Source organism: Dasypus novemcinctus, chromosome X, assembly GCF_030445035.2.
Source record: "Dasypus novemcinctus isolate mDasNov1 chromosome X, mDasNov1.1.hap2, whole genome shotgun sequence".
Classification (NCBI taxonomy): Eukaryota; Metazoa; Chordata; class Mammalia; order Cingulata; family Dasypodidae; genus Dasypus; species Dasypus novemcinctus.
Window position 1 is genome coordinate 52,395,642 of NC_080704.1, and position 72,089 is coordinate 52,467,730.

Consider the following 72,089-nt stretch of genomic DNA (forward strand, 5'->3'; position numbering starts at 1 on the left):
TCTGCCTCTCTCTTTTTCTTTTTTCAGTTGAGTATGAAGTTAACTGTGCTGAGGTAAAAATATTTATCCTACAAAACAATGGCTGTTAGTTTTTTTTTTTTGGTCATAGGCTCCTTTGAGAATCTGATAATAGTTTTATAATTTTATTTCTATAAAATGCTTCCATACACAGATGGACAATTTTACATGCAATTTTATGAGATCACAATTCTACTGAACTATTATCCATGGGTCTTAAGCTAAGAACTTCTGATACATAGGAAATACCCCACTTTTTCCAGATGCAAACTTTTTATTGAGATAAAATTCACATAACATGCAAATCATCATTTTAACCATTTTAAAGTATAATACTAAATAGCTTTTACAATGTTGTGCAACCATCACCACTATCTAATTCCAGAACATTTTCCTTACCCCCAAAAGAAAACTCTGTGTGGAAGTAGTCATACCCATTTCCTTCCTTTCACCTGCCCCTGGCAACCTCTAATCTGTTTTCTATAGCTATGGATTTATTTGCCTATTCTCTATAGTTTATAATAATTAATCACATTGTGTGATATTTTGTGATAGGCTTATTTCACTTAGCATGTTTTCAGGTTTCACCAACATCGTAGTATGTATCAGTACTTCATTCCTTTTTATGGCCAAATAATATTTTATTGTGTGGCTATAGTACATTTTGTTTGCCAATTAATCCATGGGTGAACAGTTGTTAATAGGTTGTTTGCAATTTTAGCTATTATGAATATGCTACTGTGAACATTCATGTACAGATCTTTGTGGGGATGTAGGTTTCATTACTCTTGGGTATATCCCTAGGAGTAGAATTGCTGGGTTGAGCTATGGTAACTTAAGATGAAATTTTCAGTAGAATCCAATGCATCAACCCTGGGTCTCTGGACTGATGGAGGTTATAGACAACCTAGGAAATAGAAAACCAAAGGCAATAAAAAAAATCTCCTTTTAGCTCATATTTCCATTTCTCTTCCCTCTACAAACTGCAACTGGTGCTGTTATTATGTCATGAAATTTACAAGTTTAGTTTTAGCTTCCCTCCTGAGCCATGAAATGACCCCAGGAGCAAGTTTCTCGGGGGGGGGGGGGGGGGGGGGAGATTGGCTAACTGGTGGATCCGAAGTTGAATTTCTCTATAGCTTTTCTAATAATCACTTTAGACTAGAAAGCCTATATCTGCACACCTGTTAGGCCAAATTCTAAAATTAGTCTGTGAAGAGTACTGCCTTGTAGACTCCCTATATGGTGTAAATTTACCCATATTTAATGCGCAATTAATTATTTTGTTATTCACTGATCCTCACCGTAAGTTTGTTCAAATGAAGCTCTTTGAAGACAGCCACTTACAAATCAGAGTATTTCAATACCAGTTGAATTCTTCCCAAGTATAATTTGTAACAGCTTTTTCCATTTCACCACTTCATCTTTTTTTTTTAATATTTATTTATTATTATTATTATGTTTTAATTACATTAAAAAAAATATATGAGGTCCCATTCAACCCCACCGCCCCCGCCCCCCACTCCCCCCACAGCAACACTCTCTCCCATCATCGTGATACATCCATTGCACCTGGTAAGTTCATCTCTGAACATCACTGCACCCCATAGTCAATGGTCCACATCATAGCCCAGACTCTCTCACGTTCCATCCAGTGGGCCCTGGGGGGATCTACAGTGTCCCGTAATTGTCCGTGAAGCACTATCCAGGACAACTCCACGTCCCGAAAACGCCTCCACATCTCATCTCTTCCTCCCGTTCCCCACACCCAGCAGCCCCCATGGCTACCGTTCCCACACCCATTCCACATTTTCTCTGTGGACATTGGATTGGTTGTGTCCATTGCACACCTATGTCAAGTGAGGGCTTAGATTCCACATGGGTACTGGATGCACTCTTCCTGCTTCTAGTTGTAGACACTCTAGGCTCCATGTTGTGGTGGTTGACCTTCTTCAACTCCATGTTAGCTGAGTGGAGTAAGTCCAATAAGTCAAAGTGTAGGAGCTGAAGTCTGTTGAGGCTCTGGGCCTGGGTGTCATATTATCAGTCCAGAGATTCAAATCCCCTACATATATCTTAAACCCAGCACCAACTACAATTCCAATAAAGTAGCATGCAAGTCTTGTGAAAAGAGATCCCCTCTGAGTCCATTTACATCACGCAGAAACACCAGCTCCAAAGAAGGGCCATCTTTCATGGCAGTGAACCCCTTCTGCCATGACCATAGAACCCGTGGGTCTCTTTATCCCTCAAAAGAACCAATACCTGGGGTTGTATCTACCTTATCTGTCTCTTAGACTCTGTTCAGTTGTACATAGGGGTATTTCTTCTGACAACCTCCAGACTCTTTTTTAGAGACTCACAGCCTTATAATCTCATTTCTCTTTTCCATTTCCCCCTTACATTAGGTCAAACCGCTTCCCGAAGTCATGTTATTATATGTAGATAGGTATATTCTGCTGTTCCGCATTGAATCTTTAATTCAAGGTCATTTTCTAGTTGCTTCTTCAGCTGGTATGTGGTAGTGATCCCTCGGTGCCAGGGAGGCTCATCCCCGGGTGTCGTGTCCCACGCTGGGGGGAATGCATCACATCTACACGCTGAGTTTGGCTGTGAGAGTGGCCACATTTGAGTAACATGAAGGCTGTCAGGAGGAAACCCCCAGGCACAATGCTACTCTAGGCCTTGTTCTTATTGCAGGTGCATAGGCTCAAAAGTGTAGCCATTAGTATCAAGAGCCCACTGTTGGGCCCTCCTTCCTTCCTGGTTCTTGCCGTTGCACCTGGAGGATTGCCGCTGCTCTCCCAGGGCCCACAACAGTGACCCCCCGGCCAGGAGCCCAGTACCCCCCCAGCTGTTGTTTTTAATTGTTTCCACTATGAGTATATATAGATATTACCATATACCCTGGGCATATGCCCTGTATAACTCCCTGTCAACCATATATATCCTGTCAATAACATCCCATATCAGTATTCCTCCGCTGCCATTGTTGAACCACTCTGTGATCCAAAACTTCCCGTAAAGTGAATCCCAACATAATGTCAGCTTCAGAAGAGTCTTAGATCACCAAAATTCATATATACAATATACAGTATTTCCCCAGATCCACCATAAAACCTTTTCCCTTCCACAGCAATAATCTTTTAACTTATTCATATCATATTTCCTGAAACTGATGTACAGATTCCGAAACTATAGTTTTCAAACAAGGTAACATTTGTGCTTACTATGTGGTCCATACTTTAGGTTGTACAGTTTTCTAAATTTTTTAGTTATCCTATGTTTTGTCTTATGGTTTTCATTATTAGTCTGTCATCCCCTATATGTTTTTGGTGTAATATTAGCTGTTTTATATTCATCCTCGTGTACTCTCACATAACTCCTCTTTTGCCCCCTTATTTACCTTTGTTCCATCCATTGCACGTCCATTTTCCCCTCCCCTTAGGGCCCACAACGCCTGCCAATCTAATGCCCTGGGAGCCGTCCTTTCTCACGAGAGATACAGTTCTCTCTATTCGACGGCATTAGTCTTCCCCAGGATATGGGTCCACCCCACCCAATGGTAGAACCCACCTTGGCAAAATGAGCCTTCAGCTATTCCCTCCGGAGTCCTCCCGCATCAGACCATACCCTCTGAGCGTCCTAACCAGGTAACCCTCCTACTTATACTTTGATACGTTTTACTCAACATTTAGTTCTCAATGAACTTCTGGCACTCTCCCATGTTTGTATGTTGCCCCTCCCTCCCACCTATTTCTTGGACCATATTTCCCCTCTTCCCATCCCCAGCCCCCCTCAAACCCAGAAAACCCCACCCGAAGGTAACCCCTTGCCCCCATTTTGTCCCTTCTTTGTGCTCATACTTACCCCCAGCTCATCACAGATTCCACCCCTACAGACATTAACTCACATCCTTCCTCCACCCCCCGATTTCCAGTAAGCCACTTTTCCAGACTCTAGCTCTCTGAGGCAGTTAACTTATTTCATATCATTGAGGTCATATAGTATTTGTCCTTCAATGCCTGGGTTGCTTCACTCAACATAAGATTCTCAAGGTTCATCCATGTTATCACGTGCGATTGTAGTGTATTGGTTCTTACAGCTGAGTAGTATTCCATTGTGTGTATATACCACATTTTATTGATCCACTCATCTGTTGATGGACTTTTGGATTGATTCCAACTTTTGGCGATGGTGAACAATGCTGCTATGAACATTGGTGTACATATATCGGTTTGTGTCCTTGTTTTCAGATCTGATGGGTATATACCCAGCAGTGGTATTGCTGGGTCATATGGCAAATCTATGGATAATTTTTTGAGAAACTGCCAAACTGTCCTCCAGAATGGTTGGATCCTTCTGCATTCCCACCAGCAGTGGATGAGTGTTCCCCTTTCTTCACATCCTCTCCAGCATTTGTATTCTACTGTTTTTTTCATGGCTGCCAATCTTATGGGAGTAAGATGGTATCTCATTGTAGTTTTGATTTGCATTTCCCTGATAGCTAGGGATTTGGAGCATTTTTTCATGTGCTTTTTAGCCATTTTTATTTCTTCTTTGGAGAAGTGTCTGTTTAAATCTTTTTCCCATTTTTTAAATGGGTTGTTTATCTTTTTGTTTTCGAGATCTATGAGTTCTTTATATATGCAAGTTATAAGTCTCTTATCAGATATATGGTTGCCAAATATTTTCTCCCATTGTGTGGGTTCCCTTTTTACTTTCTTGACAAACTCCTTTGAGGTGCAGAAGGCTTTAATTTTGAGGTAGTCCCATTTATCTATTTGTTCTTTTGCTGCTCGTGCTTTTGGTGTGATATTCATGAAGCCATTTCCTATTACAAGGTCCTGTAGATGTTTCCCTACACTGCTTTCCAAGGTCTTTATGGTCTTGGCTCTTATATTTAGGTCTTTGATCCATCTTGAGTTGATCTTTGTATAAGGTGTGAGATGGTAATCCTCTTTCATTCTTCTACATATAGCTATCCAGTTCTCCAGGCACCATTTGTTGAATAGGCCATTCTCTCCCAGTTGAGAGGGTTTGGTGGCTTTATCGAATATTATATGGCTATATACATGAGGTTCTATATCTGAACTTTCAATTCGATTCCATTGGTCTGTGTGTCTCTCCTTATGCCAGTACCATGCTGTTTTCACTACTGTAGCTTTGTAGTATGTTTTGAAGTCAGGAAGTGTGATTCCTCCTATTTCGTTTTTCTTTTTCAATATGTCTTTGGCTATTCGGGGCCTCTTTTTATTCCAAATAAATTTCATAGTTAGTTTTTCTAGTTCCTTAAAGAAGGCTGTGTTGATTTTTATTGGGATTGCATTGAATGTGTAGATCAGTTTTGGTAGGATAGACATCTTAATAATATTCAGTCTTCCTATCCATGAACAGGGAATATTCTTCCATTTATTTAGGTCTTCTTTGATTTCCTTGAACAATCTTGTATAGTTCTCGATGTATAAGTTTTTTACCTCTTTAGTTAAATTTATTCCTAAGTATTTGATTTTTTTATTTACTATTGTGAATGGTATTTGTTTCTTGATTTCCTCCTGATCTTGCTCATTATTGGTGTATAGAAATGCTACTGATTTTTGTGCATTGATCTTATAACCTGCGACTTTGCTAAACTCATTTATGAGTTCTAGGAGCTTTGTTGTAGATCTCTCAGGGTTTTCTATATATAGGATCATGTCATCTGCAAATAATGAAATTTTGACTTCTTCCCTTCCAATTTGAATGCCTTTTATATCTGGTTCTTGTCTCAGTGCTCGAGCCAGTACTTCCAAGACAATGTTAAATAGGAGCGGAGACAATGGGCATCCTTGTCTTGTTCCTGATTTTAGAGGGAAGGATTTCAGGATTTCGCCATTGTAAACAATGTTGGCTTTAGGTTTTTCATATATACTCTTTATCATGTTCAAAAAGTTTCCTTGTATTCCGATCTTTTGGAGTGTTTTTATCAGGAAGGGGTGCTGTATTTTGTCAAATGCCTTTTCTGCATCTATAGATATAATCATGTGGTTTTTTTCTCTCAATCTGTTTATATGGTGTATTACATTGATTGATTTTCTTATGTTGAACCATCCTTGCATACCTGGAATAAATCCCACTTGGTCATGGTGTATAATTCGTTTAATGTGTTGTTGAATACGATTAGCAAGTATTTTGTTAAGTATTTTTGCGTCTAGGTTCATTAGAGAAATTGGTCTGTAATTTTCCTTTCTTGTGGTGTCTTTGTTTGGCTTTGGTACTAGGGTAATGTTGGCATCATAGAAGGAATTAGGCAGTGTTCCTTCTGTTTCGATTTTTTGGAATAGTTTCAACAGGATTGGTGTTAGTTCTTTCCGGAATGTTTTGTAGAATTCACCTGTGAAGCCGTCTGGCCCTGGGCTCTTCTTAGTTGGGAGATTTTTAATGACTGATTCTATCTCTTTGCTTGTGATTGGTTTGTTAAGATCATCAATTTCTTCTTTTGTCAGTATGGGCTGCTTATGTATTTCTAGGAATTTGTCCATTTCCTCTAAATTGTCATTTTTGTTGGAATATAGTTTTTCAAAGTATCCTCTTATGATAGTCTTTATTTCTGTGGGGTCAGTGGTGATTTCACCTTTCTCATTTCTTATTTTGTGTATTTGCATCTTTTCTCTTTTTTTCTTTGTTAGTCTCGCTAAAGGTTTGTCAATTTTGTTGATCTTCTCAAAAAACCAGCTCTTGGTCTTGTTTATTTTTTCAAGTGCTTTCTTATTTTCTATTTCATTTAGTTCTGCTCTTATCTTTGTTATTTCCTTCCTTCTTCTTCCTGTTGGGTTACTTTGTTGTTGTTTTTCTAATTCCTTCAAATGTGCAGTTAATTCTTCAATTTCTGCTCTTTCTTCTTTTTTGATATATGAATTTATGGCTATAAATTTCCCTCTCAGTACCGCTTTTGCTGCATCCCATAAATTTTTGTATGTTGTGTTATCATTATCATTTGTTTCAAGGTAGTCATTGATTTCTTTTGAGATTTCCTCTTTGACCCACTGTTTTTCTAAGAGTGTGCTGTTTAATTTCCAAATTGTCATGTGAAGTCTGGGTCTCTGTCCCCTGCAAATTTCCAGCTTGACTCCACTGTGGTCAGAGATATTGTTTTGTATGATTTCGATCTTTCTGAATTCATTAAGCCTTTTTTTGTGGCCTAGCATATGGTCAATCTTGGAGAATGTTCCATGTGCGCTTGAGAAAAATGTATATCCTGCTGTGTTTGGGTGTAATGATCTATATATGTCTATTAGATCCAGCTCTTCTAATATACTGTTCAAATGTTTTGTTTCTTTAGTGATTCTCTTTTGAGATGTTCTGTCCAGATTTGATAGTGGTGTATTAAAATCCCCCACTATAATTGTAGATGCATCTATTCTTTCGCTTAGTTTTTCCAGTGTTTGCCTCACATATTTAGAGGCGCCCTTGTTAGGAGCATAAATATTTATGATTGTTCGATCTTCTTGACAAATTGTCCCTTTCACTAAAATATAGTATCCTTCTTTGTCTCTCACAATTGTTTCGCATTTAAAGTCTATTTTGTCTGATATTAATATAGCTACTCCTGCCTTTTTTTGGTTGTTGTTTGCTTGTATGATTGTTTTCCAGCCATTCACTTTCAACCTCCATGAGTCTCTGGGTCTAAGATGTGTCTCTTGTAGGCAGCATATAGATGGGTCGTATTTCCTTATCCAGTGTCCCAGTCTGAATCTTTTGATAGGTGAGTTTAATCCATTGACATTCAGTGTTATTACGTTTAGAGAGTTATTTATGGTAGCCATATTTTGGTTGGATTTGTGTTTGTTATATTTTGTTTGTATTATTTTATTTTCCCCTTCTATTTTTGTCTTTCTTGTTGCTTTTACACTCTCCTCCATCTCTGACTGTCCTGTTTTTTCCTTTCTTCCTGCAGAATTCCCTTAAGAATTTCTTGAAGGGGAGGTTTCTTGTTGATATACTCTTTCAGTTTCTGTTTATCTGTGAATATTTTGAACTCTCCATCATTTTTGAATGCTAGTTTAGCTGGATAGAGTATTCTTGGTTGGAAATTTTTTTCCTTTAGTACCTTGACTATATCATACCACTGCCTTCTTGCCTCCATCGTTTCAGATGAGAAATCAGCACTTAATCTTATGGAGTTTCCCTTGTATGTGATGGTTTTCTTTTCTCTTGCTGCTTTTAGAATTTTTTCTTTGTCTTGAGCATTGGATAATTTGACAAGTATATGTCTTGGGGTGGGCCTGTTGGGGTTTATGACCAGTGGAGTGCGCTGTGCTTCTTGGATATGTACATCTGTCTCTTTCAGTAGATTTGGGAAGTTTTCATTCATTATTTCCTGCAACACTCCTTCTGACCCCTTTCCCTTCTCTTCTCCTTCTGGAATGCCTATAATACGTATGTTTGAGCGTTTTGCGTTATCATTCAGGTCCCTAAGTCCTATCTGGATTTTTTCTACCTTTTTATTGACCACTTCTACTATCTGTTTGATTTCCAATGCACTGTCTTCCACATCACTAATTCTCTGCTCTGCCTCTTCTAGTCTGCTGATATTTGCTGCAAGTGTATTTTTTATTTCTTGAATTGTGGTGTTCATTTCCATCATATCTGTTATTTTTTTGCGCATGTCTGCAATTTCCCCTCCGAGTGTTGTCTTCACGCTGTTAACCTCTTTCATTACTTCATCAAATTTGTCGGTGATAAATGTTCTGAGATCTTTCATTGCTTGTGCGAAGTCCTGCCCCCCTTCCTGATTTTCAGTTTGTTGATTGGATTCAGCCATGTTTTCCTGATTACTGGTTTGGTTTGTAGATTTTTGTTGCTGTCTTGTCAACATTTTTTCTTGACGGGTTTAATCAGTTCCTTAGCTTCTTTGTCTAGTCTTGGAGATTAATTAGCTGTTGTTTTTGCGTAAGTGTTATATCTTCTCTTTGTCACTTTGTTCTTCTTATTCCAATTTCTTTTTTTTTTTAACTTTTTTATTTTTTATTGACTTTGTAATAATATTACATTAAAAATATATATGTGAGGTCCCATTCAACCCCATCCCCCCACCCCCCCTCTCCCCCCCCCAACAACACTCGTTCCCATCATCATGACACATCCATTGGATTTTGTAAGTATATCTTTGGGCACCTCTGCACCTCATATACATTGGTTCACATCATAGCCCATACTCTCCTCCATTCCATCCAGTGGGCCCTGTGAGGATTTACAATGTCCGGTGATTGCCTCTGAAGTACCATCCAGGGCAGCTCCATGTCCCAAAGACGCCTCCACCTCTCATCTCTTCCTGCCTTTCCCCATACCCTTCGTCCACTATGTCCACTTTTCCCATTCCAATGCCACCTCTTCTATGTGGACATTGGATTGGTTGTGTCCATTGCACCTCTATGTCAAGAGGAGGGTCAGATTCCACCTGGATGCTGGATGCATTCCTCCCATTTTCAGTTGTAATCACTCTAGGCTCCATGGTGTGGTGGTTGTCCTTCTTCAACTCCATTTTAGCTGAGTGTGGTAAGTCCAATAAATCAGATTGTAGGTGCTGGAGTCTGTTGAGGCTAAGGATCTGGCTATCACATTGTCAGTCCAGAGATTCAAATCCCCTAAATATATCTTAAACCCCAACATTAACTGCACCTCCAGCACATTGGCATGAAAGTCTTATGAAGGGAGATCCCATCTGAGTCCAGATTCATCACACATAAACACCATTTCCAAAGAGGGGCCATCTGCCCTGGTAGTTAACCCCATCGGCCATGACCATAACTCCCGTGGGTCTCTTTAGCCCTCAAAGGAACCAATATCTGGGGGTTGTATCTGCTTTATCTGTCTCTCTGACTCTGCTCAGTTGTGCATGAGGGCAAACCTTCTGCCAGCCTCCAGACTCTTTTTTAGAAACTCGTAGCCATATAAACTCATTTCTCCTTTCCATTTCCCCCTTACTTTAGGTCAACCAGCATTTTAAAGTCATGGTATTTTATGTAGACATGGATATTCTGCTGATCCGCATTGAACCTTCCGTATAAGGTCATTTTCCAGTTGCATCATCAGTTGGTAGTTGATAGTGGTCCCTCGTTGCCAGGGAGGCTCATCCCCGGGTGTCATGTCCCACGCTGGGGGGAAGGCATTGCATTTACATGCTGAGTTTGGCTTCGAGACTGGCCACATTTGAGTAACATGAAGGCTGACAGGAGGAAATTCCCAGGCACAAAGTTGTTCTAGGCCTTGTTCTTATTTTGGGTTTATCAGCTCACAAGCATAGTCATTAGCATCAGGGGCTCACTGTTGAACCCTCACTCCCTCCCGGTCCCCGCCACTGTACCTGGGAGAGTGTCGCTGCTCCCCTAGGGACCACGACAGAGCACCACTGGCCAGGAACCCAGTACCCCCCCTACTGTGGTTTTTAATTGTTGCCACTATGTGTATATCCAAACATTACCATGCACCCTGGACATATGTTCTGTACAGCTCCCTGTCAGCCATATATCACCTGTCATTGGTACCCCATACCAGTATCCCTCCATTGCCATTGTTGAAACACTCTGTGATCCAGAACTCCCCGAAATTTGAAGCCCAATATAATTTCATGGTCCCTTACTAGGGAATGGCATATAGCGATGAGCTTAAAATTCCAATTTCTTATTGCTAGTTAAGCTCACTTTAAAGGAAAGTATTAGTGCTGGGGAAAGTCAATTGTGTAAGGAAGGTTAAAGTGTGAAGTAGTATTGGTGATATATGTTTACAAAGCAACAATATGAGTTCTGGGAGGATGGAGGTTAGATCATGTAAATTGTGTAGAGTTATAGTAGTAGGAAAGTACCTATAATGAGGTAGACGACTGAATATGGGAGGAATGTGGTACGTACTAAGAGGCTATTGTTTTCGTGAGAGAGGGAAAGAGAAAAGAAAGGTAATAGTTTCAGGGACGAATACCAGATGGAAAACTAAACAAAGGTATTAGAAATTAAGAGTTAGACACTTTGTGGATCAAAGAAAGGGAGATGGAATATAGAATATAGGAGAGATAGCAGATGGTGGAGGATATCAAGTTGTAGGGAAAGGGGATAGTGTAGATAGGCTAAATCTATTCACAGAGAAATGAGGCAGTGGAGGGTGAGGAAACCCAGCAAATGTGAGGTATTTCCTGTAGGACCTATTGTATTGTTAAGGTAAAATAGTATAAGAAGAATATTGGGGACAAGAAAGAGAGGATTGAAAAAAAAAAAAAAAGAACAACAAGAACAACAACAACAACAAAAAATAAAAAATAAAAAAAACCCAAAGAACAGAAACCCCGCCACCAGGCTCTACTGGGCTCAGCTGGGCTCCGGTCCCCCGCCCGCCGCCCGCCGCGGCTCGGCTGGGCTCGGCTGGGCTCGGCCGGGCTCGGCTCTCCCGCTCGCCACCCGGCGTGGTGCGGCTGGGCTCGGCTGAGCTCAGCCGGGCTCCCCCCCCCCCCCCCCCCCCCGCCCACCGCGGCTCAGCCGGGCTCGGCCGGAATCGGCTACCCTGGCCGCCGCCCGCCGGGGCTCCGCGCGGTGCTAGCTGCCTCGGCTCCGCCTACCCAAGGAGGGAATCCTCCACACGTAGCTGGGATCTCTGTGTATATTTCACAGATGGATCCTCTCTGTTACCTTCCCTCCAAATCGATGTCCAGACACCTCCCGACCAGGAAAAATCCCGAAACAGCCAGTCCCAAAGAGTCTCCGACACCTCCCAACCAATTCCCCCCAGGAGCTAGTAACCGGGAAGTTCACTCAGCCGCCATCTTGCCTCCCCCTCCTGAAAAGTCCCAATTTATATCTTATAGATCAGTCCTTTCCATTACCTTCCCACCAAATCGATGTCCAGACACTTCCTGCCCTGAAAAAATCCTGAAAAAGCCTGGTCCCGGAGAACCTCCAGCGGTGCCCAGCTGCCTCTTCCCAGGAGAGATGGCAAGGCAAGCTCACTCAGCCACCATCTTGCCGGAAGTCTCCACTTCATCTTTTGAAACGCCTTGAGCTTGTGCTTTAAAAGGGGGGAATGGGATTTAGAGAATATCAAGCAAGCTAAATGGTTGGGATTAGCTCATTCTGTTCTGTGTCCATAAATAACATTTGATTTATGGACCACAGGTAGAGTGTTTAACAGGATGGACACAGTAGAATTAGACAGGCACACTCTCTAATCTTTTCCCTCTCTGACCAGATGGGCAAGTCAAACACAAAATTAGTACAAATTCTCTGATGACTGTAGTATCTTTTGCATTTCCAAACAGCCCAAAGGAAACCTAACCTTCAATAAGAGAAGCAGTATCACTTGTAAATTACAAGCATTTACTAACTAACTAACTACTAACATTTAAATCAACAATTATCACTCTCTCAAATGCTTGGCTTCTTCAGAAAGAGTCAGATTGTTGTTAGTGATTGGTCTCTCCTGTGGTTCATTGAAAAGTGAAAACCTGCTTGCTGGTCAGTAACCATTCTGCTTGGTTTGGACTTGACAGAACATCCTGATACAAAGCAAAAGGCCTTACAGCAAAGAGGACAGGGTCATAGAAGTAGTCACAGCCCAGAAAGCCATGCCTCCTATTCTGGTTTGTCTTTCGTGGACCCCAGAAAATTATGTTCTTAAGTTAGCCCATTCCTATGCCTGTAAAAGCGGTGTAGATGGGACCTTTTGATTAGATTCAGTGAAGAGACCTTGATTAAATCATTTAATTAGATTGCTTTTGATTGGACTATGTCATTGAGGCAGGGCACAGGTTGGGTCTCTATCCTATTGCTGGGTCTTAAATAAACAGAAAACACAAAGAAACAAAGCCACCATTTTGATCCTGCTATGTATGAGTGAGGACTGCAGGAATACAGAGAAGCCCTGAGAGGCTGAGAGAGGCCATGGAGTCTGGAATCAGCAGAGCATAGAATCATGAAAAGAGGGCCCCAAGGTGCCAGGCCCATGGAGCAGCTCAAGGCTGAGGAAATGATCCCTGCCATGTGCTTGCTCGCCTACAGCTGAGCTCTGGGAGACATTGAGCCTTGAGGGGAAGGCAGGGAACTTGGGAGAGATCAGCTGTCATCTTGCCTTGCAGCATGGTAGAACTACAGGATCTGCCAGCATCTCTGATGGTGCCTTGATTTAGAAATTTCACAGCCTCAGAATAGTAAGATTTTCCCCTAATAAATCCCTATTGTAAAAGTCAGACCATTTCTGGTATTTTTGCATTGGCAGCCCTTTGGCAAACTAAAACACCACACTCAAGCCTGTAGCACTGCATCCACATGAAGGCAGGAGGTCTGGTTTGTATTGTTGCTGCCTTACTTTGTGACCTTGGACAAGTTGCTTCATTTTTCTGGGCCTCAAGGAAATACCTTTTTTTTTTTTTTTTTTTGGCTAATATTTAAGGGTTTTGTATTTTAAGATCATGAGTTAGATTTGTTTATTTTTTATTTAAAAATTTTTTTTTACTTTTTCTCCCCTCTCCCCCTGTTGTTCTGCTCTCTGTGTCCATTTGCTGCGTGTTCTTTTGTTACCACTTCTATCCTTATCAGTGGCACTGGGAATCTGTGTTTCTTTTGGTTGCGTCATCTTGTTGTGTCAGCTCTCCGTGTGTACAGCACCATTCTTGGGTAGGCTGCACTTTCTTTCGCGCTGGGCGACTCTCCTTACGGGGCGCACTCCTTGCACGTGGGGCTCCCCTACACGGGGGACACCCCTGCGTGGGCAGGGCACTCCTTGCGCACATCAGCACTGTGCATGGGCCAGCTCCACACGAGTCAAGGAGGCCCGGGGTTTGAACCGTGGACCTCCCATGTGGTAGGCAGACGCTCTATCCATTGGGACAAGTCTGCTTCCCATGAGTTAGATTTGAATGTAATGAAATGCTTTTAAAGCATTCTTAGTAGTGATGAGTTTTCTTAATTAACCTATTACTGTGACATATGCTATTTATAAATTTCCAATTATAAATTAAATCTTGCAGACTTGGAATAAACTTTAATTACGTGGAATGTGGTATTGTTTTAATATTCTGTCACATTTGAGTTTTTTTAGAGAAGTTATGAGTTTATAGAACAACGATGCATAAAATACAGCATTCCCATATTTCACCCCACCACCAACATTGGTGCATTGGTGTGGAACATTTGTTACAATTTGTTACACTTGATGCTAGCACATGTTTATAATTGTACTATTAATTATCATCCATGTTTTATCTTAGGGTTCACTGTGTAGTGTAGTTCTAAGAATTTTTTTCAAATTTTTTATTCTGTTAGCATGTACACAATTGAACATTTTCCCCTTTAACAATATGAGGAAATACATATTTCAGTGCTCTTAATTGCATTCACAATATGGTGCTACCATTAGAACCATCCATTATCAAAACATTTCCACCATTCCAGATAGGACCCTGTGCAATTTAAACCTTAACTTCCCATTTCCTATCCTTACCTCATATCATGGTAACCTATATTCCAGATTCTGAATCTATGAGTTTGCATATTCTAATTGTTTCAATTCAGTAGATCATACAATATTTGTCCTTTTGTGTCTGGCTTATTTCACTCAACATAATGTCTCCAAGATTCATCCATGTTGTTGCATGTATCAGGACTTCATACCTTTTTACAGCTGAATAATACTCCATGGCATGTATATACTACACTTAATTTATCCACTCATTGGTCAACGGACACTTGGGTGGTTTCCCTCTATTGGCAATTGTAAATAATGCCACTAAGAACATCAGTGTGCAAATATCTATTTGAGTCCCTGCTTTCAAATTTTAGGGTGTATAATGGGATTGCCAGGTCATATGGTAGTTCTATACTTACCTTTCTGAGTAACTGCCAAACTTCTTCCACAGAGGCTGCAATATTTTACATTGCCACCAGCAGTAAATGAGTGTTCTTATTTCTCTGCATTCTCTCCAAAACTTATTTTCTGTTTTTTTTTTTTTCCCAAATAGCAGGCATTCCATGGGGTGTGAAATGGCATCTCATTGGTTTTTATTTGCATTTCCCTTATGGCTAATGGTTTTGAGCATCTTTTCATGTACTTTTTGGCCATTTGCATATCTTTTTCAGACAATTGTCTTTTCAAGTCTTTTGCCTGTTTTTTTAATCGGGTAGTATGTCTTTACATTGTTGAGTTGAAAGACTTGTTTATCTATTCTAGATATTAATTCTTTATCAGATATGTGGTTTCTAAATATTTTATCCTATTGTGTAGCTTGTCATTTTGCTTTCATGATAAAGCCCTTTGAGGAACAAACTTTTTAATTTTGATGTCACATTTATCTATTTTTTCTATTATAGCTTGTGCTTTGGGTGTAAAGTTTAAGAAACCATTGCCTAACACAAGGTCCTGAAGGTCATTCACCATGTTGTCTTCTAGCAGTTAGACAGTTCTAGCTATTATATTAAGGTGTTTGATCCAATTTGAGTTCATTTTTGTATAAGGGGTGAGGTAGAGTCCTCCTTCTTTTTTTTTGCAAATGGAGATACAGTTTTCCCAGTATCACTTGCTGAACACTATTCTTTCCCAATTGAGTGATCTTTGCTCCCTTGTCAAAAATTGGTTTGCTTTAAAAGTGAAAGTTGATTTCAGAGCTCTCAATTAGATTCCGTTGGACTATGTGTCTGTTCTTGTGCCAGTACCATGCTGTTTTGTTTACTGTGGCTTTGTAATAAGTTTTAAGATTGGGAAATGTGCATACTCCAATTTCATTCTTATTTTTCAAGATGGTTTTATCTATTGGGGTTCCTTACCCTTTCATATAAATGTGATGATTGGCTTTTCTATTTCTACAAAGAAGCTGTTATTGAAATTTTGATTGGGATTGCATTGAATCTATAAATTGCTTTGTGTAGTATTGTCATCTTAACAATATTCAATCTTCAAATTCATGAACACAGAATATCTTTCCATTTATTTAGGTCTCCTTTAATTTCTTTTAGCAATGTTTTGTAGTTTTCTGTGTACAACTCTTTTACATCCTTGACTAGATTTATTCTTAAATATTTGATCTTTTACCTGCTATTGTAAATGGAATGGCTTTCTTTATTTCTTTTTCTGAATGTTCATTGCTTTTGTGTAGAAACACTACTGATTTTGGGGTGTGGATCTTGTACCCTGCCACTTTTTAAAAAAACTACCTGGCAAGTTTTTTTTTTAAGATTTATTTATTTATTGTTTATTTATTGTCCCCCCGCCACCCTTGTGGCTTGCTTGCTGCCTGCTCTGTGTCCATTTGCTGCATGTTCTTCCGTGTGTGCTTGTCTCCCTTTGTTGGGCCATTTTGCTGTGCCAGCTCTCTGTGGGCATGGCCATCAATCCTCTGTGGGTGCAGGCTGTCAGCTTTCTGTGGGTGTGGGCCATCAGTTCTCTGCAGGTGCAGGCCAGCTTGCCTTCACAAGGAAGTACAGGGATGCAAACCCAGGACCTCCCATATAGTAGACAGGAGTCCAATCGATTGAGCCACCGTTGCTTCCCTGTACCCTGCCACTTTGCTGAGTTCATTTTTTATCTGTAGAAGCTTTGTTGTGGATTTTCATGATTTTCTGTATATTGGATCATATCACCTTCAAAGAGGGAAAGTTTTACTTCTTCCTTTCCAATTCATATGACTTTCATTTCTTTTTCTTGCCTACTTGTGCTGGCAAGAATTTCCAGTTCAATGTTGAATAACAGTGATGAGAGTGGGTATCCTTGTCTTGTTCCTGATCTTAGAGGGAACATTTTCAGTCTTTCAGAGTTAGTGTGGGATTTCCATATATGCCCTTCATCATGTTGAGGAAGTTTCCTTCTATTCCTAATGTTGTAAGTGTTCTAATCAAGAAATGGTGCTGTATTTTGTCAAATGCCTTTCCTGCACTGATTGAGATGATCATGTGTTTGTTTTCCTTCATTCTGTTAATGTGGTGTACTACATTAATTGATATTCCATGGTGAACCAACCTAGCATAAAAGGGATAAATCCCACTTGACCATGATATATATTCTTTTAATATGCTGTTGGATTAGGTTTTCTAGTATTTTGTCGAGAATATTTGCATCTATATTTATAAGAGATATTGATCAGTAGTTTTCTTTTCTTGTGGTATCTTTATCCACTTTGGTATGTGAGTGCTGTTGGCCTCATAGAATGAATTAGGGAGTGTTCCCACCTCTTCAATGTTTTTGAAAAGTTTAAGCAGAATTGGAGTTAAATCTGCTTGGATTGTGTATTAGTCAGCCTAAGGGGCGCTGATGCAACATACCAGAAATTGGTTGGTTTTCATATTTGGGGTAGGAGCTTACAGATACCAGGCCATAAGCATAAGTTACTTCCCTCACCAAAGTCTATTTTAATGTGTTGGAGCAAGATGGCTGCCAACATCTGCGAGGGTTCAGGCTTCCTGGGTTTCTCTCTTCCAGGGACTTGCTTCTTCTTGGGCTCAGTGTTCCTCTCTCTCTTCCTGGGGCTTGCTTTTGTTTCCTCTGTGAGCTTAGTTCCTGGGGCTCCAGTTTAAGGCTTCAACATCAAACTCTAACATCAAAACTCCAATATCAAAAACCCACAGCTCTGTCCTTTGCCATGCCTTTTATGATGCCCTAATGATGTGGTCCTATCAAAGCCCTAATCATAACTTAATCACGCCCAGGTACAGACCAGATTACAAATATAATCCAATATCTCTTTTTGGAATTCACAACCATATCAAACTGCTATAGACTGTTTGGTTGAGTTCCCCTGTGAAGCCATCTGCTCCTGGGCTTTTCTTCACTGGGAAGTTGTTGCTGACAGATTCAAACTCTTTACTAGTAATTGTTGAGATCTTCTATTTCTTCTTTAGTCAATGTAGGCAGGTATTTTGTGTCTTTCTAGAAATTTGTCCATTTCATCTAGGTTATTTAATTTATTGGCATACAATTGTTCATAATATTCACTTAAAGTATTTTTATTTCAGTGAGATCAGTACAAATATTACCCATTTCATTTCTGATTTTCATTATTCATATCCTCTCTCACTTTTTCTTTGTCAATCTAGCTAAAAGTTTGTTGATTTTATTGATCTTCTCAAAGAACCAACTTTTTTTTCCCTGTGTTATTTATCTCCACTCTAATTGTTATTTCCTTCCTTCTGCTCTCTTTGGGTTTAGTTTGCACTTCTTTTTCTAATTCTTCTAGTTTTGAGGTTAGGTCTCTGATTTGAAGTCTTCTTTTCTATTGCAAGGATTTAGAACTATAAATTTCACTTTCAGAACTGCCTATAAGTTTTGGTATGATGTATTTTCATTTTCATTCACGTCAAGATATTTCCTAATTTTGCTTCTGACTTCTTTAATCCATTGGATATTTAAGACTATGTTTTTTAATTTCCACATATTTGTGGGTTTTCCCTTTTTCCTTCTCATTGATTTCTAGCTTCATTCTGTTGTTGTCAGATGACATACATTTTTATGATTTTCAATATTTTTTAATTTATTGAGACTTGTTTTGTGACCCAACATATGGTTTATCCTGGAGACTGATCAATGTGCACTCAAGAAGAATGTGTATTCTGTTTTGTTGGGTGCAGTGTTCTATATATGTCTGTTAGGTCTAGTTGGTTTAATGTATCATTCAAGTCTTGTACTTCCTTACTGGTCTTTTCACTAGATATTCTATCCATTATTGAGAATTGTGTGTAAAGTCTCCTACCATTAACATAGAATCATCAATTTCTCCCTTCAAATCTGTCAGCATTTGCTTCATTTATTTTGGGGCTCTGCTGTTAGGTGCATATATATTTATAAATATGATATGTTCTTATTGAATTATCCTCTTAATCAGTATGCAGTGACCATCTTTGTCTCTTGTAACTATTTTTTACTTAATGTCTTCTTTATTGGATATTTGTATAGCCACCCAGGTCTCATTTGGTTATCTCTTTCCATAGTATATTCTTCCCATCCTTTCACCCTCAACCTTGTTGTATCTTTGACTCTAAAATGAGTCTCTTTCGTCAGAGAGACAGATAAAGCAGATACAACCCCCAGATATTGGTTCCTTTGAGGGCTAAAGAGACCCATGGGAGTTATGGTCATGGCCGATGGGGTTAACTACCAGGGCAGATGGCCCCTCTTTGGAAATGGTGTTTATGTGTGATGAATCTGGACTCAGATGGGATCTCCCTTCATAAGACTTTCATGCTAATGTGCTGGAGGTGCAGTTAATGTTGGGGTTTAAGATATATTTAGGGGATTTGAATCTCTGGACTGACAATGTGATAGCCAGGTCCTGAGCCTCAACAGACTCCAGCACCTACAATCTGATCTATTGGACTTACCACACTCAGCTAAGATGGAGTTGAAGAAGGACAACCACCACACCATGGAGCCTAGAGTGATTACAACTGAAAATGGGAGGATTGCATCCAGCATCCATGTGGAATCTGAGCCTCCTCTTGACATAGAGGTGCAATGGACACAACCAATCCAATGTCCACATAGAAGAGGTGGCATTGGATTGGGAAAAGTGGACATGGTGGACGATGGGTATGGGGAAAGGCAAGAAGAGATGAGAGGTAGAGGCGTCTTTGGGACATGGAGCTGCCCTGGATGGTGCTTCAGAGGTAATCACCGGACATTGTAAATCCTCACAGGACCCACTGGATGGAATGGAGGAGAGTATGGGCCATGATGTGAACCATTGTCTATGAGGTGCAGAGGTGCCCAAAGATGTACTTTCCAAATCCAATGGATGTGTCATGATGATGGGAACGAGTGTTGTTGGGGGGGGGGAGAGGGGGGTGGGGGGGGTGGGGTTGAAAGGGACCTCACATATATATTTTTAATGTAATATTATTACAAAGTCAATAAAAAATAAAAAAATTAAAAAAAAAATAAAAAATAAAAAAATAAAAATAAATAAAAAATAAAATAAAAAATAAAATGAGTCTCTTTCAGACAACATATAGTTAGGTCATGCTTTTTTAATCCATTCTGCCACTCTCTGCTTTTTGACTGGAGAGTTTAATCCATTTATATTTGAAGTCACTGCTGATAATACAGGACTTTCTTCAGCCATTTTGTTATTTAACCTTTGTCAGTCGTTTCTTTTTCGCTTCTCACTTCTGTTTATATTTATTTTTCTTTCTTGTATTGTATCATATTTAGTGCCTTATGATATCCCTCTGAATATGTTTTTCATCTGCTTTCCTTGTGGTTACCATGGGGTTAAAATTTAACATCCTAGATATATAATGACCATGGTGGTTTGATTCCAATTTAACTTCAATAGCATGCACGTGTACTTTTCCTATACACCTCTTTCCCCCAACCTTTTATTTGTAGTTGTTATCACTCTAATCTTTGTACAGTGTCCAAAAACCTGGATCTATCATTACTTTTATGATTTAGCATTTTAGCATCTGTAGGAAGTAAGAATTGAATTTACATATCAAGCAGTAGAATATAATAATTTTGGCATTTATAATTATAATATCAGAATGGTTACCTTCACTGCAGGTCTTTATTTCTTTATGCTGCTTTGAACCACTGTCTAGTGTCCTTTCCTTTCATTCTGAAGAATTCCCTTTAGCATTGCTTATAGGGCAAGTCTAGTGGTGATGAACTCCCTCAGATTTTGTTTATCTGAGAATGTCTTAATCTTAATTTTTGAGAGTCTCACCAGATATATAATTCATGGCTGGCAGTTATTTTCCTTCAGCTCTTTAAGTATTTCAACACATTGCCTTCTTGCCTCCATGGTTTCTGACGTGAAACCAGCACTCTGTCATTGAGACTCCATTGTACATAACATATTGTTTTTCTCTTGTAGCTTGCAGAACTCTCTCCTTGTTCTTTGCATTTGATAGTGCAGCCAATAAATGACAGGGCATATTTTTTTTATCATGTTTATCCTGTTTGGTGTTCTCTGAGGTTCTTTGATGTGCATATTCATGTGTTTTGCTAAGTTTAGAAAGTTCTCTGTCATTATTTCTTTCACTATTCCTTCTGTCTTGTCTTCAAGCTCACTGGTTCTTTCTTCTGCCAGCTCCAATCTGCTCTTGAAATCCTCTTTGGCCAGGAGGATTGCATCCAATATCCATGTGGACTCTAAACCCCCTCTTGACATAGATGTGGAATGGACACAACCAAGCCAAGGTCCACAGGAAGGAGGAATACAGTAAGGATCAGAGTGGACTTAGTGATATCCTATTCATGAAATATTGTGGTTAATAATTGAGAAAATGTGGCATTGGTGTGGAAAAAGTGGCCATGGTGGCTGCTGGATGTGGGGAATGGGAGGAAGAGTTGAGATGTGGAGGCATTCTCAGGACTTGGAGTTGTCCTGGGTGGTGCTCCAGGGACAATTGCTGGACGTTGTATGTCCTCCCATGGCCCACTGGATGGAACGTGGGAGAGTGTGGGCTATGGTGTGGAACATGGGACATGGGGTGCAGCGATGCCCAGAGATGTACTTACCAGATGCAATGGATGTGTCATCATGATGGGGGAGAGTGTTACTGTGGGGGGAGTGGTGGGGTGGGGGCAGTGGGGGTGAATGGGGACCTCATATTTTTTTAATGTAGTATCTTTTAAAAAATGAATAAGTTGAGTATAATTTGGAAAAAAAATAAAAGGTACTGAAAAGAAAAAAAAAAAAGAAATCCTCTTTGACATTTTTTCATTTCAATTATTATAGTTTTCATTTCCAGTATTTGTATTTGATTCCTTTAAAAAATTTATATCTCTCTACTTAGACTCTAATATTTTTCATTTATTGTTTTCCTGTTATCCTTTAGTTCTTTCTCTGTACTTTCCTTCGTCTCTTTGAGAAATTTTAATATCATTTTTAAAAAGTTTTGTTTGGTGTGACAGTTTGTAGTTCTTTTTTGTATCCCAAAATATTATGTTCTTGAACTAATCCACTCCTGTGGGTATGGAACCCTTTGATTGCATTAAATCTGGTTGAGGAATCTTTGATTAGATTACTTGATAAGATCCCTTTGGAATTTTTTATTGGACTATTCCAATAAGGCATGAGTCACCTTGGGCCTCTGCCCTCTTGTTGAGTCTGATATAAATAGGACATACATAGACAGACACAGAGAGAAAGGAGGCCACCATTTTTAATCCTGCCAAGTTTGCCTACAGCTGCAGAAAGACCAGAAGCCCCAAGAGACTGAGAGAAGAGGCTCTATGTCTGATTGTCCGCAGCTGAGCTTTGGGAGACAGTAGATTTTGGAGGGGGAAGGCAAAGACCTTGGCAGCAATTGCTGACCATCTTGTTTCCCCATGTGGCAAATGCCAGAATCATCAGCAGCTACTTTGGTGAGAAAGCATATCTGATGGTGCCTTGATGTGGCCATTTCATGACCTCAGAACTGTAAGCTTTTATTCTAAATACAATTCTTATTATAAAAGCCAACCCATTTCTGGTTCTTTGCATCAGCAGGCCTGTGGAAAACTAGAACAGAAATTGGTACCAAGAATTGGGTCATACTGCTTGCAATTACCACAAATATTGGAACAGCATTATAAATGGATAAGGGGTATTTTTGGAGGAATTGTGAGATGCTTGTTGGAAAAGGTCTAGATTGCTTTGAAGAGACTGTTGTTAGGAATATGGACCATAAAGTTACTTCTGATGAAGACTTAGGCAGAAATCTAAGAAATGGCCAGAAGGAAAGTGATGCTTGCTTTAAAGTGGCAAAGAACTTGGCAAAATTGACTCCTGATGTCAGATGGAAGGCTGAATTTGAATATGATGAGTTTGGACATATAGCTGTGGAGATTTCCAAAGTAAATATGGAAAATGCGGCCCAGCTTCTTCTTGCAGCTTATAGCCAAATGCAAGAGGAAAGAGATAAGATGAGAACTAAATTGCTGGGCACAAAGAAAACAGAAATTGATGGTTTTGGAAATTCCAAGATTCCAGAAAACAATAGCCCAGAGGATATTGCCCCAAATGAGGACTTAAATAAACTTGGAACTAGGCAGTAATTTCTGTGTAAGTCAGGATTGGAAATGTAGTTATCCAGGAAGGACTTGTGAAAAGTTTTACTGTCATGGTTTGGACCCTTGTGAACTGCATGCAAACTCAACAAGCTATTTGCACAATCTGTATGAATGAAACCACTGTCAGCCTAGACTTACAGGGACAGGGATTGGGGAGACTGAAGAAAAAATGGCTTCAAAAGGAAAACCATGGAAACTGAAGTCTGGATTTGGGGCATCTTTTCAAGCCAGGAGAGGGAACAGCCATGTGTTTGGAAAGGTTATGTTTGCCCTGGAATTTGAAGAGGATGGATCTTCCAGTCTGTTTTTCAGGGAGAGTTTGGCCACCCCAGGCTACAAGAGGGTGGAGCACATTCTTTGAAGAGTAGAGAGTTAGGTCATCACCTCACTGGTCTGAGGGGGTTGGACCATTTTGAGGGAGAATGTTTCCACCACTCCACTGTACTAAGGGGTTGAGAATGTCCCCTGGAGGTTGGACAGTGAGGTCTAAAGATGGCCATTGGTCAAGCCCATGGAAGGGGTGGGCATCCATCAAGCCTGGAGAAGAAGAAGACATCATTCTAGAAATGACACTCAGACTTTGAAATCTAATGGAGTATGCCCTGCAGGTTTTAGGAACTCTTTGGTAATTTTATTACCAGATTCTCCTTATGGTAATGCAAGACTGTCCCTACTTTGGGTATTGGGAGCAGATAACTTGTTTTCGAAGTTACACAGGTCTACAGCCAGAGGGGAATTTTTTTTAACACTTCCGTCCCCCCACCCTTGCGGTTTGCTTGCTGTCTCCTCTCTGTGTCCATTTGCTGTGCGTTCTTCTGTGTGTCTGTATTTATTTATTTATTTTATTTATTCCCCCTCCCCCATGGCTTGTATGTTGTCTGCTCTCGGTGTCTATTCGCTGTGCATTCTTTTGTGTTTTCACTTGTCTCCCTGTTTTTTGTTGCATCACCTTGCTGAGCCGGCTCTCTGCGGCGCTTGCAGGCCGGGTGGCACTCCATGGCACTTGTGGGCTGGCAGCTCTCCACAGCATGCTGGTGAGCCTGCCTTCACAAGGAGGCCCCGGGACACAAACACAGGACCTCCTATATGGTAGATGGGAGCCCAATTGATTGAGCCACAGCTGCTTCCTCAGAGGGGAATTTTGACCCAAGACAGATTCCATTCCTATAACTGATTTTTATGAGATTTTATACTTAGCATTGTCACTGAAATGATTTAAGGTTTTTGAAATACTGTGATGTAAAGGATGTATTTTTCCTATGGAAAGAACATATCTTTTGGGTATTCAGAAAGTACCGCATGACAGTTTGAATTTTGTGAATCCAAAAAAAGGTTATGTTCTTGTACTAATCCATTCCTGTGGGTGTGGGGCCCTCTGATTGCATTAAATTCTGTTGAGGGGCCTTTGATTAGATTACTCAATAAGATCCCTTTGGGGTTTTTAATTGGACTGTGTCAGTGAGGTGTGAGCCACCTTGGGTCTCCACCCTCTTACTGGGTCTGATGTAAATGAGACACACAGAGAGATAGGCACGGAGAGAAAGGAAACCACCATTTTCAGTTCTACCATGTGAGAGAGGACTCTGGGTTCACCTACGGCTGCAGAAAGGCCAGAATCCTCAAAAGACTGAGAGAGAAGGCCTGGAAAGAGACAATTCCTCTGCCTGATTGCCCACAAATGAGCTCTGGGACACAGTAGATTCTGAAGGGGAAGGCACAGACCTCAGAAGAGCTCACCCACCCTCTTCTTTTACCATGTGACAACATGCCAGGATTACCAGCATCTGACTTTGGTGAGAAAACATCTCTGATGGTATCTTGATTTGGACATTTCATGGCCTCAGAACTGTAAACTTTTACCCTAAATAAAATTCCCATTTTAAAAGTCAACTCTATGGAAGAGGGGGAGAAGGAAGAGAGGGTTGGGTATTTGGGAATCCCCTGTATTTTCTATGTGACTTTTCTATAAACTAAAGCTTCTTTGAAGATAAAGAAAAAAAAAATACAGTGTGAGAACATATGGAAGAAATTGTCACTGTACATAAAAGGTAACATTATGGTGATGAAAGAAACATTAAAGAATTTATTATACTTTATTTTTTATTTTTACATGTTTAAAATCTTTTTATTTTTGTATTTTATTTGTTATTATTTTATTTTCTTATTATTTTTATGTGTTTATTTTTTAGCTTTGTTTTTGGGGAGGTTCTGGATTGCAGAAGGGTCACAACTGTGGCAGGAGAAAATCACTGGTGTAGTGTGTCAGTGATGGGGGAATGTGTGGGAAGGGGTGCACCTGGGGCATGCCTCTATGGCATATGTATATGTTCAAGTGGCCATAGGGCATTGTCTTGGTGGGTGGTGACCCACACAATAACCAAAGAATATTGAATTACCATCCTGGGAAGTCTGCTACAATCTTTAATAGAGCACCAAGTACATGGGCAGTGCCTAGTGGAGGGCAAACCATTATTATACTAGGCCCTTGATCTTGATGGTTGTACTTATGAAACTTTCCTTGAGAAATTGAAATTTAGCCTAGTATTATATATTGCCTAAGAGTTACCACCTGAAAGCCTCCTTGTTGCTTAAATGTGGCCCCTCTCTAAGCCAAACTAGGCATGTAAATGCACTACTTTAGCCCCAGCATGGGATATGACTTCTGAGGATGAGCCTCCCTGGCACTGAGGGATTGTTACCAAGCACCAACTAGTGATGCCTTTGGAAAAAGACCTTGACAAAAAAGGGGGAAATATTAAATACAAATGAGTTTTTATGGCTAAGAGATTTCAAAATGAGTCAGGAGTTCATTCCAGAGGTTATACTTATGCACATCTCAGCAGGATTTCATTAATTGCCACAGTAAATAGTGCCTCCAACAATAGGGCTCCTGAGGGCTTTAAAGACACCCAGACACTACAGGCAGGGCAGACAATCTCAGGAATTTGACACCCTGTCAGTGTGCCTTACTTTGGAATATATGTTGCTCAATGTAACAGAGTTAGACTCATTTATAATTTCCATACACATGGCTCTTTGGTCCCTTGTATTTAAACCTATAATTAGCACTATATTCATTAAATATATGTCTCACAGACTTAAATCTTCAGTCTGTCTGTTGAGCCCTGAATCTCAGCAGAGTTGCAACACCTACTCTCCAGTTCATTGGATTCGCCCAGGACAACTAACAAAGAGATGATGATTGGCAATGTCCATCCCACAAACAGAGTATCTACAGCTGCAAGCAAGACAGTTCCATTCATCTGCTCCATGGGATCTAAGCCCCCTCTCAATCAGAAACAGAGTGGGTATCACCATCCCCGAATCCTCAAGATTGAGGAATGAACAAATACAAGGGATAAAACAACTGAGGACTTAATTAGACTTATGATTATTCTAGCAATGGAAGGACTTGTAACATTGACATAAAGTCAGTGGCCACCAGAGGTTCTGAGGAGAGGGAGAGGGAAGAACAGGTGTAACATGGGGCCATTTTGGGGACATTGGAATAGTCCTACATGATATTGCAATGACAGATACAGGGGATTATACATTTTGTCAAAACCTATAGAAATGTAAACTATAATGTAAACTATAGTCCATGGTTCATAGCAATGCTTCAATATGAGTTCATCAATTGTAACAAATGTACCACACCAACGAAAGTTGTTGTTAATGAGCTAAGTGTGAGAGGGCTAGAGGGTGGGGTAAATGGGAATCCTCTATATTTTTGATGTAACATTTATGTTATCTAAAGCTACTTTTGAAATTAAAAATTAACTTAAACAAATAAACAAAAAGCCAACCCAATTCTGGTAGTTTGCATTGGCAGTCCTGTGGCAAACCAAGACGTTCAGTATGTCCACATTCTCTTTCTCTTTGTTGGTGTTTTTAATATTTTTATCCTCTTACTTTGGATGGGCCATAATTTCCTGTTTCTTTGTTTGTCTTGCGCTGTTCTGTTGCACAGTGTACATTTTAGTATTTTAAAATGTCTCTGGGATTTACTCCTGAGATGTCTTTTTCTTGGTTTTGTAACCAGCTGCTGATAAGACAAACGTTTTCTTCTGCTTCAACCCTCCTATAAGGAAGGTCTGCCCAAGGCAAATGCAGTGTGCAGGATTGCATAGAGCTTGTCTTTTTCCCAGCCTCCTATATTAGTCTTGGCTACTCTGGTCTCTTCCCAAGCCCAGCTCTAAGCTATCAGGCAAAAGGCTCATCTCTCTTCAGGGCCTCAGCTGTTTCAACCTTCTCCTTTCTGTTACATAGCAGTATCAAAAATGACAGAGCTCTCTCTCCCTGTGTTTGTTTGAGTGAGTATCCATTTATATCCGATCCAGCAAGGGGGCGGGAATCAACCTGAGTCCTGCCTCATTGACATAATACAATTAAAAACCCTACAGCAATCTTAATGGGTAATCAAATCAAAGGCCCCTCAGTTGAATTTAATGCAATAAAAGGAATAGGAATAGATTGGTTTACAAATACAATATTATATTACAAATATAGTATTTCTCTTTTTGAGATTCATAAAATAATCACAAACTGCCACACTCCACCCTCTGAACCCCAAAAAGATATTATAATATTCCAAAAATCCTTAAATTATTTTAATGCTAGATCATTAGCAATGCTAAGTACAGAATCATATCAAAATCAGTTATTGGAATACAGTTTGTCTTGGGAAAAAGTCCTGTCTGGCTGTAGACCTGTGAAACTCACAAAACAATTTATCCGCTTCCAATATACAAATGAGGCATAGACATAGGATAAACATTTGCATTACCATAAGGAAAATTTGGGAGGGAAACGTGTGTCACAGGTCCCAACAGTTCTGAAAACATGTAGGGCATCTCCATTAGATTTCAAAGTCTGAGAGTCATCCTTAAAATGATGGTTTCTTCTCCCTGGGGCCCACCCTTTCCACAGGCTTGATCAATGGCTGTTTTCTTGGTACCATGCTCATTAAACATCTGGGTGGTGACTGAGCTCCAGACCTCACCTTCCAAGGACATTGGGGCGATGGCCACACTTTCCCCAATCTCTGGAGGACAGTTCCAACCCCCTTAGTACAGTGAGGTGGTGGCAACATTCTCCCTAATCTCTGTCATATGAGCTTAACCCTCTCAGAACATACCAAATGCCATTGATTGTATACTTTAGATGGATTGTTTGGTTTATGAACACATTTCAGTTAAACGGATAAAAAAGAAAATCAATTAATAGATTGATTTTCCACATATATAGAATGAGGGAAAATCACATGATCATCTCAATTGATGTTAAAAAGTCATTGGACAAAATATAGCACCCCTTCTTGATAAAACACTTAGAAAACTAGGAAGAGAAGGAAACTTATTCAAAATGATAAAATTCTTACATGAAAAATACACCACGAATGTCCTACTCAAAGATGAAAGATTAAATGCTTTCCCTCTAAGATCAGGAATAAGACAAAGATATTACCACTGTTACTTAACATTGTACCAGAAGTTCTAGCCAGAGCAGTAAGGCAAGAGATAGAAATAAAGGGCGTCCAAATTGGAAAGGAGGAAGTGAAACTTTTCATATTTGAATTTGACATGATCCTATACACATAAAATTCAGAAAAATCTACAAAAACAATACTATAACAAATACAGGAATTCAACAAAGTGGTGTGGTAGAGATTTTCCATTTACAATAAAAATTTCCATTTACAATAGCAACTAAGAGAATCAAATACCTGGGAATAAATCTAACCAAGGATGCAAAGGACCCACAGAAAATAGATTTGTTTTTGTTTTTTTTTTTAAAGATTTATTTATTTATTTAATTCCCCCCCCTCCCCTGGTTGTCTGTTCTTGGTGTCTATTTGCTGCGTCTTGTTTCTTTGTCCGCTTCTGTTGTCGTCAGCGGCACGGAAAGTGTGGGCGGTGCCATTCCTGGGCAGGCTGCTCTTTCTTTTCACGCTGGGCGGCTTTTCCTCACGGGCACACTCCTTGGGCGTGGGGCTCCCCCACGCGGGGACACCCTTGCGTGGCACGGCACTCCTTGCGCGCATCAGCACTGCGCATGGCCAGCTCCACACGGGTCAAGGAGGCCCGGGGTTTGAACCGCGGACCTCCCATATGGTAGACGGACGCCCTAACCACTGGGCCAAAGTCCGTTTCCCTAGATTTGTTTGAAAACACAGTCTTTCTCTTTTTGGGATTCACCAAATTTAAACTGCCACAACATCATTAACGATCAGGGAAACGCAAATCAAAACTACAATGAGATGCTATTTCACTCTTACCATAGTGGCTACCCTTAAAACATGGAAAATTACAGTGTTGAAGAGGATGTGAAGAAATAGGACTTCGTGTTCATTGTTGGTGGGAATGTAAAATGGTGTAGCTGCTGTGGAATTTGACACTTGCTTAAAAAGTTAAGTATAGAATTACCATATGACCCAGCGATCCTGCTTGTAGGTATATACCCAAAAGAACTGAAAGCAGGGACTCAAACAGATATTTTTTTTCCCCCTTGCCATAGTTTTTTTTATTGACTTTGTAATAATATTACATTAAAAAATATATATATATATGAGGTCCCATTCAACCCCACCACCCCCACCCCACCTCTCCCCCCCACAGCAACACTCATTCCCATCATCATGACACATCCATTGCACTTGGTAAGCACATCCCTGGGCACCTCTGCACCTCATGGTCAATGGTCCACATCATGGCCCGTACTCTCCCCCATTCCATCCAGTGGGCCCTGTGAGGATTTACACTGTCCGGTGACTGCCCCTGAAGCACCATCCAGGGCAGCTCCATGTCCCAAAGACGCCTCCACTTCTCATCTCCTCCCGCCTTTCCCCATACCCATCAGCCACCATGTCCACTTTTCCCAATCCAATGCCACCTTTTCTATGCGGACACTGGATTGGTTGTGTCCATTGCACCTCTATGTTAAGAGGAGGCTCAGATTCCACATGGATGCTGGATGAAATCCTCCCACTTTCAGTTGTAATCACTCTAGGCTCCATGGTGTGGTGGTTGTCCCTCTTCAACTCCATCTTAGCTGAGTGTGGTGAGTCCAATGAATCAGACTGTAGGTGCTGGAGTCTGCTGAGGCTCAGGACCTGGCCATCACACTGTCAGTCCAGAGATTCAAATCCCCCAAATATATCCCAAACCCCAACACCAACTGCACCTCCAGCACATTAGCATGAAAGTCCCATGAAGAGAGATCCCATCTTAGTCCAGATTCATCACACATAAAGACCATTTCCAAAGAGGGGCCATCTGACCTGGTAGTTAACCCCATCGGCCATGACCATAACTCCCACGGGTCTCTTTAGCCCTCAAAGGAACCAATACCTGGGGGTTGTATCTGCTCTATCTGTCTCTCAGACCTGCTCAGTTGTGCACAAGGACAATCCTTCTGACAGCCTCCAGACTCTTTTTTAGAGACTCGTAGCCATATAAACTCATTTCTCCTTTCCATTTCCCCCTTACATTAGGTCAAACAGCATTTTAAAGTCATGTTGTTTTATGTAGACAGGGATATTCTGCTGATCCGCATTGAACCTTCTGTATAAGGTCATTTTCCAGTTGCATCATCAGTTGGTAGCTGATAGTGGTCCCTTGGTGCCAGGGAGGCTCATCTCCGGGTGTCATGTCCCACGCTGGGGGGGAAGATATTGCATTTACATGCTGAGTTTGGCTTCGAGTAACACATTTGAGTAACAAGAAGGCTGACAGGAGGAAATTCCCGGGCACAATGCTGCTCTAGGCCTTGTTCTTATTTCAGGCCCATCAGCTCACAAGCATAGTCATTAGCATCAGGGGCTCACTGTTGAACCCCCACTCCCCCCCCGGTCCCGGCCGCTGCACCTGGGAGACTGTCGCTGCTCCCCTAGGGACCACGACAGAGCACCACTGGCCAGGAACCCAGTACCCCCCCTGCTGTGGTTTTTAATTGTTGCCACTATGAGTATATCCAAACATTACCATGCACCCTCAAACAGATATTTGCACTCCAATGTTTGAAGTGGCATTTTTCACAATTGCCAATAAATGGACACAACCCAAGTGTCAATCATCTAGATGAATGAATAAACAAAATGTGGTATATATGTACAATAGTGTATTACTAAGCCATAAAAAGGAATGACGTTTTGATACATAAGACAACATAGGTGAACTCTGAAGACAAATTTATAGAGTTAGAAATTAGAATAGAGTAGACTCGTGGCTGGTGGTGGGGGTGGGGTATGAAATGGGGGTTAATGCTTAAATGGCATAGAGTTTCTATTTGGGTTGGTGGAAAGTTTTGTTATTGGCTATTGTATGGTAGCACAACTTTGGGGATGCAATTATCAGCACTGAATTATAAATTTGAATGTGGTTAAAAGGGAAAAATTTTATGCCGTATAATACATGGTACTAGCAAAAATTGTTTTGACAGTGTCAAAGAGTTGACAAATAGTGAACTCTAATATAAACTGGGGACTATAGTTAATAGTACAATTATAATATTCTTTCATGAATTGTAACAAATATAGCACCCTAATGCAAGTCTGTATAATAGAGAGGTTATATGGAAACTCTATTTTCTGCATGATTTTTCTGTAAACTTACAACTTCTTTAGACAAAAAAACCTTTTTTTAAAGCTCAAACTGATTCAGTTGGTCAAAACTTACTGAAAATAATATCTTCAAAAAGGTCCTATTTAAATGAGATTATAAGGCTGTGAGTCTCTAAAAAAGAGTCTGGAGGTTGTCAGAAGAAATACCCCTATGTACAACTGAACAGAGTCTAAGAGACAGATAAGGTAGATACAACCCCAGGTATTGGTTCTTTTGAGGGATAAAGAGACCCACGGGTTCTATGGTCATGGCAGAAGGGGTTCACTGCCATGACAGATGGCCGCTTCTTTGGAGCTGGTGTTTCTGCGTGATGGAATTGGACTCAGAGGGGATCTCTTTTCACAAGACTTGCATGCTACTTTACTGGAATTGTAGTTGGTGCTGGGTTTAAGATATATGTAGGGGATTTGAATCTCTGGACTGATAATATGACACCCAGGCCCAGAGCCTCAACAGACTTCAGCTCCTACACTTTGATTTATTGGACTTACTCCACTCAGCTAACATGGAGTTGAAGAAGGTCAACCACCACAACATGGAGCCTAGAGTGTCTACAACTGGAAGCGGGAGGAGTGCATCCAGTACCCATGTGGAATCTAAGCCCTCACTTGACATAGGTGTGCAACGGACACAACCAATCCCAATGTCCACAGAGAAAATGTGGAATGGGGTGTGGGAACGGTAGCCATGGTGGCTGCTGGTGTGTGGGAACGGGAGGAAGAGAGATGTGGAGGCGTTTTCGGGACGTGGAGTTGTCCTGGATAGTGCTTCACGGACAATTACGGGACATTGTAGATCCCCCCAGGGCCCACTGGACTGGAACGTGAGAGAGTCTGGGCTATGATGTGGACCATTGACTATGGGGTGCAGTGATGCTCAGAGATGAACTTACCAGGTGCAATGGATGTGTCATGATGATGGGAGAGAGTGTTGCTGTGGGGGGAGTGGGGGGCGGGGGTGGTGGGGTTGAATGGGACCTCATATTTTTTTTAATGTAATTTAAAAAAGAAATAAATATATAATTTAAAAAAAAAAAAGGTCCTAATTACAATGGGTTCACACCCACAGGAATGGATTAAGATTAGGAGCGTGTTTTTTTTTCTGGGTTACATGATTCAATCCCTAACAGTTACTCAGTGCCAAGGGACTTTTACTGGGGGCTAGTCACATAGGCACCTCCTGGCTGTCCTGTACCTAAATAAATTCCATTCTCCCAGAAGGAAAACAGGTGTTTCAGCATAAATCACATTGCTTGTATAAACTGTTTGCCGCTGTGAGCCATTCCTATCAGTTCTGGTAATGGTGAGAACCCTCAGGAAAATCCAAGTTCCTAAATGCTAGCCGAGTGCCAACCTTGTAAGCAGACCTTTTTGAAGATAAGCTGTCAGGTCTGCTTTGGTAACTCTTTTCTGCACAGAAGTCCTTCGTAGTGCAGGACCCTGTGCATCTGCACTGGGTGCATGCCCATGAAGCTGAACCTTACTACTTGTTCTAATGTTGCTGTAATGAAGCCTTGTTAGGGGAAGGGGCATCAGGAGAGCAGGTGGTGCAGGCTGTACTACCAGGACCATGGCTACAGAGAGGAGCTTTGAAGCCCTCCAGGGTCAGTGGTTAGTGTGGGGAGTTTCAGCTACTTGGCTGCTGTGGCCTCTAGTGTTCAATGGAAACCAGAGTCTGAAAGAATCCAGTTTCATGTTCTCCCCTCAACCACCAGCCACACCCTTCATTTAACCTAACCCTTACCAAGACACAGTATCATCACAGAATGAGACAAGAGGAAAATATGTATTAAAAAAATCAAAAGGGATGGCAGATATATGAATCATAAGATTAAGTGAAAAATAAAAAGCCGGAGAGTCTATGTGCATTGGTGCTTAACAAACACCCCAAACATAGGTAACTTAACACACTGATGATGGATTTAGCTTACAATTCTGTGGGTTGGTAATATGGGGTGAAATCAGTTGGCCAGTTTTCCCATTTGGTCTCAGCTGGACTCATTCATATGTGTGTAGTTGGTTCCCAGTTATCTAATACCTATACTTCTGGGGTTGGTTGGCTATGGCTATGGTAATGGGGGTGACTGGGCCATGTGTCTCTCAGGCCTGGGCTTGTGCACATAGAGGCATTAGGTTTTCAGGAGTAGCACAAAATATCAAGCCCTAGTGCACAAATGCTTATCTTTTTTTCTCTTTAAAAAATTTATTTTTAAAGAAGCTTTAGATTACGAAAATGTTACATCAAAAATATATGTATCTTTAAAAAAAAGACAGTTAAAAATAAAAATATAGAGGATTCCTATATACACCAACCCCCCTCTCTCCCACACTTTCCCACATGAACACCTTCATTAGAATGGTATATTTGTTACAATTGATGAAGACATATTGAAGCATTGCTACTAACCATGGCCTACAGTTTACATTATACTTTACACTTTGTCCCACACAATTTTATAGGTTTTGACAGAATGTATATTGGCCTATATTCACCATTGCAATGTCATGCAGGACAATTCCAATGTCCCAAAAATGTCTTCATGTTACACCTATTCTTCCCTTTTCCTCCCCTTATAACCTCTGGTGGCCACCCCTTCATAGCAATGATACAAGTTCTTCCATTGCTAGAATAATCATAAGTCTACTTTAGTCCATAGTTGCATGCCCCTCTTAAGTGTGTTCAGTCCTCAATCTTGAGGATTTGTGGATGGTGGTGCCCACTCTGTTTCTGATTGAGAGGGGGCTTAGATCCCATGGGGCAGATGAATGGAACTGTCTTGCTTGCAGCTGTAGATACTCTCTGTTTTTGGGAATGGGTGTTCTCCATCACCATCCTTTTCTTAGTTGTCCTGGGTGAGTCTGAGGAATTGGAGAGTAGGTGTAGCAACTCTTGCTGAGATTCAGGGCTCAAAAGATGTATGAACAGACCAAAGATTTAAGTCTCTGGGACATATATTTAACAAGAATAGTGCCAATTATAGGTTCAAATAAAAGGAGTAGAAAGGCAATGTGTAGGGAAATTATAAATGAGTCTAACTCTGTTACACTGGGAAGCATATATTCCAAAGTAAGGTCCAGATAGGCTGCTAAATTTCTGAGATTGCCTACCCTGCCTGTAGTCCCTAGATGTCTCTAGAGCCCTCAGGAGCACTGCTGTTTGAGTCACTGTTTATTGTGGCACTCAATGAGATCCCGCTGAGAAATGTATAAGCAGAACCTCTGGCATGACATCCTGAATCACTTTGAAATCTCTTAGCCATAAAAATTCATTTATATTTAATATTTCCCCCTTTGGGTCATGTTCTTTTTCCAAAGGCATTGTCAGCTGGTGCTTAGTAATAATCCCTCAGTGCCAAGGAGGCTCATCCCTGCAAGTTATAGCCCACACTGGGCATAAGGGAGTGCATTTATATGCCTAACTTGGCTTAAAGAGGGGCAACATTGAATAACAAGGAGGCTTTCAGGAGTTTACTCTTAGGCAATATGTAATACTGGGCTGTTTGAATTTCACAAGGAAAGGGTTATAAGTACAAGCATCAATATCAAGGACCTGGCATAATGGTCTGCCCTCCTTCACTAGGCACTACCAATGTATATGGGGAATTCTTGCAGCTCTATTGGAGAATGCATCAGGACTCCCAGGATGGGAATTCAATATTCTTTTGGTTTTTTGTGTGGATTTCCACCCACTGAGACAGTGCTCCATGAACACTTGAACATTTTTATATGCCTTAGAGACATGCCCCAGGTGCACCCCCAATACTTTCACCAATCACTGATACCCATACAAGACAAGGATGCCCACTATCACCCCCTCTATTTAACACTGTGTTAGAAGTACTTCCTCGAGCACTGAGGCAAGAACCAGATGTAAAAGACATCCAAATTGGAAAGGAAGAAGTCAAAATTTCATTATTTGCAGATGACATGATCCTATACATAGAAAACCCTGAGAAGTCTACAACAAAGCTTCTAGAACTCATAAATGAGTTCAGTAAAGTCACAGGTTATAAGATCAATGTGCAAAAATCAGTAGCTTTTTCTGTACACCAATAATGAGCAAGCTCAGGAAGAAATCAAGAAACAAATACCATTCACAATAGTAAATTAAAAAAATCAAATACCTAGGAATAAATTTAACTAAAGATGTAAAAAACTTATACACAGAGAACACACAACACTGTTCAAGGAAATCAAAGAAGACCTAAATAAATGGAAGAATATTTCCTGTTCATGGATAGGAAGACTAAATATTATTAAGAACATGTCTATCCTACCAAAACTAATCTACAGATTCAATGCAATCCCAATAAAAATCAACACAGCATTCTTTAAGGGACTAGAAAAACTAGCCATGAAATTTATTTGGAAAGGAAAGAGGCCCCGAATAGTCAAAGACATATTGAAAAAGAAAAATGAAATGGGAGGAATCACACTGCCTGACTTCAAAACATACTACAAAGCTACAGTAGTGAAAACAGCATGGTATCGGCACAAGGATAATAAATACATGGACCAATGGAACTGAATTGAGAGTTCTGATATAGAGCCTCATATATACAGCCATACGATATTTGACAAGACCACCAAACCCGCTCAACTGGAAGAGAATGCCCTCTTCAACAAATGGTGCCTGGAGAACTGGATATCCATATGTAAAACAATGAAAGAGGATTACCACCTCACACCTTATACAAAAATCAGCTCAAGATGGATCAAAGACCTAAATATAAAAGATGGATCAAAGACCTAAATATAAGACCCAAGACCATAAAGACTTTGGAAAGCAAAGTAGGGAAGCATCTACAGGACCTTGTAATAGGAAACGGCTTCATGAACTTCACAGCAAAAGCTCAAGCAGCTAAAGAACAAATAGATGCATGGGACTTCCTCAAAATTAAAGCCTTCTTCACCTCAAATGAGTCTGTCAAGAAAGTGAAAAGAGAGCCTACACAATGGGAGAAAATATTTGGTAACCATATATCTGATCGGAGACTTATATCCTGCATATATAAAGAACTCCTATATCTTGAAAACATAAAAACAAACAACCCATTTAAAAAATGGGAAAGGGAAGTGGACTTAGCTCAATGGATGGGGCATCCATCTACCACATGGGAGGTCCGCGGTTCAAACCCAGGGCCTCCTTGACCCATGTGGAGCTGGCCCATGCACAGTACTGATGTGCGCAAGGAGTGTCGTGCCATGCAGGGGTGCCCCCACGTAGGGGAGCCCCATGTGCAAGAAGTGTGCCCCATAAGGAGAGCCGCCCAGCATGGAAGAAAGTGCAACCTGCCCAGGAATGGTGCCACACACACGGAGAGCTGGCACAACAAGATGACGCAACAAAAAAGAAACACAGATTCCCATGCCACTGACAACAACAGAAGGGGACAAAGAAGAACACACAGCAAATAGACACAGAGAACAGACAACTGGGGGGGGGGGGGGGAAGGAGAGAGAAATTTTTTTAAAAATGGGAAAAAGATTTAAACAGACACTTCTCCAAAGAAGAAATACAAATGGCTAAAAAGCACATGAAAAAATGCTCAAAATCAATAGCTATTAGGGAAATGCAAATCAAAACTACAATGAGATATCATCTTACTCCCATTAGACTGGTAGGTATCAAGAAATCTGAAGACCACAAGTGCTGGAGAGGATGTGGAAGAATGGGAACACTCATCCACTGCTGGTGGTAATGCAGAAAGATCCAGCCATTCTGGAGGATAGTTTGGTGGTTTCTCAAAAAACTAGCTATAGAGATGCCATATGACCCAGCAATTCCACTGCTGGGTATATACCCAGTAGAACTGAAAACATGGGCACAACCGATATATGCACACTAATGTTCATAGCAGCGTTGTTCACTATTGCCAAAAGTTGGAATTAACCCATCAACAGATGAATGGGTAAATAAAATATGGTGCACACATACAATGGAATACTACTCAGCTTTAAGAACGAATACACTACAAACACATGTGATAAAATGGGTGAATCTTGAGAACCTTATGTTGAGTGAAGCAAGCCAGGCATTGAAGAACAAATACTACATGACCTCTCTGATATGAAATAAGTAAACCAAGCTTTCTCAGAGAGCTAGAGACTGGATGAGAGGCTTAAAGTAATTTGGGGTGTAGAGGAAGGTTGTGAGCCAACTCCTACCTGGGTGAAATCTATGATAAACTGGAGGTAAGTATTTGTAAGGGAAGGGATAAAATGGGGGCATAGGGATACCTTTGGGTGGGGCTTTGCAGGCTTGAAGGTGGCTAATGATGGGAGGATGGGTAATATTGCCCAAGAAATTGGGGGGAGGATGGGGGAACATATGAACATAGGAGATTGTCAGGTATGTGGTTGAGAGTATAATGTTGAGAAAACTTTAAAAAATATATAATAAGGAAACTTACCTGTTTAAAATGCTTAAAGGGGAGAATCTGACACAGGACAGGCTTCTGGGGAGTGTGTGAGTGCTCATTTTGTCATAGTGGATTATATCATTGAATGGAGACCTATACAATGAGAGTGAGGGTGTACCCACATCCTGGGGAGGACTGATGTTCTCAAATAGAGGAAATTGTATCTCTTGAGAGAAATGGTGGCTCCCAATGCGTTAGGGCAGTCGAGCATGTCGAGCCCTCAACATTATTGCAAGTATCTCTGAACATGGCCCTTCAAGCAATGAAGATTGATCGTCACTGTGGGCCCTGAGGGGAGGGGGAAAGAGATATGGAATGGATGGAATCAGTGTAACTATGGGGCAATGGAAGTGTTCCACAAGATTATGCAAGGATGGATATAGGACATGTTAAATTACACCAAAAATGTATAGGGGCCTATAGGCTAAATGTAAACCATAATATAAAACAAGATAACTAAAAATTTAGAAAATTGTATAGTCTAAAATATAAAGATAATGTAAACCCAAGTGTAACCTTGTTTGAAAGCTATTGTCTCAATACCTGTACGTCGGTTGCAGTAAATATAGTATGAACATGTAAAAAAGATTATTGCTGGGAAAGGACAAAGTGTCTGATGTTGGATATGTAGAGTACCATACATTGTATGTATGAATTACTGTGATCTAAAACTTCTGTGAAGGCAAGCTTAATAATTAGAAAAAAGAAAAGAAAAAGAAAGGATGTAGACACTGAGGAAGAGATGGAAGAAGTTGCCTTGCCAATGTGCATACAGGGCAACACTTATTGCAGTGATGGAAGGCAAAACATCAAAAACAAAGCTTTTGCATTTTTAAATTTTTTGATACCCCAATTTATTTTTACTCTAATTTTTCTAAATTAGTATGTATTCTATATCTAACCTTTAAACTCATCACTATATTCCATTTTATTATTAATGGAACCTGGCAATATATTGGGCTTCATTTCTGAAGAAGTTTTAGTTCACAGAGAGGTTCAACAATGGCAAGGGAGGAATACTGGTGTAGGGTGTTATTGATAGGGGCAGATGGTTGGGAAGGAATTCTCCAGGGCATATGTACAGGGTACATAAAAATGTTTGGATATTTTCATAGTGGTTACAGTTAAAAACAATAACTGAGGGAGTGCTGAGTTCCTAGCCAGGGGAGATCTAACACATTCCCTAATGGAACAGCAGCAACCCCCCAAGCGCAATGGCTAAGACCAATAAAGAAGAATGGTTCAACAATGAGCCTTTGATACTAATGAGTATGCTTGTGAGCCTGTGCGCCTGAAATAAGAACTAAGCTTAGAGCTGCAGGGTGCCTAAGAGTTACCTCCTGAGAGCCTCCATGTTGCTCAAATGTGGCCAGTCTCGAAGCCAAACTCAGCATGTAAATGCATTGCCTTCCCCCCAGCATGGGACATGAATCCCAGGAATGAGTCTCCCTGGCACCGAGGGATTACTACCCAGTACCAGCTGATGATGTACTTAGAAAATGACCCTGAATAAAGGGGTCAACTCAGACCAGCAGAATATCTCAGTCTACATGTAATATCAGGAGTTAAAAATGCTTTTTGACCTTGAATAAAAGGGGGAAATGGAAAGGACAAATGAGTTTATATGGCTATGAGTCTCCAAAAAAGAGCCATGAGGTCATCAGAGGGGTCGCCCTTATGCACACCTCAGCAGAGTCCCAGAGACAGCTGAAGTAGATACAACCCCAGGTATTGGTTCTTCTGAGGGCTAGAGATTCACAGGTTCTATGGTCATGGCAGATGGAGTTCAGTGCCATGTCAGTTTGGCCTTCTTTGGAGTTTGTGTTCCTGAGTGTGATGGAGTTGGACTTAGATGTGATCTTTGTTCACAAGCCTCTTCTGTTACCTTTACTGGGCCTGTGGTTGGTGCTGGGGTTTGGTGTATACTCAGGGGTCCTGAATCTCTGGACTGTCTATGTGATAGCCAGACCCTGAGCCTCAACAGACTTGCAACTCCTACCCTCTGGTTTATTGGACTTACCCCAGCCAGCTAACAGGGAGGTGAAGAAGGTCAACCACCACACCAGGGAGCCAAGAGTGCCTACAATTGCAAGCAGGAGAATTGCATCCCTCATCCAAGTGGAATCTAAGCACCCTCTTGATATAGAGGTGGAATGGACATAACCATTCCAGGGTCCACAGAATGGAGGAAATAGAGTATGGATTAGAGTGGATTTACTGATACTCTATTCTGGATCTATTGTGATTAGTAATGAAAGTAAATGTAGCATTGATGTGGAGAAAGTGGCCACGGTAGCTGCAGAGGGTAGGGAGTGGGAAGAAGAGATGTGATGTGGGAGCATTTTCAGGACTTGGAGTTGTCCTGGATGGTTTACTGCAGGGACAGTTACTCGACATTGTATGTCCTCCCATGACTCACTGTGTGGACTGGGGAAGAGTGTAAACTATAATGTGGACCATTGACCATGTGGTGCAGCAGTGCTCAGAGATGTAATCAACAAGTGCATTGAATGTCCCATGATGATGGAGGAGGTTGTTGTTATGGGAAAAGTGGGGTGGGTGGTATATGGGGACCTCATTTTTAAAAATGTAACATTAAAAATAAATAAATAAAGACAAAAAAAATCACTGATATCCCACACCAGTAATCCTCCCCACCAGTTATGACCCTTCCGCAATCCCAAACCACCCCAAAAACAAAGACCAAAACATAAACAAATAAAATAATAATAAAAATAATAAAATACAAAAGTAAAAAATAAAAAAGTAATAATAAAATAAAAAATTTTTTCATTGCGTCTTTCATCACCATAAGATCTGTTATCGCTTATGTACAGTGACAATTTCTTCCCTATATTCCCCAGTATCTTATTTTTATCACTTATCTTCAAAGAAGCTTTAGATTACAGAAAAGTTGCATAGAAAATACAGGGGATTTCATATACCCAACCCCCTCCCACCCTCCCTCTATCCCCTATTAATAACATTTCACATGGGTATTATACATTTGTTATAACTGATGTACAAATATTGAAACATTGCCCCTCTGAGAACATAGTAGGACTCCCCAGGATGGGAACTTTATATTTTCTTGTTTACTGTATGGGTCTCCACAAAAAGGGATAACACATTATGACAAGATGATCACTTTACTATTTCACAGAGGCAGGCCCCAGGTGTTTCCTGTCCTGCATATCCCCCTACCCCTGACACCTTGCACCAGTAACCGTCCCCTGCTATATTTGCCAAAAGAAAATTCCCAACATTGTATTTTAACCACAGACCTACAAATCCCCAGAGTTCACTGGCTCCTTCCTCCAACTGTCTCCCCAGTTCCATAGATAATTGAACCCAACTCCCTCAGCCTACTCCACTTTACATTCCCGCACCATCGAACCCAATCACACCACTTTACCACTACCACCCCCATCCACTGCCCAACCACCCCCTTCCACCTAATCATAGATTATGCCCATATTGAGCATTGGCTCACCATCCTCTACTCCCTTTCTGTTTCCTGATAACCTATCTTCCAGGTTCCACAGAACCTTCTGGTTCTGTGGGTCTGCTCAATTTGCTTAAGTTTTATCAGTGAGGTCATGTGATATTTGAGATGTAAGGTTTCTTTATATATGCTGAATATTAGGTCCTTATTGAATAAATGGTTACCAAAAATTTTTTTCCCTTTGAGTAAGCTGCCATTTTACTTTCTTGACAAACTCCTTTAAAGCACAAAAGTTTTTAATTTTGAGGAAGTCTCATTTATCTATTTTACCTTTCATTGTTTGTGCTGTGGGTGTAAAGTTTATGAAACCATTTCCTACTACAATACCTCATAAATATTTTCCTTCATTATCTTCTGGGAGCTTTATTGTCTTGGCTTTTATATTTAGGTCTCTGGTCCATTTTGAGTTAATTTTTGTATAGGGCATGAGATGGTGAGCCTCTCTCATTCTTTTGGATATGGATATCCAATTCTCCAGGCACTATTTGTTGAAGGGGCCATGCTGTCCCAGTTGAGGAGGCTTCATGTCCTTGTTGAACATCTGTTGACTGTATATGTGAGGATGTATATCAGAACTCTCAGTTGTATTCCATTGGTGAGTATGTCTATCCTTGTGTCAATACCATGCAGTTTTGACCACTGTACTTTTGTAGTATGTTTTAAAGTCAGGTAGCTTGATTCCTTTAGCTTCATTTTTCTCTTTCAATATATTTTTGGCTATCCGAGGCCCCTTGTCCTTGCAAATAAATTTTATAATTAGCTTTTCCAATTCAGGAAAAATGATGTTGTAATTTTTTGGGATTGCTTTGAATATCAAAATCAATTTGAGTAGACAAACATCTTAATTATCTTAAGACTTCCAATACGTGAACATGGATTATTCTTCCATTTATTTAGATCTTCTTAGATTTCCTTTAATAATTTGTGTAGTTTTCTGTGTACAATTCCTTTACATCTTTAGTTAAGTTTATTTCTAGGTATTTGATTTTTTTAGTTGCTATTGTAAATAGAATTTTTTCTTGATTTCTTCCTCAGATTGCTCATTATTGGTGTACAGAAATGCTACTGCTTTTTTTTTCATTTTGATTGTATATCCTGCCCCTTTAGCAGTTCACCATTGAATATGATGTTAGCTGTGGGTTTTTCATATGTACCATTTAACATGCTGAGGAAGTTTCCATCTATTCCTATCTTTTGAAGTGTTTTTATCCAGAAAGGATGCTGTATTTTGTCAAATGCTCTTTATACATCAATAGAGATGATCATGTGATTTTTTATCTTTTGATCTGTTAACATGATGTATTACATTGATTGATTTTCTTATTTTGAATCATCCTTGCATACCAGGGATGAAACCCACTTTGTCATGTTGTATAATTTATTTGATATATTGTTGAAAATGATTATCAAGTATTTTGTTGAAGAAGTTAGCACCCAGTTTCATTAGATAGATTGGCCTATAGTTTTCCTTTCTTGTGGTGTCTTTCTGTGATTTTGGTATTAGGGTGATGTTGGCATCATAGAGTTAGGCAATGTTCCCTTCACTTCTATTTTCTGGAAGAGTTTAAGCAAGATTGGTGCTAGTTCTTCCTTGAATGATTGGTAGAATTTGCCTTTGAAGCCATCTGGTCCTGGGTTCTTCTTAGTTGGGAGGTTTTTGATGACTAATTCAACCATAATAATTGGGATTGTTCTGTTGAGTTCATCGGTTTCTTCTTTCTTCAGTGTAGGCTGCTTGTGTGTTTCTAGAAATTTGTCTGTTTCATCTAATTTATTTTTCAAAGTATCCTCTTATGATATTCTTTATTTCTGTGGGATTAGTGGTGATATCCCCTCCCTCATTTTTTATTTCATGTATTTGCACTTTCTTTCTTTTTTTCTTTATTAGTCTAATGTGTTTGTCACTTTTATCAATCTCTAAGAGCCAGCTTTTGGTTTTGTTAAAGTTTTCTAGGTTTTTTTTAAATTCTCAATTTCATTTAGCTCTGCTCTAATCTTTGTTATTTCCTTCTTTCTGCTTGCTTCGGGATTACTTTGTTGTTCTTTTTAAATCCCTCCAGATATGCAGCTAGGTCTTTCTTTTTAGTTCTTTCTTCTTTTTTAATATAGGCATTTATGTCTATAAATTTCCCTCTCAGTACAACTTTTGCTGCATCCCATAGGTTTTGATATGTTGTGTTCTTATTTTCATTCCTTTCAAGGTAGTTGTTGACTTCTTTTGCAATTTTTCCCCCTTGATCCACTGATTGTCTAAGAGTGTGCTGTTTAACTTCCATATCTTTGTTTCTATTTTTGTTCTCTGTCCCTTACTGATTTCCAGCTTCATTCCATTATGGTCAGAAAAATTTGTGTAATTTCAGTCTTTTTGAATTCATTGAGAATTATTCTGTTAGTTAGCATGTGTTCTATCCTGGAGAATGGCCATGTTCACTTGAGAAGAATACATATCCTGCTGTATTTGGGTGTAATGTTCTGTATATGTCTAGTAAGTCTAGATCCTCTAATGTGTTATTCAAGGTCTCTGTTTCTTTACTGACCCTCTATTGAGATGTTCTGTCTAATGATGATAATGGTGTATTAAGGTCCCCCACAATAGTTGTAGAGGCATCTATTTCTCCATTTAGTTTTTTCCATTGTTTGCCTCATATATTTTGAGGCACCCTGGTTAGATGGCATAAATGTTTATGATTGTTTTTTCCTCTTGGTAGATTACCCCTTTTATTAATATATAGTGTCCTTCTTTGTCTCTTACAATTGTTTTCATTTAAAATCTATTTTGTCTGATATTAGTAATAGCTACTCCTGCCCTTTCTTGGTCATTGTTCATATGTAAAATCATTTGGCAACCATTCCCTTGCAACCTCCTTGTGTCTCTGGGTCTAAGGTGAGTTTCTTGTGTACAACATATAGATGGGTCATAATTCCTTATCCATTCTACCAATCTGTGTCTCTTGAATGGAGACTTTAATCCATTAACATTCAATGTTATTACTGTCGAGGCATTACTTACATTAGTCATATTTTTCCAACCTGCAGAACTCCTTTTAGTATTCCTTGAAGGGCAGGTTTCTTGTTGACAAACTCTTAATTTCTGTTTATCTATGAATATTTTAAACTCTCCCTCATTTTTGAATGCCACCTTTGCTGGATACAGAATTATTGGCTGACATTTTTTTTTCTTTTAGCACCTTAACTATGTCATATCACTGCCTTCTCACTTCCATAGTTTCAGATGAGAAATCAGTGCTTAATCTTATTGGGCTTCCTTTGTATGTGATGGACCTCTTTTCTCTTGCTGCTTTCAGTATTCCCTCTGTCTTGAGCATTTGACAATTTGGTTAATATATGTCTTGAGGTAAGTCTGTTAGGATTTATACTTTTTTGGGGTGTGCAGCACTTCCTGGACATGTACATTCATATCTCTCAAAAGAGTTGGGAAATTTTCAGCCATTATTTCCTGCAACATTCCTTTGCCCCCTTTCCCTTCCCTTCTCACTCTGGTATGCCTATAATGCATTTGTTTTTGAGTATCATGTTGTCATTCAATTCCTTGAGTCCCTGCTGGATTTTTTCTTTCTGTTTTATCTACCTGTTTTGCTATCTGTCGGATTTCAAATGTATTATCTTTCATGTCACTACTTCTTTCCTCTGCCTGTTCAAATCTGCTGTTACGTGTTTCCAGCTTATTTTTTATTTCTTGCATTGTGCCATTCATTGCCATCATATCTGTTATCTTTTTATGTATGTTTATGTTCTCCCAGTGTCTTTTTTTAAAATTTTATTTTATTTATTCATTTAAAAAAATATTACATTGAAAAAAATTGAGGTCCCCATACACCCCCACCTCCTCCACCCCACCACTCCCCCCACAGTAACACTCTCCCCCATCATCATGACACATCCATTGCATCTGGTGAGTACATCTCTGGGCATCGCTGCACCCCATGGCCTGTGGTTCACACCATAGCCCACATTCTCCCACGTTCCATCCAGTGGGCCATGGGAGGACATAGAATGTCCGGCAATTGTCCCTGCAGCACCACTCAGGACAACTCCAAGTCCCGAAAATGCCTCTGCATCTCATCCTTTCCTCCCATTCCCTGCCCCCAGCAGCCACCAAGGCCACTTTTTCCACACCAATGCCACATTTTCTCGATTATTAACCACAATAGTTCATGAATAGAATATCATTAAGTCCACTCTAATCCTTACTGTATTCCTTCTTCCTGTGGACCTTGGCTTGGTTGTGTCCATTCCACATCTATGTCAAGAGGGGGCTTAGATTCCACATGGATACTGGATGCAATTCTCCTGCTTTCAGTTGTAAGCACTCTAGGCTCCATGGTTCTTCAACTCCATGTTAGCTGAGTGGAGTAAGTCCGATAAATCAGAGTGTAGGAGCTGAAGTCTGTTGAGGCCCAGGGCCTGGCTATCATATTGTCTTCAACTCCATGTTAGCTGAGTGGGGTAAGTCCGATAAATCAGAGTGTAGGAGCTGAAGTCTGTTGAGGCCCAGGGCCTGGCTATCATATTGTCAGTCCAGAGATTCAAAACCCCAGCACCAACTACAATTCCAGTAAAGTAGCATGAAAGGCTTGTGAAAAGAGATCATATCTGAGTCCAGCTCCATCATGCAGAAACACAGCTCCAAAGAAGAGTCAATCGATATGGCAGTGAACTCCATCTGCCATGACCATAGAACCTGTGGGTCTCTTAAGCCCTCAAAAGAACCAATACCTGGGGTTGTATCTACTTTATCTGTCTCTGGGACTCTGCTCAGGTGTGCATAAGGGCAATCCTTCTGACAACCTCCAGACTTTTTTTAGAGACTCATAGCCATATAAACTCATTTGTCCTTTCCATTTCCCCCTTACTTTAGGTCAAACAGCATTTTTAACTCCTGTTATTATACGTAGACAGGGATATTCTGCTGGTCCACGTTGAACCTTTAATTCAAAGTCATTTTCTAGTTACGTCATCAGCTGGTACTTGGTAGTGATCCCTCGGTGTCAGGGAGGCTCATCCCCGGGTGTCATGTCCCACGCTGGGGGGAAGGCAGTGCATTTAAATGCTGAGTTTGGCTTTGAGACTGGCCACATTTGAGTAACACAGAGGCTATCAGGAGGGAACCCTTAGGCACAGTGCTGTTCTAGGCCTTGTTCTTATTTCAGGTGTATAGGCTCACAAGCATAGTCATTAGTATCAGGGGGGTCACTGTTGGACCTTCATTCCTTCCTGGTCCTTGCTGTTGCACTTGGGGGACTGCCACTGCTCTCCTAGGGACCATGACAGAGCCCCCCCCCCCGGCCAGGAACCCAGTACCCCCCCAGCTGTTGTTAATTGTTTCCACTATGAGTATATCCAAACATTTCCATGCACCCTGGACACAACTCCCTGTCAACCATATGTCCCCTGTCAATAACATCCCATACCAGTATTCCTCCGCTGCCATTGTTGAACCACTCTGTGATCCAAAACTTCCTGAACAGTGAAGCCCAATATAATGCCAGGTTCCCTTAATAGTAAAATGGAATATAATGATGAGTTTAAAGGTTAGATATAGAATATATATTGATTTGGAAAAATACTGCATCTTATCTTTTTCTTTTCTTTTTTCCCTAATTATTGAGCTTCTCTTCACAAGAGCCTTAGATCACAGTAATTCATATATACAATATATGGTAATCCCACATATCCATTATAACACCTTTTCCCTTCCACAGAGATAATCTTTTAACTTATTCATATCATATTTACTGAAACTGATATACAGATATCGAGACAATAGCTTTCAAACAAGGTAACATTTGTGTTTACATTGTGGTTTATACTCTAGGCTATACAGTTTTCTAAATTTTTTAGTATCCTATGCTTTACATTATGGTTTACTTTCTTAGTCTGTCGTCCCCTATATGTTTTTGGTGTAATATTACATGTTTTATATCCATCCTTGTGTATGCTTGTGAAACACTTCCCTTGCCCTCACATTTACTCTGGTTCCATCTATTCAATATCTATTTCCCCCTCCGCTTGGGGTCCACAGTGACAGTCAATCTTCATTTCCTGAGGAGCCACGTTCAGAGACACTTGCAACAGTGCTGAGGGCCTGACCCGCTCAACTGCCCAAATGCCCTGGGAGCCACCATTTCTCTTGAGAGATACAGTTCCCTCTATTTGTTTTTTTTTTTATTGACTTTGTAATAATATTACATTAAAAATATATATGTGAGGTCCCATTCAACCCCACCCCCCACCCCCACTCTCCCCCCCCCCCCAACAACACTCGTTCCCATCATCATGACACATCCATTGGATTTGGTAAGTACATCTTTGGGCATCTCTGCACCTCATAGACAATGGTCCACATCATGGCCCATACTCTCCTCCATTCCATCCAGTGGGCCCTGTGAGGATTTACAATGTCCGGTGATTACCTCTGAAGCACCATCCAGGGCAGCTCCATGTCCCAAAGACGCCTCCACCTCTCATCTCTTCCTGCCTTTCCCCATACCCATCGTCCACCATGTCCACTTTTCCCAATCCAATGCCACCTCTTCTATGTGGACATTGGATTGGTTGTGTCCATTGCACCTCTATGTCAAGAGGAGGCTCAGATTCCACATGGATGCTGGATGCAATCCTCCCATTTTCAGTTGTAATCACTCTAGGCTCCATGGTGTGGTGGTTGTCCTTCTTCAACTCCATCTTAGCTGAGTGTGGTAAGTCCAATAAATCAGATTGTAGGTGCTGGAGTCTGTTGAGGCTCAGGACCTGGCTATCACATTGTCAGTCCAGAGATTCAAATCCCCTAAATATATCTTAAACCCCAACATTAACTGCACCTCCAGCACATTAGCATGAAAGTCTTATGAAGGGAGATCCCATCTGAGTCCAGATTCATCACACATAAACACCATTTCCAAAGAGGGGCCATCTGCCCTGGTAGTTAACCCCATCGGCCATGACCATAACTCCCATGGGTCTCTTTAGCCTTCAAAGGAACCAATATCTGGGGGTTGTATCTGCTTTATCTGTCTCTCTGACTCTGCTCAGTTGTGCATGAGGGCAATCCTTCTGCCAGCCTCCAGACTCTTTTTTAGAAACTCGTAGCCATATAAACTCATTTCTCCTTTCCATTTCCCCCTTACTTTAGGTCAAACAGCATTTTAAAGTCATGTTATTTTATGTAGACATGGATATTCTGCTGGTCCGCATTGAACCTTCCATATAAGGTCCTTTTCCAGTTGCATCATCAGTTGGTATTTGATAGTGGTCCCTCGTTGCCAGGGAGGCTCATCCCCGGGTGTCATGTCCCACGCTGGGGGGAAGGCATTGCATTTACATGCTGAGTTTGGCTTCGAGACTGGCCACATTTGAGTAACATGAAGGCTGACAGGAGGAAATTCCCAGGCACAATGTTGCTCTAGGCCTTGTTCTTATTTTAGGTTTATCAGCTCACAAGCATAGTCATTAGCATCAGCGGCGGGGACCGGGAGGGAGTGAGGGTTCAACAGTTCCCTCTATTTGATGGCATTAGGGCTCCCTAGGTTGTGGGTCCAACTTCACTCTTATTATATGGGTCTCTACCCAATGGTATAACCCACTTGGGCAAAATGAGCATTCACATATGCCCTAGAAGTCTGTCCTGCATCAGGTTACCCCTTTGAGTATCTTAAACAGGTAACTGTCCTAATTATATTTTGAAAAGGTTTTCTCAGCATTTTACTCTCAACCAACACCTGACAATCTCCTATGTTTGTGTGTTGCCCCACCCTCCCCCCAATTTCTTGGGCATTATTACCCATCCGCCCATCCCTAGCCTCCCTCAAACCCCCAAAGCCCCACCCAAAAGTAACCCTATGCCCCCATTTTATCCCTTCCTTGTACACATACTTACCTCCAGCTTATCATAGATTTCACCCATGTAGATATCAGCTTACATTCTGCCTCTACCCCCCAATTTCCTGTAAGCCTATCTTCTGGTCTCTAGCTCTCTGAGGCAGCTTGCTTATTTCATATCATTAAGGTCATGTAGTATTTGTCCTTCAATGCCTGGGTTGCTTCACTCAACATAAGGTTCTCAAGATTCATCCATGTTATCACGTGTGTTTGTAGTGTATTTGTTCTTAAAGACGAGCAGTATTCCATTGTATGTATATACCACATTTTATTGATCCACTCATCTGTTGATGGGCATTTGGGTCGATTCCAATTTTTGGCGATAGTGAACAATGCTGCTATGAACATTGGTGTGCATATATCGGTTTGTGTCCCTGCCTTCAGTTCTGCTGGGTATATACCCAGGAGTGGAATTGCTGGGTCATATGGCAAATCTATGTTTAGTTTTTTGAGAAACCGCCAAACTGTCCTCCAGAATGGTTGGATCCTTCTGCATTCCCACCAGCAGTGGATGAGTGTTCCCATTTGTTCACATCCTCTCCAGCATTTGTATTCTTCTGTTTGTTTCATAGCTGCCAATCTTATGGGAGTAAGATGGTATCTCATTGTAGTTTTGATTTGCATTTCCCTGATAGCTGATGATTTGGAGCATTTTTTCATGTGCTTTTTAGCCATTTGTATTTCTTCTTTGGAGAAGTGTCTGTTCAAATCTTTTTCCCATTTTTTAAATGGGTTGTTCATCTTTTTATTTTCAAGGTATAGGAGTTCTTTATATATGCAAGTCATAAGTCTCTTATCGGATATATGGTTGCCAAATATTTTCTCCCATTGTGTAGGTTCCCTTTTTACTTTCTTGACAAACTCCTTTGAGGTGCAGAAGGCTTTAATTTTGAGGAAGTCCCATTTATCTATTTGTTCTTTTGCTGCTCGTGCTTTTGGTGTGAAGTTCATGAAGCCATTTCCTATTACAAGGTCTTATAAATATTTCCCTACACTTCTTTCCAAGGTCTTTATGATCTTGGCTCTTATATTTAGGTCTTTGATCGATCTTGAGTTGATCTTTGTATAAGGTGTGATGGTAATCCTCTTTCATTCTTCTACATATGGATATCCAGTTCTCCAGGCACCATTTGTTGAATAGGCCATTCTCTCCCAGTTGAGAGGGTTTGGTGGCTTTATTGAATATTATATGGCTATATATATGAGGTTCTGTATCAGAATTTTCAATTCAATTCCATTGGTCTGTGTGTCTTTCCTTGTGCCAAAGCCATGCTGTTTTCACTACTTTAGCTTTGTACTATGTTTTGAAGTCAGGTAGTGTGATTCCTCCTATTTTGTTTTCCTTTTTCAATATGTCTTTGGCTATTCGGGGCCTCTTTCCTTTCCAAATAAATTTCATAGTTAGTTTTTCTAGTTCCTTAAAGAAGGCTGTGTTGATTTTTATTGGGATTGCATTGAATGTGTGGATCAGTTTTGGTAAGATAGACATCTTAATAATATTTAGTATTCTTATCCATGAACAAGGAATATTCTTCCATTTATTTAGGTCTTCTTTGATTTCCTTGAACTGTCTTGTATAGTTCTTGGTGTATAAGTTTTCACATCTTTAGTTAAATTTATTCCTAAATATTTGATTTTTTTTTTTTACTATTGTGAATGGTATTTGTTTCTTGATTTCTTCCTGATCTTGCTCACTATTGGTGTACAGGAATGCTACTGATTTTTGCACATTGATCTTATAACCTGTGACTTTACTAAACTCATTTATGAGTTCTAGAAGCTTTGTTGTAGACCTCTCAGGGTTTTCTCTGTATAGGATCATGTCATCTGCAAATAATGAAATTTTGACTTCTTCCTTTCCAATTTGAATGCCTTTTATATCTGGTTCTGGCCTCAGTGCTTGAGCAAGTACTTCTAAGACAATGTTAAATAGAAGGGGAGAGAGTGGGCATCCTTGTCTTGTTCCTGAGTTTAGAGGGAAGGATTTTAGGATTTCTCCATTGTAAATGATGTTGGCTGTAGGTTTTTCATATATACTCTTTATCATGTTCAAAAAATTTCCTTGTATTCCGATCTTTTGGAGTGTTTTTATCAAGAAAGAGTGCTGTATTTTGTCAAATGCTTTTTCCGCATCTATAGATATAAGCATGTGATTTTTTTCCTTCAATGTGTTTATATGGTGTATTACATTGATTGATTTTCTTATGTTGAACCATCCTTGCATACCTGGAATGAATCCCACTTGGTCGTGGTGTATAATTCGTTTAATGTGTTGTTGAATACGATTAGCAATTATTTCATTAAGTATTTTTGCGTCTAGGTTCATTAGAGAAACTGGCGTAATTTTCCTTTCTTATGGTGTCTTTGTTTGGTTTTGGTACTAGGGTAATGTTGGCATCATAGAAGGAGTTAGGCAATATTCCTTCTGTTTTGTTTTTTGGAAGAGTTTCAGCAGGATTGGCGTTAGTTCCTTCCGGAATGTTTTGTAGAATTCACCTGTGAAGCTGTCTGGCCCTGGGCTCTTCTTAGTTGGGAAGTTTTTAATGACTGATTCTATCTCTTTACTCGTGATTGGTTTGTTGAGATCTTCAATTTCTTCTTTCATCAATATAGGCTATTTACGTGTTTTTAGGAATCTGTCCATTTCCTCTGAATTGCCGTTTTTGTTGGAATATAGTTTTTCAAAGTATCCTCTTATTATAGTCTTTATTTCTGTGGGGTCAGTGGTGATATCTCCTTTTTCATTTCTTATTTTGTGTATTTGCATCTTCTCTCTTTTTTCTTTGTTAGTCTTGCTAAAGGTTTGTCAATTTCATTGATCTTCTCAAAAAACTAGCTCTTGGTCCTGTTTATCTTTTCAAGTGCTTTCTTATTTTCTATTTCATTTAGTTCTACTCTTATCTTTGTTATTTCCTTCCTTCTTCTTCCTGTGGGATTACATTGTTGTTTTTTTTCTAATTCCTCTAAATGTGCAGTTAGTTCTTCAATTTTTGCTCTTTCTTCTTTTTTGATGTATGAATTTATGGCTATAAATTTCCCTCTCAGTACTGCTTTTGCTGCATCCCGTAAATTTTGGTATGTTGTGTTATCATTATCATTTGTTTCAAGGTAGTCATTGATTTCTTTTGAGATTTCCTCTTTGACCCACTGTTTTTCTAAGAGTGTGCTATTTAATTTCCATATCTTGGTGAGAGGTCTGGGCCTCTGGCCTTTGCAGATTTCCAGCTTCACTCCACTGTGGTCAGAGATATTATTTTGTATGATTGTGATCTTTCTGAATTCATTAAGCCTTTCTTTGTGGCCTAGCATATGGTCTAACTTGGAGAATGATCCATGTGCACTTGAGAAAAACATGTATCCTGCTGTGTTTGGGTGTAATGATCTGTATATGTCTATTAGATCCAGTTCCTGTATTATACTGTTCAAATATTTTGTTTCTTTAGTGATTCTCTTTTGAGATGTTCTGTCCAGAGTTGATAGTGGTGTATTAAAATTACCCACTATAATTGTAGATGCATCTATTCTTTCACTTAGTTTTTCCAGCGTTTGCCTCACGTATTTAGAGGTGCCTTGTTAGGAGCATAAATATTTATGATTGTTCGTTCTTCTTGAGAGATTGTCCCTTTCACTAATATGTAGTATCCTTCTTAGTCTCTCACAACTGTTTTGCATTTAAAGTCTATTTTGTCTGATAGTAATATAGCTACTTCTGCCTTTTTTTGGTTATTGTTTGCTTGTAAGATTGTTTTCCAACCATTCACTTTCAGCCTGCATGAATCTCTGGGTCTAAGATGTGTCTCTTGTAGACAGTATATAGATGGGTCATATTTCCTTATCCAATGTCCCACTCTGAATCTTTTGATAGGTGAGTTTAATCCATTGACATTCAGTGTTATTACTTTCAAGGAATTATTTGCTAGCCATATATTTTTTTAAATTAAATATCAATTTATTATTAATGGACTTGTAACAATCTTGCCCTATCTTATTCTTTTTTTTTTTCCTACATTTTCTTTTCTTTTATTTTTTTTTAAAATTTTTTAATTGACTTTGTAATAATATTACATTAAAAATATATATGTGAGGTCCCATTCAACCCCACCCCCCCACCCCACCTCTCCCCCCCCCAGCAACACTCGTTCCCATCATCATGACACATCCATTGGATTTGGTAGGTACATCTTTGGGCACCTCTGCACCTCATAGTCAATCGTCCACATCATGGCCCATACTCTCCTCCATTCCATCCAGTGGGCCCTGTGAGGATTTAAAATGTCCGGTGATTGCCTCTGAAGCACCATCCAGGGCAGCTCCATGTCCCAAAGACGCCTCCACCTCTCATCTCTTCCTGCCTTTCCCCATACCCATCAGCCACCATGTCCACTTTTCCCAATCCAATGCCACCTCTTCTATGTGGACATTGGATTGGTTGTGTCCATTTCACCTCTATGTCAAGAGGAGGCTGGCCATATTTTGATTGGACTTGTGTTTGTCATATTTTGTTTGTTTGTTTTTTCTTCTCTTTTTGTCTTTTTTGTTGCTCTTACACTTTCCTCCAGCTCTGTCTGCCCTGTTTTTTCCTTTCTTCCTGCAGAACTCCCTTTAGAATTTCTCGAAGAGGAGGTTTCTTGTTGGCATACTCTTTCAATTTCTGTTTATGTGTGAATATTTTGAACTCTCCATCATTTTTGAATGCTAGTTTAGCTGGATAGAGTATTCTTGTTTGAAATTTTTTCTTTTAGTACCTTGACTGTATCATACCACTGCCTTCTTGCCTCCATGGTTTCAGATGAGAAATCAGCACTTAATCTTATGGAGCTTCCCTTGTATGTGATGGTTTTCTTTTCTCTTGCTGCTTTTAGAATTTTCTCTTTGTCTTGAGCATTGGCTAATTTGACAAGTATATGTCTTTGGGTGGGCCTGTTGGGGTTTATGACATTTGGGGTATGTTACGCTTCTTAGATATGTACATCTGTCTCTTTCAGTAGATTTGGGAAGTTTTCAGCCATTATTTCCTGCAACAGTCCTTCTGATCCCTTTCCCTTCTCTTCTCCTTCTGGGATGCCTATAATACGTATGTTTGTGCATTTTGCATTGTCATTCAGGTCCCTAAGTCGTAGTTCGATTTTTTCTATCTTTTTATCGATCAATTCTACTATCTGTTTGATTTCCGATGTACTGTCTTCCACATCACTAATTCTCTGCCCTGCGTCTTCTAGTCTGCTGCTACTTGCTGCGAGTGTGTTTTTGATTTCTTGAACTGTGGTGTTCATTCCATCATATCTGTTATCTTTTTTGCATATGTCTGCAATTTCCCCTCCAAGTGTTGTCTTCATATTGTTAACCTCTTCTTTTACTTCATTAAATTTGTCTGTGATATATGTTCTGAGACCTTTAATTACTTGTGTGAAGTTCTGCTCCCCTTCCTGGTTTTTAGTTTGTTGATTGGATTCATCCATGTTTTCCTGATTACTGGTTTGGTTTGTAGATTTTTGTTGCTGTCTGGTCATCGTTTTATCTTGATGTGTTTAATCAGTTCCTTAGCTTCTTTGTCTAGTCTTGGGAATTAATTAGCTGTTGTTTTTGTGTAAGTATTGTATCTTCTCTTTTTCACTTTATTCTTCTTATTCTAATTTCTTATTGCTGGCTGAGTTCACTTTGAAGGAAAGTATTAGGGCTAGGGAAAGGCAATTGTGTAAGAAAGGAAAATGTTTAAAGTAGTATTGGTAATAAATGTTAACAGAGCAACAGTATGAGATCTGGGAGGATGGATATTAGATTCATGTAAGTTGTGTAGAGTTATAGCAGTAAGTAGAGTACCTATAATGAGGTAGTCGACTGAACATGGGAGGAATATGGTATGAATTAATAGGCTAGTGTTTTCATGAGAGAGGGAAAGAGAAAGGAAAGGCAATAGTTTCAATAGTAGATAAAAGACAGAAAACAAAACAAAGGTATTAGAAATTAAATTTAGACGATTTGGGGATCACAGAAAGGGAGGTGGAATATAGGAGAGACAGTAGATGATGGAGGATATCAAGATGTGGGCGAAAGGGGATAGTGTAGGTAGCCAAAATCAATTTACAGAGAAATGAGGCAACGGAGGATGAGGAAACCCAGCAAATGTGAGGTGTTCCCTGCAGCACCTATTTTATAATTAAGATAAAATAAACTAAGAAGAAAATGAGGGACAAGAGAAAAGAGAGAAAAAAAGGAGAGAAGAAAGAAAGAAAGAAAAAATAAACTAAGAAGAAAATGAGGGACAAGAGAAAAGAGAGAAAAAAAGGAGAGAAGAAAGAAAGAAAGAAAAATGGGGAGTGGTTAAAGAAAAGGGAGGGGAACAAGTAAGGAAAAGAAAAGGAGATATAGAACACCAACAGCAGCAACAACAAAAAAACCCCTAAATAAATGAAAAAGAAAAAAGACCTTGGGGGATACAATGGGAGAAAAGACTAGGAAATAATGCAATATTAGCAACCAGGACAATAAATAATAAAAAATAAAAAATTAAAGTTAAAATTTTAAAAAGAAAAAAAAAAGCAAACATTGAGGGCTAGGACAATCAAGGACCTCAGATGGGCCTCAGGGCATGGTGGATTCAGGGATGGAAAGTCTGTGATTTTGCAGACTCAAGAGGTGTGGGTCTCTGGGGTGTGGGCCATCAGGGTTAAAGGACACAGACCTGGCAACCTCAAATCTGGTTAACAGGGAGCCTGGGAGCACCGCAGTGCACCACAGCCTTCAGAGATCCCCGCAGCTGGGTGCCAGCCCTATGGGAGCAGTCACGTCCACAACCTCTGACCTATGTTCACGTCCACAAACTCTGACCTATGTTTCCAAAACCCGCAATTCCCCCTTTCACTAGGGTCTCTTCTGTGGCTGTATCACCAATTTGACTTCAGGAGACCTCCCGCCCTGCAGGCCCTCAAAACAGCCAGTTGGGGGCGCCTCTATATTGCAGCCAATTTAAGGATGCTGTAGATCCACAACTAGGCTTAGGGGGCGGGGCTCTAGCGAGAAGCGCTGTATCAGTGTCCGAAATTAAAAATCCCATGCCTCGCAAAAAATTTCCCTAATCGGCTTCCAGCTGCCTCCCACCCTGCCGTCCCCCCGAAATAACCTCCTGGTGACGTCTCTTTGCTGCAAGCGATTTAAGGTTGCTGCAGATCGGCAGCCCGCCTTGGGGGAGGGGCTCTAGGCAGAAGCACTATTATTTGTGTCCGCAATCAAAAACTCCCCTGCCTCGAAGTAAAACTCCCGCCTATCTCCCCAAATCGGTCTGCGAAGGCCTCCTGCCCTGTTAGCCCCCCAATAGCCCACTCAGGGCTTATGAATTCCCCAGTACTGCAGAGCTTCCAGGTATCGCCACTTCAGCGCAGGTGCTGGTGGCTCTGCCCACCCAGGAGGGAGCAACCCGCCCACAGCCCCCACCTCTGTGTAAGAGAGCCTCAATTTTATCTTTAACACGAATTTTCTCGATTACCTTCCCACGAAATCGATGTCCAGACACCTCCTGCCCTGCAAAATCTCGAAACAGCCTGGTCCTGAAGGATTTCTAATGCTTAAAAAACTGTTTTTGAAACCAGCAGAGGCAGCAGCAGGAGCAGTCGCAGCCTGCGCCCTCTCCCGCCCCTCAATTCCCAGTGTCTTTTTAATAACCTTTATCTCTTCTTTCACTTAATTAAGTTGATTCATGATATTTGTTTGGACATCCTTGATTAGTTGTTCCATGTTCTGTATCTCCTCCTGTTTTGACTGGGCCATGTCTTCCTGTTTCTTAATATGGCTTATAATTTTTTGTTGGTGTCTAGACATCTGTTTATCTCGATGTGCTTATTCAGATAGTTAGCTTCTCTTTCTACTCTAGGGTTTTAATTTGTGTTTGGGTTTTTTTTTTTTGGTGCTAAGATTCCTTTTTGATACTTGTTTCCTCTTATTCTACATCCTCGTAGTTGGCTGAGTACCCCTGAAAAAATTTTAAGACCATAGAAAAGGAAAGAGAGAAGAGATAAAGAATAATAGCAGTAATTTTAAAAAGATAGAAAAGGAGCAATGAAACAGTCAGGAAAATAAGTAATATGAATGAAAAATCATAAAAATACAAAGAAATAAGAATTAAAAAGGTGGAATAAAAAATCAAAGAAGAAAAAACAGAAAAAATGTATAATAAAAGACCACTAAGATGAGAAGAGAAAAAGAAAAAAAAAGAAGACCAAACAAGAGAAGATGAAATTAAAGAAAAGCAATGGGATAAGGGAAAATCAAAGAAAGAAAAGAAATAGAGAAACTAAGGAGAAAAAATAAGGAAAAGAAAAAAGGAAACAAAGAAAGAGAAAAGACAGCAAACAAAAAACAAGTAAACAGGAAAAGCAGGCTTCCCTCTTAGTTTCCTCTTAGGCCTCTAGGGACCATCTCAGACAGCTGGTGCTCATCAGTCAATCACACTGCAGCCTGCCTATATTAGTCAGTCAAAGGGGTACAGATGCAAAATACCAGAAATTGGTTGTTTTTTATAAAGGGTATTGATTTGGCATGGGAGCTTACAGACACCAGGTGATAGGCTTAAGTTACTTCCCTCACCAAAGTCTATTTTCACATGTGGGAGTAAGATGGCTGCCATCGTTTGCCAGGGTTCAGGCTTCCAGGGTTCCTCTCTTCCCAGGTCCTGCTTCTCTCTGGGCTCAGGTCCTCTAGTTTCTCCACAAGGTCAGCTGTAGACTATCAGGCAAATGGCTCTGTCTCTCTCCCCAGGATTTCTGCTGTGTCTAAGGAGCTATCTCTATTCCTCTGTGTTCTTCTCCTGGTTCAGGTCCTCTCTGTCTGGAGCTTACTTCTCTTTCCTCTGTGTGCTTACTTCCCAGGGCTCCAGTTTAAGGCTTCAGCATCAAACTCCAATATCAAAACTCCAACATCAAAAACCCTCAACTCTGTCCTTTACCATACCTTTTACTATGAGTCCCCACCCTAATGATGTGGCCCAATCAAAGCCCAACCATAACTTAATCATGTTCAGGTACAGACCAGATTACAAACATAATCCAATATCTATTTTTGGAATTCATAACCATATCAAACTGCTACACCGCCCTACATAGGTAAGGTACTCGGTTTTAGCAAATAAAAGGAAAAAATTTAAAAATGATTAAAAAATTAAAAATAACAGATCAAACAACCTAAAACAAAACAAAAAAAAAAACCTTAGTCTAGATGTTCCCCATCATAAGGTGCCAACTGGGTTCCTGACAAACTGGTTGATCACTTTCTGGATCCATTCTCTAAGGAGGCACTAGGAATTGAACCAGGGACCTCATATATGCAAGGCAGGCATCCCTACACTGAGCCACACCCACTCCACAGGTTAGGTACCTTCTGAAAACCTATCTGGCTCTCCCCATCCCCTTTCCTTTAGGTGAGTTCGGCTTCTAACAGTTTGCAGACTATTGCTCCTGGCTTCATTCTCTCCTGGACTGGTTATGCACCTGTCTTCACCTATCTCCTCACTTACCTAGTTCCTCTCTCTTCCAGAGTGGCTGGGTGTGACAACTTGCTGGATCAGATGCCCCCTTGCCTTTGCCTGGGGCCACTTCTGTGCTGACTGGGGCCTTTTTGAGACTCAAAATGGGTTCAGTTCACCAAACTCACTGAAGATGAGACACTCTCAGCTCCCTGCCAGACCACTCTTCCTCCCAGGGAGAAGAACATTCTTTCCCACTCAATTGGCTTCAATGAGCCAATGAGCCAATGAATACCAAAGCTATTCACTTTGAGGGTGGGGCATATGTGTCATTCCCAGCCACAGGGGTGAGTAACTTTCCATTTTCATTTGGCCTCTTTGTCTCTCTGTCCTTCTCCCTCATGGATGATGCACAGCACTTTCCTTATCTACAGATCTCCAAAGCTGCTCCCTCAGGCAGATTTTTGCCCTTCCTCTGTTGTTTTCGTGAGAGCTGAGCACTGCCTACCTGCTTCCACACCATCTTCCTGGAAGACTTCCAAATGCTTTTCAAGTATCTCCTTGTGTCATACATGTTAATGTCCTATTGGCCAAAGCAAGTCACATGGCCAACCCAGACTCAACAAGTAGAAAGTTAGACTCCATCTCTGGATGCAGGTATCTGCAATGCATATTTCAGGGGCATAGATGCTGGGAGGGGAAAAATTGGTTGCCCTCTTTCTAATCTATCATCACACTATGCTAATAACTTACTGGAGCCCTGTGTTAGGAAATAAAGAAATCTGTAGCAACTGGCATAATTTTTAAGTGGACTCACTTCAATCCATTGTAGGATTGGGTGCGAATTTATTCTTTTATGAAAATTTAGCCATTTTACAAAAGTATGAATTGAATACAAGAGGAGCAAGTAATTCATTTTAAATTTAATTTTTATTTTTTTAAAATTTTTGTCTTTACTTTTTTAATGTTACATTAAAAAAATATGAGGTCCCATATACCCCCACCCCCCTCACCCCACTCCTCCCATAACAACAACCTCCATCATCATGGGACATTCATTGCTCTTGGTGAATACATCTCTGAGCACTGCTGCATCACATGGTCAATGGTCCACATTATAGTTTACACTTACCCACAGTCCACACAGTGAAACATGGAAGGACATACAATGTCCAGTAACTGTCCCTGCAGTACCACCCAGGACAGCTCCAAGTACTGAAAATGCCCCCACATCCCATCTCTTCTTCCCACTCCCTACCCTCAGCAGCTACCATGGCCATTTCTCCAAATCAATGCTACAATTTCTTCAATTACTAATCACAATAGTTCATGAATAGAATATCAGTAAGTCCACTCTAATCCATACTCTATTCTTCCATCCTTTGAACCATGGAATGGTTGTGTCCACTCCACATGTATATCAAGAGGGGGCTTAGATTCCACGTGGATGATGGATGCAATTCTCCTGCTTTCAGTTGTAGGCACTCTTGGCTCCCTGGTGTGGTGGTTGACCTTCTTCACCTCCATGTTAGCTGAGTGGGGTAAGTCTAATAAACCAGAGTGTAGGCGTTGCTAGTCTGTTGAGGCTCGGGGCCTGGCTATCACATGGTCAGTCCAGAGATTCAGGTCCCCTGGGTATACACTAAACCCCAGCATGAACCACAGGTCCAGTAAAAGTAACAGGAGAGGCTTTTGGACAAAGATCACATCTGAGTCCAGCTCCATCACACAGAAACACAAACTCCAAAGTAGGGCCAACTGACATGGCACTGAACTCCATCTGCTGAGACCATAGAACCTGTGGGTCTCTGTAGCCCTCAGAAGAACCATTACCTGGGGTTGTATCTCCTTTATCTGTCTCTGGGACTCAGCTGAGGTGTGCATAAGGGCGACCCCTCTGATGACCTCATGGCTCTTTTTTTGAGACTCATAGCCATATAAACTCATTTGTCCTTTCCATTTCCCCTTTTTATTCAAGGTCAAAAAGCATTTTTAAAAAAGATTTATTTATTTATTTAATCCTCCCCCCCCCCCCCCGGTTGTCTGTTCTCTGTATCTATTTGCTGCGTCTTGTTTCTTTGTCTGCTTCTGTTGTTGTCAGCGGCACGGGAAGTGTGGGCAGCACCATTCCTGGGCAGGCTGCACTTTCTTTCATGCTGGGCGGCTCTCCTTATGGGCACACTCCTTGTGTGTGGGGCTCCCCTATGCGGGGGACACCCCTGTGTGGCAGGGCATTCCTTGCACAAATCAGCACTGTGCATGGGCCAGCTCCACACGGGTCAAGGAGGCCCGGGGTTTGAACCGTGGACCTCCCATGTGGTAGATGGACGCCCTAACCACTGGGCCAAGTCCGTTTCCCAAAAAGCATTTTTAACTCCTGATATTATATTTAGGCTGAGATATTCTTAGGGTCTGAGATGACCCTTTTATTCAATGTCATTTTCTAGTTACATCATCAGTTGGTACTTGGTAGTAATCCCTCGGTGCCAGGGAGGCTCATCCCTGGGAGTCATGTCCCATGCTCGGGGGAAGGCAATGCACTTACATGCTGAGTTTGGCTTTGAGACTACCATATTTGAGCAACATGGAGGCTCTCAGGAGGTAACTTTTAGGCACCCTGTATCTCTAGGCCTTGTTCTTATTTCAGGTGCACAGGCTCACAAGCATAGTCATTAGTATCAAGGGCTCATTGTTGCATCATCCTTCTTTTCTGGTCTTTGCTGTTGCACTTGGGTGATTGTTGCTGCTCCATTAGGGAATGTGATAGAGCTCCCCTGGCTAGGAACTCAGCACTCCCTTAGTTGTTGTTTTTAATTGTAACCACTATGAATATATCCAAACATTTTTATGTACCCTGGATATATGACCTGGAGAACTCTCTGCCAACCATATGTCTCCTGTCAAAAACATCCCACACCAGTATTCCTCCCCTGCCATTGTTGAACCTCTCTGTGAACCAAAACTTCTTCAAAAATGAAGCCCAATATATTGCCAGGTTCCATTAATAGTAAAATGGAATATAGCGATGAGTTTAAAGGTTAGAAATAGAATACATATTAATTTATAAAAATAAGGTAAAAATAAATTGGGGTATCAAAAAATTAAAAAATGCAAAAGCTTTGTTTTTGATGTTTTGCCTTCCATCACTGCAATAAGTATTGCCCTGTATGCAATTTGGCAAGGCAACTTCTTCCATCTTTTCCTCAGTGTCTACATCCTTTCTTTTTCTTTTTCTTTTCCTAATTATTAAGCTTGTCTTTACAAAAGTTTTAGATCACAGTAATTCATATATACAATACATGCTACTCCCACATATCCAATATAAAACCCTTTTTCCTTCCACAGCAATAATCTTTTTACATGTTCATACTATATTTACTGAAACTGATGTACAGATATTGAGACAATAGCTTTCAAACAAGTTAACATTTGGGTTTACATTGTGGTTTATATTTTAGACTATACAATTTTCTAAATTTTTAGTTATCTTATGTTTTACATTATGATTTACATTTTAGCTTATAGGCCCCTATACATTTTCAGTGTAATTTAACATGTCTTATATACATCCTTTCATAATCTTATGGAACGCTTCCATTGCCCCATAGTTACATTGATTCCATTTATTAAATACTTCTTTCCCCCTCCCCTCAGGGCCTACAGTGACAATCAATCTTCACTGTTTGATGGGCCATGTTCAGAGATACTTGCAACAATGTTGAGGGCTTGTCATGCTTGACTGTCCTAACGCATTGGGAGCCACCGTTTCCCTCAAGGGATACAACTCCCTCTATTTGAGAACATCAGTCCTCCCCAGGATGTGGGTATACCTTCACTCTCATTATAGGGGTCTCCATGCAATGATGTAACCCACTATGACAAAATGAGCACCCACACACTCCCTAGAAGCCTGTCCTGTGACAGATTCTCCATTTTAAGCATCTTAAACAGGTAACCTTCCTTATTATATTTTTAAAAAAGTTTTCTCAGCATTATACTCTCAACCAAATACCTGAAATCTCCTATGTTTGTATGTTCTCCCACCCTCCCCCCAATTTCTTGGGCAATATTACCCATCCTCCCATCCCTAGCCCCCCTCAAGCCCTCAAAGCCCCACCCAAAGTTATCCCTATGCCCCCATTTTTTCCCTTCGTTGTACAAATACTTACCTCCAGCTTATTATAGATTTCACCCACGTAGGTGTCAGGTTGCATCCTTTCTCTACCCCGGAAATTCCTTTAAGTCTATCATCCGTTCTCTAGCTCTCTGAGGCAGCTTGGTTTACTTATTTCATATTAGAGCCATCATGTGGTATTTGTCCTTCAATGCCAGTGTTGCTTCTCAACATAACATTCTCAAGATTCATCCATGTTATCACAAGTGTTTGTAGTGTATTCATTCTTAAAGCTGAGTAGTATTCCATTGTATGTATATACCACATTTTATTTTATTTTTTTATTTATTTCTCTCCCCATGCCCCAACCCCTACCAGTTGTCTGCTCCCTGTGTCCATTCCTTGTGTGTTTTTCTGTGACCGCTTCTATCCTTATCAGCGGCAACAGGAATCCGTGTCTCTTCTGTTGTGTCATCTTGTTGTGTCAGCTCTCCGTGTGTGCGGTGCCATTTCAGGGCAGGCTGCACTTTCTTTCATGCTAGGCGGCTCTCCTCATGGGGTGCACTCCTTGTGTGTGGGGCTCCCCTACGTGGGGGACACCGCTGCGTGGCACGGCACTCCCTGCGTGTATCAGCACTGCACATGGGCCAGCTCCACATGGGTCAAGGAGGCCCAGGATTTGAACTGCTGACCTCCCATGTGGTAGGCAGATGCCCCATCCAACTGGTCCAAGTCCGCTTCCCCCACATTTTATTTATCCATTCATGTGTTGATGGGCATTTGGATTGATTCTAACTTTTGGCAATAGTGAACAATGCTGCTATGAACATTGGTGTGCATATATTGGTTTGTGTCCTTGTTTTCAGTACTACTGGGTATATACCCAGCAGTGGAATTGCTGGGTCCTATGGCAAATCTATAGCTAGTTTTTTGAGAAACTGCCAAACTGTCCTCCAGAATGGCTGGATCCTTCTGTATTCCCACCAGCAGTGGATGAGTGTTCCCATTCCTCCACATCCTCTCCAGTATTGTAGTCTTCTAATTTTTTCATAGTTGCCAATCTTATGGGAGTAAGATGGTATCTCATTGTAGTTTTGATTTGCATTTCCCTAATAACTAGAGATTTGGAGCATTTTTCCATGTGCTTTTTAGCCATTTTTATTTCTTCTTTGGAGAAGTGTCTGTTTAAATCTTTTTCCCATTTTTAAAATTTTTTTTGTTTTTATTTATTTTTTTAATATTACATTAAAAAATATGAGGTCCCCATGTACCCCCCACCTCCCTCACACTACTACTCCCCCCATAGCAACAATCACCTCCATCATCATCAGACCTTCATTGCATTTGGTGAATGCATCTCTGAGCACCGCTGCACCTCATGGTCAATGGTCCAAATTAAAGCCCACACTGTCCCACGTTCCATCCAGTGGGCCATGGGAGGACATACAATGTCCAGTAACTGTCCCTGCATCATCACCGAGGACAACTCCAGGTCCCGAAAATGCCTCCACATCTCGTCTCTTCCTCCCATTCCCCACACCCATCAGCCACCATGGCCACTTTATCCACACCAATGCCACATTTTCTTCGATTACTAATCACAATAGTTCATGAATAGAATATCAGTAAGTCCACTCTAATCCATATGCTATTCCTCCATCCTGCGGATCTATATCAAGAGGGGGCTTAGATTCCACACAGATGCTGGATTCAATACTCCTGCTTTCAGTTGTAGGCACTCTTGGCTCCCTGGTGTGGTGGCTGACCTTCTTCGCCTCCATGTTAGCTGAGTGGGGTAAGTCCAATAAACCAGAGTGTAGGAGCTGAAGTCTGTTGAGGCTCAGTGCCTGGCTATCATATGGTCAGTCCAGAAATTCAGATCCCATGGGTATATATTAAACCCCAGGACAAACTACAGTTCTGATAAAAGTAACAGGAGAGGCTTGTGCACAAAGATCACATCTGAGTCCAGCTCCATCACACAGAAACACAGACTCCAAAGAAGGGCCAACTGATATGGCACTGAACTCCATCTGCCATGGCCATAGGATCTGTGGGTCTCTGTAGCCCTCAGAAGAACCAATACCTGGGGTTATATCTCCTTTATCTGTCTCTGGGCCTCTGCTGAGGTGTGCATAAGGGCAACCCCTCTGATAACCTCCCGGCTCTTTTTTGGAGATTCATAGGCATATAAACTCATCTGTCCTTTCTATTTCCCCCTTGATTCAGGTCAAAAAGCATTTTTGACTCCTGATATTATATGTAGACTGAGATATTCTGCTGGTCTGAGTTGACCCTTTTATTCAAGGTCATTTTCTAATTACATCATCAGCTGGTACTTGGTAGTAATCCCTTGGTGCCAGGGAGGCTCATCCCTGGGAGTCATGTCCCATGTCCCAAGGCAACACATTTACATGCTGAGTTTGGCTTCGAGACTGGCCACATTTGAGCAACACAGAGGCTCTCAGGAGGCAACTCTTAGGCACCCTGCAGCTCTAGGCCTTGTTCTTATTTCAGGTGCACAGGCTTACATGCATAGTTATTAGTATCAAGGGCTCATTGTTGGACCATCATTCTTTTTTGGTCTTTGCCATTGCACTTGGGGAATTGTTGCTGTTCCTTTGCGGATTGTGATAGTGCTCCCCTGGCTAGGAACTCAGCACTCCCTCAGTTGTTGTTTTTACTTGTATCCATTATGAAAATATCCAAACATTTTTATGTACTCTGGATATCTGCCCTGGAGAACTCTGCCAACCATGTGTCCCCTGCCATTAACATCCCACACCATTATTCCTCCACTGTCATTGCTGAACCTCTCTGTGATCCAACACTACCTGAAAAGTGAAGCCCAATATATTGCCAGGTTCCCTTAATAGTAAAATGGAATATAGCGATGAATTTAAAGGTTAGATATAGAATACCTATTAATTTGGAAAAATTATGGTAAAAGCAAATTGGGGTATCAAAAAATTTTCTATGTCCTATCTTTTTCTTTTCTTTTTTCTGATTATTAAGCTTATCTTCACAAGAGTTTTAGATCACAGTAATTCATAAATACAATATACAGTACTCCCACATATCCAACATAAAACCATTTCTCTTCCACAGCAATAATCTTTTTACATATTCATAATATATTTACTGAAACTGATGTACAGATATTGAGACAATAGCTTTCAAATAGGGTAACATTTGTGTTTACATTGTTGTTTATATATTAGACTATACAATTTTCTAGATTTTTAGTCACCTTATGTTTTACATTATGATTTACATTTTAGCCTATCAGCCCCTATATATTTTTGGTGAAATTTAAGTGTCTTATATCCATCCTTGCATACTCTTGTGGAACACTTCTATAGCCCACACAGTTACATTGATTCCATCTATTCAATACCTCTTTCTCCCTCCCCTTAGGGCCCACAGTGACAGTCAATCTTCATTGCTTGAAGGGCCATGTTCAGAGATACTTGCAACAATGTTGAGGGCTTTACATGATCAACTGCCCTAATGCCCTGGGAGCCACCATTTCTCTTGAGAGATACAGTTCCCTCTATTTGATGGCGTCAGTCCTCCCCAGGATGTGGGTATACCTTCGCTCTCATTATATGGGTCTCTATCCAATGATATAACCCACTATGGCAAAATGAGCATTCACATATTCCCTAGGAGCCTGTCCTGCATCAGATTATCCTCTTTCAGCATCTTACACAGGAAACTTTCCTTATTCTATTTTTGAAAAGGTTTTCACAGCATTATACTCTCAACCAAACACCTGGCAATCTCCTATGTTCAAATGTTGCCCCACCCACCCCAATTTTTTGGGCAATATTACCCATCCTCCCATCCCTAGCCCCCATTAAGCCCACAAAACCCTACCCAAAGGTAACCCTATGCCCCCATTTTATCCCTTCCTTGTACAAATACTTACCTCCAGCTTATCATAGATTTCACCCATATAGGTGTCAGCTTACATCCTTCATCTACCCCCCAATTTCCTTTAAGCCTATCATCCAGTCTATAGCTCTCTAAACAGCTTGGTTTATTTATTTCATATCATTGAGGTCATGTAGTATTTGTCCTTCAATGCCTGGGTTGCTTCACTCAACATAAGGTTCTCAAGATTCATCCATGTTATCACGTGTGTTTGTAGTACATTTGTTCTTAAAGCCGAGTAGTGTTCCATTGTATGTATATACCACATTTTATTTATCCATTCATCTGTTGATGGGCATTTGGATTGATTACAACTTTTGGTAATAATGAACAATGCTGCTATGAACATTGGTGTGCATATATTGGTTTGTGTCCTTGTTTTCAGTTCTATTGGATGTATACCCATCAGTGGAATTGCTGGGCCATATGGCAAATCCATGGTTAGTTTTTTGAGAAACCGCCAAACTGTCCTCCAGAATGGTTGGATCCTTCTGCATTCCCACCAGCAGTGGATGAGAGTTCCCATTCCTCCACATCCTCTCCAGCATTTGTAGTCTTCTGTTTTTTTTCATAGCTGCCAATCTTATGGGAGTAAGATGGTATCTCATTGTAGTTTTGATTTGCATTTCTCTGATAGCTAGGGATTTGGAGCATTTTCTCAGGTGCTTTTTAGCCATTTGTATTTCTTCCTTGGAGAAGTGTCTGTTTAAATCTTTTCCCCATTTTTAAAATGGGTTGTTTATCTTTTTATTTTCAAGATATAGGAGTTCTTTATATATGCGGGTTATAAGTCTCCTATCCGATATATGGTTACCAAATATTTTCTCCCATTTTGTAGGCTCTCTTTTCACTTTATTGACAAACACTTTTGAGGTGCAGAAGACTTTAATTTTGAGGTAGTCCCATTTATCTATTTGTTCTTTTGCTGCTCGTGCTTTTGGTGTGAAGTTCATGAAGCCATTTCCTATTATAAGGTATTGTATATGCTTCCCTACACTGCTTTCCAAAGTCTTTATGGTCTTGGCCCTTATATTTAGGTCTTTGATCCATCTTGAGTTGATTTTTGTATAAGGTGTGAGATGGTAATCCTCTTTCATTCTTCTACATATGGATAGCCAGTTCTCCAGGCACCATTTGTTGAATAGGCCATTCTCTCCCAGTTGAGAGGGTTTGGTGGCTTTATCGAATATTATATGACTATATATATGAGAATCTGTATCAGAACTCTCAATTCGGTTCCATTGGTCTGTGTGTCTCTCCTTGTGCCAATGCCATGCTGTTTTCACTACTGTGTGCTTTGTAGTATGTTTTGAAGTCAGGTAGTGTGATTCCTCCAATTTTGTTTTTCTTTTCCAATATGTCTTTGGCTATTCAGAGCCTCTTTCCTTTCCAAATAAATTTCATAGCTAGTTTTTCTAGTTCCTTAAAGAATGCTGTGTTGACTTTCATTGGGATTGCTTTGAATGTGTAGATTAGTTTTAGTAGGATAGACATCTTAATAATATTTAGTCTTCCTATCCATGAACAAAGAATATTCTTCCATTTATTTAGGTCTTCTTTGATTTCCTTGAACAGTCTTGTGTAGTTCTCTGTGTATAAGTTTTTTATATTTTTAGTAAAATTTATTCCTAGGTATTTGATTTTTTTATTGGCTATTGTAAATGGTATTTGTTTCTTGATTTCCTCCTGAGCATGCTCATTATTGGTGTACAGAAATGCTACCAATTTTTGCGCATTGATCTTATATCCTGCGACTTTACTAAACTCATTTATTAGTTCTAGAAGCTCTGTTGTAAACCTCTCAGGGTTTTCTATGTACAGGATCATGTCATCTGCAAATAATGAAATTTTGACTTCTTCCTTTCCAATTTGAATGCTTTTTACATCTGGTTCTTGCCTCAGTGCTCTAGCAAGTACTTCTAAGACAATGTTCAATAGAAGGGGTGAGAGTGGGCATCCTTGTCTTGTTCCTGATCTTCGAGGGAAGGATTATAGGATTTCACCATTGTAAACGATGTTGGCTGTGGGTTTTTCATAAATACTCTTTATCATGTTCAAAAAATTTCCTTGTGTTCCAATCTTTTGCAGGGTTTTTATCAAGAATGGGTGCTGTATTTTGTTAAATGCTTTTTCTGCATCTATAGATAAAATCATGTGATTTTTTTCCTTCAGTCTTTTTATATGGTGTATTACATTGATTGATTTTCTTATGTTGAACCATCCTTGCATAGCCAGAATGAATCCCACTTGGTCATGGTGTATAATTCGTTTATTGTGTTGTTGAATACGGTTAGCAAGTATTTTGTTGAGAATTTTTGAGTCTAGTTTTGTAGAGAAATTTGTCTGTAATTTTCCTTTCTTGTGGTGTATTTGTTTGGCTTTGGTACTAGGGTAATGTTGGCATTATAGAATGTGTTAGTTAATGCTCCTTCTGTTTCAATTTTTTGGAAGAGTTTCAGCAGGATTGGTGTTAGTTCTTTCTGGAATGTTTTGTAGAATTCACCTGTAAAGCCGTCTGGCCCTGGGTTCTTCTTAGTTGGGACGTTTTTAATGACTGATTCTATTTCTTTACTTGTGATTAGTTTGTTGAGATCATCAATTTCTTCTTTCGTCAATATAGGCTGCTTATGTGTTTCTAGGAATTTGTCCATTTCCTCTGAATTGCCATTTTTGTTGGAATATAGTTTTTCAAAGTATCCTCTTCTGATAGTCTTTATTTCTGTGGGGTCAGTGGTGATATCGCCTTTCTCATTTCAAATTTTACGTATTTGCATCTTCTCTCTTTTTTTCTTTGTTAGTCTATCTAAGGGTTTTTCAATTTTATTGATCTTCTCAAAGAACCAGTTCTTGGTCTTGTTTATCTTTTCAAGTGCTTTCTTATTTTCTATTTCATTTAGTTCTGCTCTTATCTTTGTTCTTTCTTTCTTCTTCCTGTGGTGTTATTTTGTTGTTTTTTCTAATTCATCTAAATGTGCAGTTATTTCTTCAACTTTTGCTCTTCCTTCTTTTTTGATGTATGAATTTATGGCTGTAAATTTCCCTCTCAGTTCTGCTTTTGCTGCATCCTATGAGTTTTGGTATGTTGTGTTATCATTTTCATTAGTTTCAAGGTAGTTATCAATTTCTTTTGAGATTTCCTCCTTCAGCCACTGTTTTTTCTAGGAGTGTGCTGTTTCATTTCCATATCTTGGTGTGAAATCTGGCCCTCTAGCCCTTGCAGATTTCCAGCTTCACTCCACTGTGGTCAGAGAAATTATTTTGTATGATTTCAATCTTTCTGAATTCATTGAGCTATTCTTTGTGGCCTAGCATAGGGTCTACCTTGGAGAATGATCCATGTGCACTTGAGAAAAATGTACATCCTGTATATTCGGGTGTAATAATCTGTATATGTCTATTAGGACCACCTCCTCTAATATACTGCTCAAAGTTTTTGTTTTTTTATTGATTCTCCTTTGAGATGTTCTGTCCAAAGTTGATAGTGGTGTATTAAATTCCCCCACTATAATTGTAGAGACATCTATTCTTTCACTTAGTTTTTCCAGTGTTTGCCTCACATACTTGGAGGCACCCTTGTTATGAGCATAAATATATGTGATTGTTCATTCTTCTTGAAAGATTATCACTTTCATTAATATGTAGTGTCCATCCTTGTCTCTCACTATTGTTTTGAATTTAAAGTCTATTTTGTCTGATATTAATATAGCTACTCCTGCCTTTTTTTGGTTACTGTTTGCTTGTAAGATTGTTTTCCAGCCATTCACTTTCAACCTCCATGAATCCCTGGGTTTAAGATGTGTTTCTTGTAGACAGCAAATAGATGGATTATATTTCTGTATCCAATCTTCCAGTCTGCATCTTTTGACAGATGATTTTAATCCATTGACATTCAATGTTACTACTTTCAAGGAATTACTTATGTTAGCCACATTTTTTTTGGACTTGTGTTTGTCATATTTTGTTTGTTTGTTTTTCTTCTCTTTTTATCTTTTTTGTTGCTCTTGCATTCTTCTCCACCTCTGCCTCTCTTGTTTTTTTCTTTCTTCCTGCAGAACTCCCTTTAGTATTTCTTGAAGGGGAGATTTCTTGTTGGCATACTCTTTTAGTTTCTGTTTATCTGTGAATATTTTGAACTCTCCACTTTAGAATGCTAGCTTAGCTGGATAGAGTATTCTAGGTTGGAAATTTTTTTTTCTTTTAGTACCTTGACTATATCTTACCACTGCCTTCTTGCCTCCATGGTTTCAGATGAGAAATCAGCCCTTAATCTTATGGAGCCTCCTTTGTATGAGATGGTTCTCTTTTCTCTTGCTGCTTTTAAAATTTTCTCTTTGTCTTGAGCCTTGGATAATTCGACAAGTATATGTCTTGGGGCAGGCCTGTTGGGATTTATGCTGTTTGGGGTGTGCTGTGCTTCCTGAACATGTACATCCATCTCCCTCGGAAAATTTGGGAAATTTTCAGCCATTATTTCCTTTAACACCCCTTCTGTCCCCTTTCCCTTCTTTTCTCTCTCTGGGATGCCTATAATGCAAATGTATGTGCATTTTGCATTGTCGTTCAGGTCCCTAAGTCCCAGCTAGGTCTTTTCTATCTTCTTATCGATCAGTTCTACTATCTGTTTGATTTCAGATATACTGTCTTCCATGTCGCTAATTCTCTCCTCTGCCTCTTCTAATCTACTGTTATTTGCTGAGAGTGTATTTCTGATTTCTTGAATTGTTGTGTTCATCCCCATCATATCCATTATCTTTTTGTGTATGACTGCAATTTCTTCTGTATTCTCTCCAAGTGTTTTCTTCATATTGTTACTTCATTAATTTGGTCACTAATATATGTTTTGAGAGCTTTAATTACTTGTCTCATGTTCTGCTCCTCTTCCTGGTTTTTAATTTGTTCATTGGATTTGGCCATGTTTTCCTGATTATTTGTTTGGTTTGTAGTTTTTTGTTGCTGTCTGGTCATCATTTTAACTTGATGGGTTTAATCAGTTCCTTAGCTTCTTTGTTTAGTCTTGGGGATTAATTAGTTGTTTTTTTTGTGCATAAATGTTATGTTTTTTCTTTGTCACTTTGTTCTTCTTATTCTATTTTTTTGTTGCTGGCTAAATTCACTTTGAA